This window comes from Microchirus variegatus (assembly GCF_963457635.1).
Source record: "Microchirus variegatus genome assembly, chromosome: 13".
NCBI classification, from domain to species: Eukaryota; Metazoa; Chordata; class Actinopteri; order Pleuronectiformes; family Soleidae; genus Microchirus; species Microchirus variegatus.
In genome coordinates, this window is record NC_139814.1 from 917,731 (window position 1) to 989,819 (window position 72,089).

The 72,089-nt window shown below is 41.3% G+C and overlaps 1 protein-coding gene and 1 long non-coding RNA gene across 2 annotated transcripts; both read right to left on the reverse strand.

Moving 5' to 3' along the window:
• Positions 1-16,354: 16,354 nt before the first annotated feature.
• LOC310936218 lies at positions 16,355-17,179 on the reverse strand. Its single transcript, XR_014593000.1, has 3 exons — positions 17,069-17,179; positions 16,651-16,776; positions 16,355-16,475 (listed from the first exon to the last, which is right to left on the reverse strand). It is a non-coding gene; the product is annotated as an uncharacterized lncRNA (long non-coding RNA).
• A 13,369-nt stretch (positions 17,180-30,548) lies between these two features.
• On the reverse strand, positions 30,549-35,513 carry LOC310936120 (extracellular calcium-sensing receptor-like; the record flags this gene model as incomplete). The annotated part of the gene is made up of 10 exons (XM_083900159.1): positions 30,549-31,459; positions 31,534-31,657; positions 32,830-33,057; positions 33,310-33,585; positions 33,661-33,867; positions 34,027-34,290; positions 34,485-34,571; positions 34,735-35,029; positions 35,263-35,399; positions 35,490-35,513. 10 exons carry the CDS (start codon positions 35,511-35,513, stop codon positions 30,549-30,551), a joined length of 2,553 nt encoding a protein of 850 aa, XP_083756285.1.
• Positions 35,514-72,089: the final 36,576 nt, after the last annotated feature.

Here is a 72,089-nt window from a genome sequence, read left to right on the forward strand (position 1 = left end):
ATCCTATTTTTTTCTGTGCTGTTTGTGATGACAGGGTAGTCAGTGTGATGACATTTTGCAGTCAGCCAGGCGCTTATTGCATTTGATCAGTTCGTCTGATAGACAACAAGTAGCAGCCAGTGGTGGCGCCCCAAATCAAGTTCAGAGGTTTAGTATTAACTAATTCATGTATGGCTTATTTTACCTGTACATTGAAGTTGTATGGATGATTAATAAATATTCTTGGATGCAATCCTGCAGAGAACAGAGACAGACAGAATCCAGACCATCACTTGAAATGGAAATGACCAGGTGAAGACTTTAGGGAGAAGTTTGTCATTTTAAATTAAGCCCTATGTATGCACATTTTGACATGCTGTTGATTTGCACAAGAACAATTCAACTTTTTACTTTTACAGTGAGTAATGATAGTATTGTGTTGAATGTTCGGTTTCATATCTATATTATGGACTTTTAAATCAAAATTAGTAAACCCTGGACACAATTATTTGGCTTTGGCAAGCTATTGTATGTTTGAATTAGAAAAGAGCACTTAATGAAGTCAATTTAATTGCATTTTTTTCATGAATATGCACATCAAAAGTAAAACACTGCCACCTACTGACTCCTTTTGGGAAAGCAGGTAGTTTTTTCAACATTCACCATTGAGCTGGAAACAGCAACATGACATGAGTTTATATTAAAATAACTAATAATTATTACTATTTACAACTCGATAGTCAGGTCCAACAGGTATCATTATCAAAATTATTTTTCTGTAGACTTGTCTTAAGGGTTTGACAAATCTACTTAATGTAAGCAGAAAGAGCTATAGTTGGCTATTTATCCTGATGACTAATCATCATCCATTTTTATCTCTATAGCAACACCAACTGAATCGACTGACCTGGTCAAATTCTGGACCGGATGGGAGGTTTTGCCAAGAAGTCTCTCTATAGATTTCGTTGAGAGCAGATACCTAACAGCCGCCACCTGCTTTGAGACCTTGTGCATCCCAGGACATTATAAGGTCTACACATCTTTTAAACGTGACATCCTGGCCTGTATTAGCTCTTGCCATACAGGATTTGGTCTTGTGTGAGTGACATCTTGGTCTGTATTCACACGTTAGGTTATCTAGGTCAGATGTTAAAATGTTGATGTTTTTAAGCCTGTTCGCAGTTAAGTGTTCAGATCCATCTGGCAGAATGTCCTACTTCAAATACTTGTTGGCTGAATTGTCATGTTTGTAGAATTGTAACTTCATGGAGTACTTCCCACAGATCCTACAAAAAATATTCAAAAATAATTGTACTTGTACTGATTTTATTTTTCATTGTTACACAGTTCTTTGCATTTAAAAAAAAACATCTGTCAAGCTCAGCATTTACAGAAAAATGTAATATGTTCAGTTACATGCTGGTTTTGGTACAAGTGAGTAATCTCTGCACAAAAGTAAACTATTAACTATTAATGCAGTACTGGTTTAATTTTTTCACTTTTTCTGATTCTCTGATCTGTTCTTTCAAATACCAAGTAATTGCTCACAGAATTGAACAGCGGCAATGTAAATATCACTGCCAAAGGATTGGGATGCAGCTCTTGGGTTAACTGCATCTCTTAAAGCTGTCATTTGTCCATCGGTCAGTTGGCAGTCCGCATGTGGAACGACAACACTTGAATGGTCATCACAAGGAAGTCCACTGTTTTCCCACTCTGTCAGGAATATCCATGCCCTACAATTACAGCACTTTAAATTGTATGTAGTAACAGTAGTTGCTTTAAAATACGAGGTGCTCTTGGCTTCTAATTCAATAGCTTAAACATGAACCACACTGTTGATTCATATAACATATTTGCATGTACCTCTGGTCCTGGAACTGGGTGATGTGTACGACCCAACACCCACAACTGGTTAGGGGTCATGTGGCTTTCCGTTCTCAGTGGATGATTGTCCCAACCATTGCGAAAGGTATCAAGGTCATCCTGCAGGGAGGAACACAGTGGCAACAGAAGAGGTGGGTATCATTGGAAATGCTGAGAAAGCCCTCTTCTTCAAGGTAGTGGAGAACATCATAGTAGATACATGTGACAGCTGTCCACACGTCTCTCCATAGCCGTCAATTGTATTAAAACATATTATAAAGAAATGTTATCTTCAATAAGGGCACAAATATTGTATTTTAAAACAACAAACCCATTTAATAGTTGAAACCATGCCTTTTAATTTCTTATTTATTTTGTATCTATGCATAGCCCACTTTATTTAGAATTAGATCTTGTTTCGTACACATTGCATGTCATTACACCTTATTCATATGTGACAAATAATAGTACCTCTGCTAGCAGTTGTATACCAACATACTACCACTGCATGGCATCAGCGAGATGGCAACTTTCAATTAGCAGCATCTAGTCTACTGAACAAACCGTTGGTTGTGAACACTCTTCCCGATATAAAGCTGCTCCTTCCAGTGCCACGGATTGTAAACATTAACCGTGCAACATCAACGTTTTCCACTCCCTGATCTCCACGTACCCTAAAGTAGACATAAAACACTTTCAAAGATCATATATGTGTAAGGTTGGTTACAGTTAATTAGTTGCTTAATATCACAGTGCAATGAGAGTGGTTGAAGCATCCGAGTAAAATTCTGAAAATGAAATTTTTTAAATTCTTAAATCATATTTCTCCACTCACAATCTCTCTTACTTAAAAGGTAGGAAACAGGGTAATCTAAATAGGCAAATACATTCTAAAGTCTAAAGTTAACCAAGACCAGGAAGTAAAAAAAAATATGAACATGATCATAAATCTGCAACAAGACAAATTAAAATAGCTGAGACAGAAAACCCATTCTCACAACTTTGAACTCATTCTCTTCAGACCAGAGAATTAAGTATATCAGTTTTTTTTTACATACCTTAAAACCTGTCTGAAGGAGATCTTTAAGGACAGTAATTGAATAAATGTAGTTACTTTCCACAACTGGTAGTACTGTTGTATTGTAAAAGCTCCAAGTTTAAAATGTTCATTTACCTGAGAGGAAACCCAAACTTCTCAACAGATTCTTGAAAGAAAGCCAGGGTGGTTGATGCAAGGTTGTTGGAGGCTGCACCAAGATACATTATCTGCACCACAAATGCAATGACAGCACTATAAAACATTTAATAATTATAGAAATATGTGCACTTAGTCAAAACAATTGTCCTAACCTTTCAAGAAAAAACATCAACACCTCCAAAAACAACAATGTTGTAGCTGAAAGAGAAAACAAATTATGTCAACTGCACATAACATAGCACAAGTAAGAAAAAAAGTGTTTAACACGTTGTTGAATGTAATGAAATAAAAAGGCGTGTGCCATTTTAAGAGTTTGGATGTTATGTTACATGTACAGTAATATGAAAGAAGCAGTATACAAATGTGCTACGGTGCTGCATAGTTACAAAAACAACACACTTCATAATATTATATAATATTCATATAATTTGTCAAAAAGATTGCTTATAAGAATTTACCGAATCAATTTGTGGTTTGTATATATGTGCATCAAAGACTGGGGTCCTGGAACGGAGTAGGTCCGTCGTGCAATACATCCTACATTGACCATTCGGTTTATGACACCCGTCGGGTCAACCCGGTGCATGGAGGCTCTGACACGGTCATACTGCACCCGCAGTCCTTTGCAGGAGGGCTTTCATCATACGATATCCAGAGTTAGGCTGCCTGGATGTAACCTCCCTCACACACTGATCTAACTCTTCCTCTGTCATAGTGCTGTAGAGTGCCCTTATTGAGAGATCAGACTCAGACATGCGCCGGTATACTGTTCGTAATTTAATGTTTTTGGGTAAAGTGAAGCAGCTCATAACTAACGGGCGGTTAAATGTACTGTCAGTCGTCATACTCACTGCCTCAGAACTGTAAGTAATGTTCGCGAGAGTAAACCATGCTCACACAACTAGCTAACACAATTTTCACGAACGCCACCTCATTGAACGTTCAGTGTAGATATTGTTGAATAAATCCTGTTAATGTGCAATGGGCTAATATCTATTACTTAATGTAACGACCACACATGGCAAATAAAGAGTAAATCCACTCACCGAAGCACCATCACTCCTGTTAGCCGACATCGCTGACCGACTGCGTGCATTCCCGTGTTGCTGTCACATGACCAATGGAGCGTAAGTTGATTGGCTTGGTGTTGGATGACTTTAGACAGGGATCGATTGCTTCTCTCTGGTGACCCGGATATTAACTGACGTTTTTGCAAGTGAATTTTTTGACACTGAATTTTTGCAACTAAATTTTTTGAGACATCGAATTTTTTGCAACTGAATTTTTTGAGACGTCAAATTTTTTGCAACTGGATTTTTTGAGACGTCAAATTTTTTTACAATGAATTTATTTCAACGTTGAAAAAAATTAATGGCAAAAAAAAAAACAGTGCTTGAAATTTGATGTTTTTTTAAATTCAAAGTCTAATTTCGATGCAAATAAATTCAGTGTTAGAAATTCGAATTCAAACTCTGATGGCACAGATTTACTTCCATATCTGTGTCCCTATGGAGTAGATGTGTGAACATTTTATGCTCTTCAGCATTTGGATTCTACAAAATTACAATTCTACTTACTTTTGCTGTTCACGTTTTCTTTCAAGGTCCCAATTGACAGCTGATTGGCACAGTTTTAGCGTCTGTTTGAGTGGCTGTGTGGTTAAAATGACCCTGGAATGGAAAATAGTAAAGATTAAAATTATATTACGGACCATACAAAAAAGACTGGCATTACCTTACTTGAATCTGAATCTTACAATAAGTTGTTCTCTACTCTAAAATAATACACGTCTTTAGCTTTAGCTGCATATCTCAAGTGTTTCAACATATGTAGGATAATAAACACACATTTCCCGCACGGCCTGCAAACAGCTCTTAGCCTGAAGAATGTTATGTTTACTGGTGTGAGAGATCGACACACACATGTGTAGCTTAGCCATTAGCTCGTAGCTGTGAGGGATGCATCCGTGTGACAGTCTCCAGAAGGGATGTAATGGAGCCCATGGGCATGCCCTGAAGAAGAAACAATCTCACCCTCCGTGGGGCCAGAGCAGGCCGAGGAGGCAGGAGGCCAAGGAGGCAGCGTTGTGATGCCTTAAGCTTCCTGTGCTGGTACCACTTGGCATACAAGTGAAAAACTGTTCGGCCACCTCTGAAGAGGCGTAGTGACAGCGGACTTAGGGGAGCCACAGTGGCAGTAGCTGTTAGCTTGCCTAAGAGGCACATATACTGGGCGTAGCGCAAGCAGCGGCCCTTCTGAAGAGGAGAAGGAGGATGTCGTCCACACACCGAGGTGATGGACAGGCCCTCATGGCAACGGCATCCAGAGTCACACTCCTAGAAAAGTGTACTCTGAGAGGGAACCAGGCAGCTCATTGTGAAAATCACTCTGGGAATCTTCATGCCCCGCAACTGCAGGGGTGAGAGGGCTGCTGCCACACACCTGGTAGACACCAGTGGTGAAGGGAGAGGCCGAACGGGAGCAGTGAGCACCGCGGACTGATAATGGCGGCCCTGAGAGCAAGCTGCAGAAAATGCCTGGTGCTATGGGGACGTGAGAGTATGCGTCCTTCAGGTCTATTGAGGTAAACCATTCCCCTGTAAAAAACAGTACGCAGAACCACTGCAGTCCGGCAACATGTACTGCCCGGGGCATGAAGTTGCAGTTCATGCACGGAAAACCTCCGAAAACCCCTCCCTCAGGTGTTTGAGGCCAAGGCACGGAGGACACCTATCATGACCATCCTTCGGCTGCAGAGAGGCCATACAGGTCGCGCAGGAGTGGTCACCAAGCATGGTGACAGTCGGCGCCTGTAGAGTGGAAAAAACAACAGATGCTGGGAGAGGGAGCGAGAGCACTGCCTTCACCAACAGGTTTCGCACAGCCGAATACAGTTAGGATTAGTGGTTCTTCACACTAACTATGAGGGCAACAGCATCCGCCTATGCTGGGAGCGGGAGCGAGAGCACTGCCTTCACCGGCAAAGGTCAGCTTGCTGCGCCAAATACAGACTGTCACCACCAAGCAGACGCAGCTCGAGATGTGGCTGTTACTGACGGTAAGTAGTATACACACCTGTGATGGGAGAGGGAGCGAGCGCACTGCCTTCACCAACAGGTGTCGCACAGACGAATACAGTTAGCCTAACAAACGTCCCCGCCTAGCGACACAGCTCAAGATATGGCTGTTACTAGAGGTAGTAACAGTACCCCTGCAATGGGAGAGGGAGCGAACACACTGCCTTCACAAACAGGTATCTAATACAGTTAGCCTTAGCTCTTGGAACACGTCTGCTAACTACAGGGGACTAGAATGAAGAGTATAGCCAACGGTGTACCGATTTGGGTAGTAACAAACAAGTATCGAGAGCGGTAGCGCATACATTGCTATCCATCATCAACACAGTAAAACCCAAAGCAAAAGCGGTACTCACTGTACAGTTACTCACAGATAACTGTAGTACAGATGTCAGAAGAGGGAGCGAGTACACTGGCTTCACCGACATATGTATAATGTACCGATTACGCAGACACTAGGGCAAGCAAGCAGTGCTGACACTATCGCCTGTAACTAAAAACACAAATGTCGGGAGAGAGAGAGCACACGCTGCCTTCACCGACACAGGAGAGTAAAAAGAGAGACAGTACACATCATACAGTTACTCATAGATACAGCACAGTAAAGTACGATGTTGGAAGAGGGAGCGAGTACACTGGCTTCACAAACATACAACCACAACGAAAGGCGGGCCGGGTACAACCAGCTGTGTACCGATTACACAGACTCCAGGTCAAGCCTCTACAGATATAGCAGAAATACAGATGTCAGGAGAGGGAGCGAGTATGCTGGCTTCACCGACATATGAAACGACAACTAAGGTGGGTACAAACGGCGGTGTCGCGATTACGCAGACGCTAGGTCAAGCAAACGATGTTGACCGCCAGCGCAACAACACAAATGTCGGGAGAGAGAGTGCACATGCTGTCTTCACCAACACATGAGAAAACGGTACTCACTGTACAGTTAATCACAGATAACAGTAGTACAGATGTCAGGAGAGGGAGCGAGTACACTGGCTTCACCGACATATGAAACTACAACTGATGGTGGGTACAACCGGCGGTGTAGCGATTAAGGCAATGCTGACCGCTAGCTAGAGAAGCAAATGTCGAGAGAGAGCGCACACGCTGTCTTCATAACATGGGAAAGTACAGATAAAAGATGGTACACGTTGTACAATTACTCACAGATATAGCAGAAGTAGATGTGGGGAGAGGGAGCGAGTACACTTTCTTCACCGACATAAGATTACAACAGTAGGTGGGTACAACCGGCGGGTGTAGGGATTACACAGACGGTTGGGTCAAGCAGGCAACCGTGACCACTAATGCCCTTAACAAGAAACGCAAATGTCGAGAGAGCGCACACGCTGTCTTCATAACATGGGAAAGTACAGATAAAAAGCGGTACAAGTTGTACAATTACTCACAGATATATACAGATATATAGAAGTACAGATGTGGGGAGAGGGAGCGAGTACACTTTCTTCACCAACATATGACCGCACAAAAGCGGGTACGATCAGCTGTGTACCGATTACACAGACGCTAGGTCGAGCAGGCAATGCTAACCGCTAGCGCCTGTAACTAAGTACAGAAAAGTCGGGAGAGAGAGCGAGTACAGCGCCTTCACCAACCTAGTTTAACAGAAGACATACTCTCAAAAGAGGCGAAAGACGCCTGGTATACTCAGCCAGTTGTAGCGTTGGCTGGTCCAACTTCTATTTCGGAGTGTCCACGGCAAACCGCAACAAACCTCCCGTCTCCGCTCGTCGCAGCCCTTGGAGGGCTCGCAGCTCGCAGCTCCGACAGATTGTCACAAGGCTACCAGCGACGGAGCAGCAATGAACGCTTTTAGTTCAGCTAGAATTTCGCTGACGTGCGTCTACCTGCGAAAGCGAGAAGAAAAAAGGAACAGATCCTCTGATGTCACCGGAAGATATAGACTGGCCGGTATCATCAGGGGTCAAGAGTGACTTTTTTAGTATAAACACTCGACCTGCGCATGCGCGAGATGGAGACATTCAGTGCTAAAGCACCGCCTCTGGTGGTCAGTAAGGATGAAATAGAACTTACATTGTGGTTGATTTTATATGTAGTTTGTATTGGGTTTTAAAGAAAGGGACGTTCTCTTTTCATAGGGGGAAGATGTGTTGTTATGTGCAGTTATAGGAACTGCAGGACCCACAAGGCACGGCTGGGGGGAACAAACAGGAAGTAGTTGAAGCAGGATGTTGTGACTGGCAGGGAGTTGCTCCAGTAAAGTTGAAAACTAAACCTACGCTGACTGTGTGAGCGTGTTATTTAAATGCACCAGACGACATAGCAATGAGGATTCTGATTGGCTTGTATGTCTTTTTCCTTCTTCCTACACTCCGCAAGCTTGCCGTAGTTATGATGGCTCTGGACAGCATATTTATGTGGGTTAATATAAACGGAAACTTTTTGAAAACGACGATGTGTGCACAAAGTTAATTTGGAAAATGGAGGGAAGAAAATATCCGTTGGAGATGGTTGGATACATTGGGAAACTTCAGGCCAACAAACAGAGAAAGCTGCAGAAACTACTGCTAAGGATCTCATTAAAAGGCAGTATATGATCTTAAATACAGACCCAACATACACCAATCAGATAGACATTCTCCTGGTTGGTTGAAGTTTTTAATTACAGGTACACAGGGTCGTTATGTACCATACACTTGACCTTGTGGGGCTGATGTCCAGACTGCCAGACATAAATGAAGGAGCTAGTGAGTGGATGGGAGCATATTAGGTCTTGGAACAGCAGCAATGGAGAACCTACTGCACTCCAAAAGGCTGGATGATGAATCCCATGGCAGATGAGATTAAGTTCAACCCTTATGAAAAGGGTGAGGTACGAGGTGAATCTCCCACTAAAAAGACCCAGAGATGCTGAAGAGTGAACATAATGAGATGCAAAGTGAGGTCGCACAAAGAAGGCTGGCACAGTTACAGCGTTAAGAAGTGAAAATAGCAAGAAATAGACTCAAGTTCCAGTGGTGACGTGGACAATGTCACTTACAGTGATGAACAATGAGTAAATGTGACCCGCCACGGACCAATCGGGAACAAGTCGGCCGAGCGCAAAACGAGAAAAACAGGAAAACGTTTTTTTTTTTCAAAATTAGGGATTTCCGTTTTTTTTAAAATTACACACGTTGAAGTTTTGAAGAAGCCACTACATGCTTCAAATCACAGTATTGTGGGTCTTAAAACCATAAACTTTTTGTTTGAATTAAGGTTGTTTTATCGATGTGAATCGCTCCTAGTTTGGGTGTGGTGATCTCACATTCCAGAGCCTTTGTTGCTTTTTCAGCCAATCAGCTGACGATCACGGAGAATACACATGGCTAATTAATATGCAGCTCTCACTCAGAGAGAGCGAAGGAGGGGAGAGATAGGCCTGGAACTTTCCAGCGTATGTGTGCAGTGTGTGTGCGTGTGCGAAATTAAAGCGTGATTATCATCAAAGCAGTCATCATCAAAGCTTTGTTTGACAAAGGAAGGCAAAGAGAACAGGACAATAAGTCAGCTGTGGCTGAGCAGCTTCTTCACAGGACAGAGAAAGCACAGAGACAGCTGGTGTGTGGACTGTTAGCATTTTAAGCTACGATCTTTATGCTAACGTGTTAGCAGACTTCATCGTCACAAAAAAAACAAACAGATGATTATTTCGCTGCTGAAAGAGAGCAGGACACACACAGTAGTTGTCTGAGATGATGACATTACGCCAGCACCGCTCTATCTCTTATCGAATTGGACATTTGGAGGCAAACAGACTTAAAACTGCGACGAAAAGGAAGCACGCCCGGACCTCTTATCTGATCGGAGGCATTGAAGTCTGCCGGAATACCTTTCAGTTTCGCCAACTATTTTGATAATCGATTAATCGTTTTTCATGATTAAAACAAGATTTCTGATTGTTTTAGCTTCTTAAATGTGAATATTTTCTTAGTCTTTGCTCCACATAACAAAGAAATCATTAAAACTGAATCATTTTGGTTTGTGGACAAAACAAGACATTCAAGAACATCGTCATTTGTTCAGATGGCGCTGCCCGAGCAGCTGCTGCTTACAACAGCTCTCCCCTCTCTCTTACTTATTCTCATTTTTTCTTCTTTCTTTTGGCGTATGGTCGTATCCTGCTGCCACCACGCGCACAATGAGACCACTTTTTTTTACTTTTGCATTCTGTTTAATGCTGTTTTCGGCACTTTTGGGAACTCCGTCGGCAGACACGCTCAGCGGATCCATTGTTTACACCAGGGATCAGCTGTTGGTGTTGCGCAACACCGCTCTCTCTCTTAACGCGGAATGGACGATTCCAACGAATTTAAAGAGAAAGAGATGAGGCTGCAGAGCGGGACGGAGGAAACAGGAGAGGAAACGTAGGTTCCGTCCTTTTATTCCATCCATCATCATGGGAAACGTCCGCTCCCTCGTGAACAAAATGGACGAGCTCGCGGCGCTGACCCGGCACCAGAGGGACTTCAGGGAGAGCAGCCTGCTGTGCTTCACTGAGACCTGGCTGACGGAGAAGACACCGGACTCGGTCGTTTCGCTGGAGGGTTTTAAGATGGTACGTGCGGACCGGAATGTGGCTGGGAAGAGGAGAGGCGGAGGAGTGGCGGTGTTTATTAACGAGAGATGGTGCGACCCCGCGCACGTCTCCATCAAAGAACAAGTTTGTACAAAGGACATTGAGTTTGTTGCGGTGGGCATCCGCCCGTATTACATCCCGAGGGAGTTCTCGCACGTGATTGTGTATACAGTCTACATCCCTCAGCAGCAGCGTGTGAGAGGCTGCACAGCTCAGTGTCAACACTGCAAACAGAACACCCAAACTCTCTCCTGCTCAGAAATGGTGATTTCAACCATGCCTCGCTTTCCTCCATTTTCCCCACGTTCACACAGTACGTGAAGTGCCACACCCGGGAGAACAAGACGCTGGACCTTTTATATGCAAATATAAAGGGTGCGTACACCTCCACCCCCCTCCCTCCACTCGGCCGCTCTGATCACAACCTGATATGTCTGCGCCCTGAATACACACCTGTGGTGAGGAGGCAGCCTGCACAGAAAAGAACTGTAATGATGTGGAATGGAGAAGCCAAGGAGAGGTTGAGAGACTGCTTCGAGACAACAATCTGGGAGACTTTCTTTGATGGAGATAACATCAATGGCTTCAATGACTGTTTCACTGACTACATTAAATTCTGTGAGGAGAACGTCGCACCAACCCGTAGGGTGCGGTGCTTTGCCAACACCAAGCCATGGGTGACCCCTCAACTTCAAGTCCTGCTGAACAAGAAGAAGAGGGTGTTCGCTTCAGGGAGCAGAGAGGAAAGAAGTCCAGCAGGAGCTCAAGAAGGCGATCAGAAAAGCTAAGGACGTCTATAAGAGGAAGCTGGAGGAGCAACTGGGGCAGAGCAGGACGAGGGACGTGTGGAGAGGCCTGAAGAACATCACAGGTCATGGACAGAGTGGAGCCAGAGTCACAGCAGGGGGCGACCAGAGATGGGCCACTGAACTGAATCAGTACTTCAACCGATTCGATCAGGGCCCCCCTCCCCCCTCCACTTCTGCCCCCCACACTTCACCAACTGCTCTCCTGTGGCCACAGACACCACCCCCCCTCACGCCCCCCTCTCTGTGACAACTGAGCAGGTGAGGAGAGAACTGAGGCGACTGAAGGTCAGGAAAGCTGCAGGACCTGATGGGATCAGCCCCAGACTGCTCAGGGACTGTGCTGACCAACTCTGTGAGGTGGTCACGCACATCTTCAACTTGAGCCTCAGACTGGAGAAGGTCCCGGTCCTGAGGAAGACCTCCTGTGTGGTTCCGGTTCCTAAGATGACCCGTCGCCCTGACCTCTCATCTGATGAAGACCATGGTGAGGCTGGTCCTCAGTCATCTTCGCTCGGTGGTGAGCTCTGCGGTGGACCTGCTGCAGTTCGCCTACATGCCAAAGATCGGGGTGGATGAGGCTGTCATCTACCTGCAGCACCAGGCGCTGACTCACCTGGAGGCCGCTGGGAGCGCTGTGAGAGTCATGTTCTTTGACTTCTCCAGTGCTTTCAACACCATCCGACCGGCGCTGCTGCGGATGAAGATGGAGGACGCAGGAGTGGGGACACAGCTGGCTGCATGGACCACCGACTACCTCACCAACAGGCCGCAGTATGTGAGGCTGCGGGACTGCAGGTCTGAGGTGGCCATCTGCAGCACCGAGGCACCTCAGGGGACGGTGCTCTCACCGTTCCTCTTCTCCCTCTACACCTCGGACTACACCTACAACTCCAGCAGCTGTCACCTCCAGAAGTTCTCCGATGACTCAGCCATTGTTGGCTGTGTGTCTGGGGGGAACGAGCTGGAGTACAGGTCGGTCATCAAGGTCTTTGTGGACTGGTGTGAGAGCAACTTTCTGTGCTTGAACACTGGGAAAACGAGGGAGATGGTGATCGACTTCCGGAAAAAAACCCCACCACACTCAGCGGTGAGCATCCAGGGTTTGGACATTGAGCTGGTTGACAGCTTCAAGTACCTGGGTGTTCACCGCAATAACAAACTGAACTGGAACACTCACATCGACGCCCTGTACAAGAAGGGCCAAAGTCGCCTCCACCTCCTGAGGAGACTGAGGTCCTTCGGTGTGTGCAGACCTCTATTACAGACATTTTATGACTCTGTGGTGGCCTTTGTCATCCATTACGCTGTGGTTTGCTGGGGAGTAGGCAACACGGACAGGGACAGAAAGAAACTGAACAGGCTGGTCAGGAGGGCCGGCTCTGTCCTGGGCCGCTCGCTGGTCTCGGTGGAGGAGGTGGGACAGAAGAGGACATTATCCAGACTGTCCTCCATCATGGACAACACACTCCACCCACTGCACCTGACTGTGGAGGGGCTCAGCAGCTCCTTCAGCAGCAGGCTCCGGCACCCTCAGTGTAAAGCCCAATTTATACTCCTGCGTAAAGTGCTCTGCGTAGCTACGCAGAGTCCTCTGCGTCGACGCAGAACCTGTCGAAGAGCCTCTGCGTCGTCTCCGGGTGCACGGAATATTTTTTAAGTGTCCGTCACTCCGTCAAGGGACTACGGAGACGGCAAGAGCTGCGATTGGTCCTCAGGACAGGCCGAGCTAAGCTGCTCTGTGCCGGCTCTCAGTGCGCTCCGGGCGTCCTGACAGAGGCGGAGCTGATCCCCGCCGATAACGCCGCTGCCGAACTATAAATACGTCATATCTTAAAACACACAGCACATGTTTAGACTCTAAATGGCCAATTTCTCGCCTCAAATTATCTTAAAACTGCGTTCCGTGACACAGAAAAGTGAGAAACGGCCACTTTTTCAACAACAACAGTCTTTCTCTCTCTTTCTTTCTCGGACGCCATTGCTCACTGTAGCCAGAAGCACAACAACCTTGCGCAGCGACCCCTACTGATCGGGCGGGAAATTGCAGCGAGTGTCCGTCACCACGACGCAGAAGTATAAATGCTCGAGGCGTCTACGTGGTGACGCAGACGGATAACGCATACGCAGTCGGAGAAGTATAATGTGGCCTTAAGACAGAGCGCTACCGAAAGTCCTTCATCCCCACTGCTGTTCGGATATTTAACTCCTCGTTTTAAATGTCCGCCCATTTACATACTTACCTCTGCTTATGGTGTAAAATTCAAATTCAGTTTCTTTATTCAGGATTTCTCTTCTGTACTGAGTGCACATCTCGGTTTAGTTCCTTTCTACACTGTGTGTACTACTTGGATATTGTGCACTCTTGTCTTATTTTTATTATTATCTCTACTGAATTACTTACCCTACATTAGAGTGTGTAATTTAATAAAAAAAAAATTTTTTTATTTTTTTTTACCATATTGTATTTTATTTTTATTCTATTTTTTACTCTTATCTTACATTTTACTTCTTTTTACTTATATTAGAGCATATTGTATTTTATTTTATTCTATTTCTTACTCTATCTTACATTTTACTTCTTTTTACTTATATTAGAGCGTATTTTTACCTTACTGTATTTTATTTTATTAGAGTCTAACTTATATTTAGAGTGTGATTTGTTTACCATATTTTATTTTATTTTATTTTTTACCCTATTTTTACTCTTATCTTTACGTTGTCTTTCTTCCTACTTATTATGCCCTTGCACATTTCTGCACCTCTTGTCCTCCCCCCCGGGGGAGGAATAAAGTCATTCAATTTCAAATTTCAATTTCAATTTCCAGGTTTGACAAACACTGATCAATGTTTATTTTAACATTTTCTGACATTTTATGGACCAACCGATAAATCGATTAATCGAGAAAATAATCGTCAGATTAATCGATTACGAAAATTATCGTTAGTTGCAGCTCTACTACTGATCAATCTTTTTTTTTTTTCAGAATCCTTGGCATAAGGATTGGCATGTGAGGTTGCTGCCAACCCATGTGTCCAAGGCCTCAGTGTGGCGTCTATACATGAGGTCGGCTAAGGCTCTTGATAGTAAAGGCCGACTGGCAGACACATCTGAGTCCCTACTTTCGAAAGCTCCCACAGATCAAGAGTTATCAGCACTTTAGGTATTTATATTCAAAATTCTGCATTTTATGAATCAAAAAATCACGAATGGACATAATAGTGTTCCATGTGAACAGTGAGCCATGTTTTAAATATCCTGTTGTGTGCTTCTATTCTGTCACAGCTTTGATGCCAACAGACCAGGTGTGGTGCTTGCTCAAACTCACAGTGATGCAGAGCCTATCGAGTTTCAGCTACTGCGCAACCCAGGAGTTCTGCCCCCTGTTGACAGTCTTCCCGTCCTGGCCCCACCTGGACTGACCATGGACAGGCAGACGTATCTTTTTGATAAAATCCGGCCTTTCTGTTCTGATGAGTCAAAAGACTTCACATGCCCAGCACCAAAGGTTACAGCACAGAAGAGTAAGCAGAAGAGGGTGCGCTTGTGATGTCATCATTTAGCCTGCATATCAACTGTGATGGACAGAGTGGGTACAGCCACATTGTGGGGGAGGAACTGGTATTGAAGATGATAATATAGTCCATGGTCTGGAAAATATTGAACTCTCCTTCACACACTTAGATATATTTTATTTGATATTTGAAGTATGTATCTATCTTTCACCTTTCTTGTTTCTCATTTTTATTCAAGTGCTTTTTGTAACAGAAGAATTTCCCTCTGGGGATCAATAAAGTAAATTCTGATTCTTATCAGTCCACTGAAGTACTTAAGGCAAATAACACTACATTGACATGAACTACATTCATTCCTTTTTTTTTTCAAACTGCTACACTGTTACTGTCCTGTGGGCTAACAGACATCAGATGTCACTGACGGCTAGACTGGGTGGGGGGTTGTGACCATGTTAATGTGATGCAAATGAGCAGCTATTGGCCTGGCTCCTCAAGAAGGTCGAAATCTTTCAGGCTGAATTTCTCCCTAACACTGCATGAAAACCCAGATTATCGGCGCCGCTCAAGCCATATAACTGCTCCGAACGCCCGTGATTCTCAGCCATCATCAGCCGTCCTCCGCGACGTTAGCCTGTTCCCCATAACGCCCGATCATTGCTGGTAACGAACGGGGGGAGTGGAGTGCGGGGGCAGCCCGCTCGCGAACCCCCGCTAGGTGCTAATGGCTCTAATTAGCATATCAATGTAGCGATCGTCAGGCCTGCTCTGACTGACACAAACAACCATTGGATGAACGCACACACAGTTCCACAGTAAAATCCTCTGTGATTGGACAGCAAACCCCTCACTCATTGGTCACTTTTGGAACACATGGTCATTTGCCCCTCCCATTTTTAATAATGATTATAATAATATAGATATTAATAATATTATTAATGATACTACTACTAATTATTCTTATTGCTATTATTATTTAGTGATAACTCCACATCACAATAGAGAATAAGAAACATAAGAAAGTACATATAGAAAGTGAAGCTTTATTTCAAAAAACAACAACAAAAAATAAATAAATAACAAACATGCTTCATGAAAAAATCTCTTTTGGCTGCTTCAGGGTCAGAAGTTGGAGCAGGTCTTGCAGAGAGTGCCCCATTATGCAGCCTTCTGTGGTGGGTTGTTCAGTACTCTGGGTCCCTCTCCAGCCTCTCTTGTTGAAGGATGGAGGCTGCATATCCACCCAGCTTCTCCATCAGCTGAGCCATCAAATCAAATCACATTTTATTTTAATTTTTAATTTTAATTTAAAGCCCACAATTACAAAACACAGTTTGTCCTCCATCCTCCTCATCAGACATCAGGTCAATTGTGATGCCCCTGTAGAAGTCCATCTCATCCTTGGTTAAAACAGCCCTCCTCGCTTCCAGCAGCTGGAAACACAAGTAGTACAATTAGTGCTGCTCTATGTGTGTATATATACACACACACGTATATATGTATGCGTTTGTCTAATTAACCAGTTAGTTTAGTAAAATGTCACACTTAGTACTGAGTATTAAGGTCAAGAAAAAACATTTTTAAATCATGCACCGATTTCAATCGTACCCTCTTTCTTCTCTGTCTGCTCCGGGCTGCACCTCTCACTGCTCCTGATTGGGCCTCAAGGTCTGGCTGACTTTATCTGTTCATATGTAAGTTCTTCTGGAGTGTCTCATAGTGTCTTACATGCCGCTGACAAAAAGAGAGGCAACAGGCATTAATATATATATATATATATATATATATTTAAAAAAACACCACAAACAAGACAATTTTTTAGATTAAAGTTACTTACATATAAAGACTCCAGAGTCTACTCCACACACATCCGGCCTTGCAGAGAGAGTTTCCACTAAATGTAGTCACAGCAGAATTGTGGGGCGAGTCAAGCTGAGTCTGTCCGCAAATAAAAAATACAGTCAGGTCAGATACATTGACTTATACTCCTACATAAACTGTCATGTTTTTTTCCTTAAAATCTTACCCTTGTATGGAGTCATAGCGCCTGTCGTTTCCCTCTGAGTTACGAAAACGAGTGAAACATTTACTGCAACTTTGGGATTGTGCACCCCTCTTTTCCTCTTCAAATCAGAACAGCCATGGTTTGCTCTGGATCCACAGCTGCTTCCTCCAGAGACACCAGTCTGTCCTCCATGGACGCCATTTTGGTGTCTGGGCCCTATAGAGTAGATACATGTGTGAACATTTTATGCTCTTCAGTATTTGGATTCTACAAAATTACAATTCTACTTACTTTTGCTGTTCACGTGTTCTTTCAAGGTCCCAATTGACAACTGAGTGGCACAGTTTTAGCGTCTGTTTGAGTGTCTGTGTGGATAAAATGACCCTGGAATGGAAAATAGTAAAGATTAAAATAATATTACGGCTCATACAAAAAAGACTGGCATTACTTTACTTGAATCTTCGTCATATTTACAATAAGTTGTTCTCTACTCGAACATAATACGAGTCTTTAGCTTTAGCTGCATATCTCAAGTGTTTCAACATATGTAGGATAATAAACGCACATTTCCTTACGTTATGTTTACTGGTGTGAGAAACACTCGCAAATGAAACACGGGCTAACACGTGTAGCTTAGCACTTAGCCGCCTATCGCTAATGCTACACGACAGAACATATACACAAAGACAGTTTAATTGTTGGAAATACTTACAACTTGAGCTGCAGGTAATCCACCACGTAATGTCGACACTGTTCCTTCGTTTAGATGAAGTTGTGTGCTAAGTCCAGCATGGTACTGCCCGAAGTTTGAATAACAATTCTCTGTGAAGAGCGGTTAGCACACACGCGGAGTGTTTTGGGAATGTAGCAGCGGCATTCCCATCAAAAATAAAAGATATCCACTCCCTTTTTCTGTCCTCGTCGACAGGAAGAATGTGGAGTGTCTGGTGTTGGTTATTACAACCTAATACAGAGCAAATACTCGCGGATTTATTAGAAACATGTTCTCAATCGATAAACTCAGAAGCTTCAACGACGGTTCATATTTACATCCATGAGACAGACACGCTGCTGTTTCTTCTTCTACCACTTATATCCATCTATAGGTGCACTACCGCCCACTAGGTGCATTACCACCCCTATGACAGACAATTTGACCCTCTATCTGAACCAAGACCAGCTGTTATAAAGCAGTTTTTAGTTGTTAATGTCATGTCCAAAACCACTGCATTCAAACATGTCCTTTCTAAAGTTTCTTGGCTTCATCTCCATCCACACAGACATTTTAATGACAGCCTGTAGAATTTTGGAGTTTGCAGGGACCAGACACATCACACCCAGGATGGTTTCTCCCTGTAGAACACATTGCTGGAAGATGTGTTGTAAACACATCCACTGTGCACTTAAGGTGTCCACAAGGTGACAGTAGTCATACCACTCTGCACACTGGCTGAAATTTAGAACAACTCAGTTCAAGTCTTGTGGCACTTTCTCTGAAACTGCTGAAGTGTAAAAAAAATAAAAAAAATTCATATGTAGAACCTTCTCTTATTTTTGGGGGCAGTTTATATAGATATTTTTATACAATATAAAACATGTAAACTGTTTTAAACTGTCAGGCACCTTTATAGATTTTTATTAAAGTTATTGTCTTATGTTTTCTCATCATTCATAGTAAAGTTACCATGAACAGCTGGGAATCTACACACAATGTTGATACATGGCAAGACTAAGTTTAAAGGTGTGGTGGTATAATCCAATTTTTAACCACATAATACAATTAAATAATACTCCAATTGTTCAAAGAAATAATGGCTCTTCAAAATGTAAACTTAAATTCCTTCTACAGGGAAACTATTGAGCAAAACTCAATGGCTCCTGAGACAGTATCTATTCCATGGAGACACACACTCCTGATTTGCATTTGAACAGATCACAACATGGTCATTTACATATGAAAACCTTACCCGCTCCTAGGAGCTGGGGGGGTGACTTTCTCACCTAGACTGCAAGTTTACGGCAATTCCTGGCAGTTATCGGCAACTGACTGAAACACCCAGTTGACTGGGAGTTTCACGGCAATTCTCAGGGACGATAACTGCCGAAAATCCCACTTTTCATGCAGTGTGAAGCAGTTTGAGGAGTGCCTACATTCAAATGGCCACATCTTCTTCAAAAATGATCAGATGGACATGTGTTTGACATTGTTGGGAAGCTTAGAAATCACACTTTCGGGAATCTGTAAATAATTCCAAATGTCCCAAAGTAGACTTGTGAACGCTTTTGCCATGGCTGGACACAAATGAAACTGCCACATCTGTGGATGTGGGGAGACGGGACACATTGTGAAAATGTAAGTTCACAAGCTGATTCTGATCGGGTGGAGCATGGTTGTGGGGCTCAGCCTGATCAAGGTGAAGGTGTTAGTCCAGTAAATTTGTGGGGAGAATATTTCTATAAGGGGGAACTTTTGAAAATGCGACGCCCAAAATGCAAGATTCTAATTTGCTCTTCTGGGGATGTATGTTGGTGGTTCATGATTGAATTTTAAATTCTTATTATGCTACTGTTCTACAATCAAAGGTGAATATTTATTGGTTAAGGAAAATGGTAAGTTAGCGATGAAGACTATCAATCAATTGAAAGAAGTCTTAACTACTAGTGCAATATGTATTTTGTTCCCCTAAAAATAAAGTAAGATGATGTGATGATAAATTGGAATTACGTTCAATGTGAGTTGTCGTTGATTAATCTCATTTAGGATTTCCACTTTTGAAATCTGTTTCTAGGGGGGTAATAATGGAAATACATTTTGGAACAATTAAATACATTTAATGGAAATGAGAAGTTATGCATTTAACATCAGGAAATACAGGAAGATCAATTGTAATTGAAAGTTGTGCAGGAAATAATGTAATACATTTGTAATCATTTGTAAAGTAGTTTAAAGGGACACTGTGTAGTATTTATGGGTTTATATAACCCAAAATCCACTCTTTTATACATATTATGTGCTCCTGTATTGTCTAGTCGTTGTATAATATATTTTTTTTTCATAGTGTTTCAAAAAGTCATGTAAAATAACGGTTGCATTGCCACTGTTAGCAGCGAGACGCCATGTTTCTACCGGAGCCTGTAAGGACAAACGCGAGAGAACAAATCAAGCGTCGCTTTACTTGTAGCGGAAGTCCCGCCTCCACTCTCTCCGATTCGTCTGCTACGGCCGTGGTAGCTCGCCCGCTCCCTCGCCTCACGAACCTCATCTGCTGACACGGAAAAAGACAACAAAGACGACATTTGACCGGCTGAGGATACCGTAGCGCTCAGGGAAGGGAGGGGGTGAGCAGAGGAGCAGTTCTTTGTTGTAAATTTCCGCCTCTCCTCTAGATGGCACTATAAAATACTTACTTCACCTTTAATACTCCTCTAAGAATCTTATTCCCAGATCGACAGAATAAATATTTAGTTAATTCATTCATTGGATTGAAATAGCAAGATCGGACAACCTTGAGGCAGAAACAGTTGAGGAAAACTGTTATTGGAATTTGAAAAATGATTTGAATTGAATATTATTTACACTAAATGTAATCTCCGAGCTGGGGATTAGGTAATTTGGATGCTCTAAATTGACCGTAGATGTGAGTGTGCGAGTGAGTGGTTGTTTATCATTATTCAGAGTCAAGGTTTGGTTTAGAGAATTATCCATCCATCCATCCATTATCTACCGATTTATCCTCCACCAGAGAGTCACGGGGGGTGCTGTGCCTATCTCAGCTGACATAGGGTGATAGGCAGGGTACACCCTGGACAGTTCGCCAGTCCATCACAGGGCCACATATAGAGACAAACAACCATTCACTCTCACTCTCACACCTACGGTCAATTTAGAGTGACCAATTCACCTAATCCCCATATCGCATGTTTTTGGACTGTGGGAGGAAGCCGGAGAATCCGGAGAAAACCCACACACACACACAGGGAGAACATGCAAACTCCTTGCAGAAAGGCCCTTGTTCCGAAATTGTTCCAAACGGGGCTCGAACCCAGGAACCCGGGTCTTCTGGCTAGAGTGGCAAGAGTGGGCAAGAGTGCTAACCACTACACCAACTGTGGGCCCGACAAAGACAAATGACAAATTAAATATTTACTACCACTACACTTAACTGAATATATGTTTGGCTGCATACAATTATGAATCACTGCATGTTAATTAACACCAGTACTAACGCTGAATGAAATGCAGGTGGACCTATGATAATACACCTGCTGAGAGGACCCATAAGGACCCACTGTTTGAGCAACTTTATTTAAAATTGTTCACATACTATATGTAAGATCGGTGTGTATATAGCAAGCTGAAGCTGATATGATATTCATTGCATTGTCTTTATCAAATAACCCACATTAGTTGACTGCTCTCCATAGGCTTGTCCATAGGTTCTTTTTTTATTTTTTTTATTTAACCTTTATTTAACCAGAAAAAAGACCCATTGAGATCAAGATCTCTTTCACAAGGGTGACCTGGCCAAGAAAGGCAGCAGCACACATCAAAAGTTAAATAAGAAGCAGGAAAGGCAACATTTACAAAACAAAACATTGAAATATAAAATTGCAACTAGATAAACATAAAGTGCAGGAGTTGTGATCACAGTAACGATTTAAGAACATAGACACTGTTCAAAGGATTTCTGTTGTCTGTCTTTTAAGATGGAGCGAAAAGCCCCTAATGAAATAAAAGCCGGCATTTTAAGTTCAGTTTGGAGAGTATTCCAAGCAGCAGGGGCAGAGAAACTGAAAGCTTTTTTCCCCATCTCGGTCCGAACACGTGGAGCAGACAAGTGCAAAATGTCATTTGAACGCAAGGCATAGTGGCTTCTGGTTCTCTGAAGAAAAGTGCTTAAATAAGCAGGGACCAAGCCAAGAAGAGCCTTATAGACCAGAGTCATCCAGTGTGTATAGCGTCTTACAGACAGGGAAGACATGGAAGCATTTGCATACAGTTCACAGTGATGGGTGAGGCGACTACAGCCAGTGATGAACCTCAGAGCACAATGATAGACTGGTGTCAAAGACTGTAGACAGCTGTTAGAGGCACACATGTACACAACATCGCCATAATCAAGTAGTGGTAAGAACGTGGCAGATATCAGGAGCTTCCTGGATCTGAGGGAGAAACAAGACTTGTTTCTATAAAAGAAGCCGAGCTTGACCCTTAATTTAGAAACCAGGGCCCGTATTTATCAAGCATCTTAGAATTACTCCTAAGAACCCTGCTAAGAGTAGACTTATGAGTAAAAAAATTCTTCGCTGAAAGCTGCACTTAAAAGTTAGTTATCAAGCGTCTTACTCACACTTTCAGCGAAGTGTAGGACTGAATCTTAAGTGTCACTCTCAGAGCTGAATTACGACAGTACTATGTGCCGTAAACTGAATTTTAGGTGACGTCACTTCCGTGTCCATAGAAATGACCAATCACGAAAGGGAATCCCTTGTCTAAGAATAAAGAAATATCGCCGATTCCGTGGGTGCGAGATTGTTGAGCACTCACATGTGCCAGCCTACGCTTGTCATTGATTTATTAATGACCACTAACTATCAACGGGTTGCATTGTAATGTCAGAAAACCTATCTGCGGTCCACAATGGACCAAGACTGAACCACCACAAGACATTGTAAAAGAATAACAACCTGGAAATAATAGCGCACCAGTTTATAAGACGCACCGCTACCAGAGGAAACATATTCGTCACCAAGAATTAAAAAGAATGGTGAGTGACAAAACAACAAATTAAATATTTGTTATAGGATGTGTCAGAATGGTTTTGAATTGTGGATTTGGTCCATGATTTGCGTTTATTTGAGCCTTTTTGCTGTAGTTTTGGTGGTAATGATGATTTCTTTCCGTGTGTGTAGTTAGTAACACTTTCGATTTAACCTACATTTGTCTCATTAAAGACAGTTATGATCATTGACAGTATAATCAGGTTTTTATTAATTAATGAGTGAAGTTGCTGTGAGTCAGTAGGCTGTTATTACCTAAAAACTTATAGGTGGTTACGGTAGCTACACTGTTTAATCCAGGCTGTGGTGTTGGGTTGTCGATTTTTCTTTTTTCTTCTTCAGTCGTTTGCGTTAGGGTTGCATAATTGAGATTAAAATCCTCTTATGCATCACCAGTGTGTAGACTGTGTTTGTGAAAGAGATCGTGTCCGTGTGCGTGCGTACGTGCGTGCGTTCATTGCGGCCGCTGCTGTTAATTGATCTAATGTGTTTTACTATGAGACGAATGTGCGTGTCAAAATAGCAACAATCATGCAAGTACGATGATGAGCACCCATCAGCAAAAACATAAATCGGTGCCCCTGACATTTGATCAGCTGCTCGTCATCAAACAAAGCCAGGACATCCTTCTCACCTCAGTGCCATCCCCTGCTGGCAACTCCTAACCACTTAAGACACCTCTGGAGGTCTCTTAAATATCTGGGAGAGTAGGAGTGATTCTTAGACTTAGGAAAGTAGATGAATAGTATTTATTCTTAAGTTTGAGAGTAGGACTAAATTTCACAAATTCTCAGGACTTAAGTGTAAAACGGCACTCTAAGACGCTTGATAAATACGGCCCCAGATTTCTAACATGCTCTTTGAAAGATAGCTCCCCATCAATAACAAATCCCAGATACTTATAACTGGTCACCAGCTCAAGAGCTCTGCCATGGGAAGTTGTTATTGAGGGGCTTTTTTCCATGGGAACAGATGAGTTTGAAAAAAGCATTATTTTGGATTTTTCAGCATTTAAGACCAGTTTCAATTTCTCCAGATTAGTCTGCACTGTATCAAAGGCTAATTGCAGAAATGTGAATGCTTGTGCAATTGAATGTGAAAAGCAGTAAATGACAGTATCATCAGCATAAAAATGGTACGAGGCATTAGACAAGTTTGCACACAGATCGTTAATGTAAATTGTAAACAAAATGGGTCCAAGGACTGAGCCTTGAGGTACACCTTTTGTGACCTCAAGAAAGGTGGAACTAGCTCCAGCCATCTGAACACATTGTGTCCTATTTGCCAAATAATCTTTAAACCAAGTAGTAGCTTGTGTGGAGATGCCATTTTTTATGAGAATATCTAGCAAGATATTATGATCCACAGTGTCAAATGCCTTGGACAGGTCAATGAACAGGGCAACACAAAACTTTTTTGAGTCCAATGCCTCAAACATATCATTTAAAACTTTTAGAGTAGCCGTGGCAGTGCTGTGTTGCTTCCTAAAACCCGACTGAAGAGAGTTTAGAATGTTGTTGGATTCCAAAAATTCCTTCAATTGCTCGCAAACCAATTTTTCAAAAACTTTCGCCAGAATACATAATTTGGAAATAGGTCTATAATTGTTCGCGTTTGAGGGTTCGCCTCCTTTAAGCAATGGGAGGACAAATGCAGATTTCCAAATTTCAGGAAGTTTGTTTCTGCTGAGGCTTAAGTTAAAAATACAAGACAGAGGCTCAGCAATTAAATCAGCAGCCAGCTTCAGAAAAAATGGATCTAAACTATCAGGACCAGCTGATTTTTTGGAGTCCAATTTTTTCAATGCACTACAGACCTCAGAAATAGACACGTTTTCAAAATTAAAAGCGCAATCAACAGGGGGACGGCTTACTACAGTATGATTGTTATTTAAAACAGTGTTTTTAAAATCACAATTTAAAGAATCAAAGAAGTGCCCTGCTCTGATAAAATGTTCATTAAAATAATTTAGCATGGCACATCTATCAGTCAGGTGTACAGAGTCTTTGACCAAAAAAGGTGGGAGCTCATTAGAAGACACTACACCAGAAACACCTCTCACAACATTCCAAAATTTCTTGGGATCATTCAGGTTTTTTGTAGTTTCTGATATATAAAATTCAGATTTTGGCATGATCTCTTTCTTTGAGGATGTTTCCAATATCAGTGGAAAACCAGGGATTATTTCGCCCCTTAATCCTGAATTTTCTTAATGGATCATGTTTATTTATCAGCTTTAAGAATTCGGAGTGAAAAAAACTCCATGCCAACTCAACATCCTCAAAGAGGGAGATTCGTTTCCACTGAACAATAGACAGATCATGCAAAAAAGCCTGCTCATGAAAATGTTTAATATCTCTTTTGAGTAAAATTCGAGGTTTAGTTTTGGAGAGTTTGGCATTTCTGACCACTGCAATGGCACAATGGTCACTCAGATCGTTCCCAAAAACACCGACATCAGTATATTTGTGGGGGGCATTTGTTATTATTAGATCAAGGAGCGACGATCTAGAGGGGCATTTAACGTTAGGCCGAGTTGGGCTATCTATTAATTGACTTAGATTTATTGAGTCACATATAGATTTCAGGCCGTCTGAGGCTGAGGACAACCAATCAAGGTTTAGGTCCCCTGCTAAGATAAACTCACCAGAGTTTAACCCTGAGACACAGTTATTAAGGGAATTTAGAGCCTCACTGCAGGCTGAGGGGGGTCTATAACAGCCTATGACTGTAAGGGACTGTCCTTGTTTAAACTGAAGCTTTAATGCCAGAAATTCAAACTGTTTGCTAATAGATACAGAGGAGAGGAGAGTAGCATGAAACTTGTTTTTGATAAAAATGGCTACACCTCCACCTTTCCTGGGGCGATCACAGCTAAAAACATTGTAACCATTAATAGAAATATCCTGATCTGAGACTGATTTACCCAACCAGGTTTCAGACAACACAAGAATATCGGTTTCAGTTGTCTGTACCCAAATCCTAACTGTATCCATTTAAGGGAGCAAACTCCGGACATTCAGATGTAAGATGCCAAGGCCTGATCTGGCTCTAAAATCATTAGGAGTACTAATATTTTTCTGGAAGGGGCCAGGGTTAGGCTGAACATTGCCTGATAATAAAAAGAAGTAGAAGGATAAAACATTTTCGTTTTACATTAGAATTTGACACCTTGTCATCAGTATTTGGGTCTACCAGGTCAATAAGTGAAATTTCTGTGTGTATGAAACTGCCCTGTAAGACAGATAAACACATCAAACGAAGAACATGTACATACATTTGTCCTGGCGTATAGTAGGACAGCAACGGATGCAGGGCCAGTTTATCAACAGCTGATGACCAGGTGCATGTTGCTGACCTGGAAAGACCCGAAGGTGGACAGGGGGCGTGTCTGCGCACCCCGCCACCACAGCTCGACAACACAGACCCACGGGAAATGAACGAAAACATAACAAACAGTGCGAAAATGAGCTTCATCGTTACTGACTCCAGATGTATTGATAAGAGAAGGGGAGGAAAACAAAGCGACAGCAACAATAAGACATCTTGGAACGCGACAACCGGCTTTGTTTCGGTGGCCAACAGGCTCTGGCAATTTGCTGGAGAAGGGTCTAACTCCGGGCCGGAGTCACCACGCCATCCCTCCCCTTACCATTACGGGCACTCCCCTTACACGCGGGCACGCCTCCTCAACACTGATTGGGTGAGAGATCACGCCTGACGTGATGACGTTGACGTATTTGAAGAAGGACGAGAAGCGAGAAGTTAGAAAGAGAGGAAAGCTGCAGAACAACACAAGTTCTAAAAATGACGGAAGGAAAGGTAAGAATGGTTTAATACACAGTTTGATATTGAACACTTTATTTATTGTCTTTATTTATACATTATAGATTAAGTCAATTAAGTTTAGTTTGCTAACCAGTTGTGACTCGTGTCTACATGTTATAACTGTAGCGACTGTATCAGTAAGCAAGAGAAGCAATTTTTTTTTCTAGTTTTAATGATTTCTTAAATGCCTTTACTCATACAGGTTATAACATTGACAAAGTGAGTCACATTTTCCACTAAGAAACGTTTACGATAAACTACATGCTCTTTATTTAGTTTTATCTAGTAATTTTTTTAAATCTTTAAATGACTGAATTTGCACACAGCTTTGCTAATTTGAAAACGTGACCTCAGTTCTACAATTGTAAAGATGAAACATTTTATAATGAAGAATATATTTCACGTTTAGAGATAAAAAGTTCTGTTGAATCACAGTCAACAGTTACATTTATTTCATTTCAGTTAGCCTACATATATTTTAGGACAGGTAAAGTCTTATAGGCAAATGTAATCCAGTTAATTTCTACTGGATTGTCGATGAAACATGTTCCCTATTAAAAATACAAAAGAAATGTAATTAAATATTAAATATTAAAATTCTCTTACAGAGCAACATGACCTTTCCTGTTGGAGTAGGCCCTGAGCTGAGGCAATGTGACTCAGACACTTTTCAGTGTCCGATTTGCCATTTGAAGATTTGCAACATTTGCATATGACACATGCTGGCACAATTCTGATTGTGATGATGATCGTCTACAGGTGCCATCGGATGCAGATGACCATATATACAGCAAGATGCCGTACATCTTTCCTGCAAAAGACTTGGTTAGTCTAAGCATTTCTTTCATACATCAGTAAACACACAGATGTGTTCTGTCTCATTCAAACTTATCTGTGTATCCATTTAGGGCATTGATGTTACGATGGTCAGCTCCGATGATGCATCCACAAAGAGTCTTGTGGTACGTAAGGAAGTGCAAATAATCAGGGAAAGAAATTGTCTTATTCAAAGTACTTGAATATATACAGTGTTGCATATTTATGCATTGTATAATTTCATTTTAGGAAAGGGCCCAACAGGCAAAAAAGAAACGGCGTGAGTCCAGTTGCCTGTTAGTTCAAGTGATAACTGAGGATCAAGGCATGCTGCAACACCTTCAAGTGAGTTTGTCAAAAAGCATTTTGTGTGGGATTTATTTATTTATTGTATTTATATATGAATACCCAAAATCTAAAAACCTATAATTTATTTATAGAAAATCATCAGCGGCAGCACAGTGTCTCCCTGGGCCAAGAAGGAGGACAGGGTCGTCATTCTTTTTGAAGAAGACGACCAAGTGGACAAGGTGATGAGCTTCTTGTCTGGAGTACTTGAAAGTACAAAGACAGACAAGAAGTACGCTGATCCAGTGGCTTTCATCATGGATGTACTTTTGCCAGAGGTGAGATATCAGACACTGATTCAAAGACTACATATTTTATATAACTGCATATGTCTCCTTTTAACACATGGTCACTGTCCAACACAATCTTAATCTTCGCCCTGGCAGTTGTACGCTCCATTTCCCTGGACAAAGCCACTGAGATGTACAAATGTGGAAATAAGTTTGACTCGAGGTAAGTCAGATAGTTTATAAAACTGTTAAACCAACTTTCACAGCAGTGTATATTCCCAAATGTATGTGAGTGTCATTAATGACTTCATCATTTTGTTGTATCATTTTGTCTTATCAGTGAGATAACGCTGCTCAGTGAACAGCTTCAGAGCCACCTGTCGGATGAAGCAAGGCTCAAACTCAAAAGCCTCTTGGCCAGATTCCAGAGAGCTTTAGAGAGTGAAGACTTTCTTCAGCGACTGTGATTCGAGTCAAACTGTTTTCCATCCATCTGTCCATTACCTACCACTTTGTCCTCCACTGAAGGGTCACGGGGGGTGCTGTGCCTATCTCAGCTGACATAGGGTGATAGGCAGGGTCACACCCTGAACAGTTCACCAGTCCATCACAGTGACACATATAGAGACAAACAACCGTTCACTCACACTCACACACCTACGGCCAAATCACCTAATCCCCAAATCTGCATGTTTTTGGACTGTGGGAGGAAGCCGGAGAACCTGGAGAAAACCCACGCACACACGGGAAGAACATGCCAACTCCATGCAGAAAGGCCCTTGTTCCAGCAGGGGCTCTTTGTCAAAAGTGTAAAAAGTTTATTTTGTGTTACACGATTAAAAATAATATATCATTAATTTCTTGTATTCATTACATGGATTTGAAAGTTATACAACTTTCTGTGCAGAATCAAGTGTTTCAGAGCTTTTGGACGACTTCATTCGTCTGTGACAGAGAGTAAAAACAAACAATGTGTGCGTGCGGCCATCTTGGATTGACGAGTTTGATAACATGTAAACGCTGGTTTACTTTCAGATGATGGCGGTAGTTCAGCGCGAGACAAGGAAGTTGAGTGACTGATGCTGCCTGTGAAACCTGTGTACCTGAATGGGGTCCAAAGGAAGTGGAATGAGCCAATGAGAGAAGGAGTCTGTACTGTGATGAGATCATCATCAGCAGTCCAAGAAGCACAGCATTGTGTCAACTGACGCCAGAACACAGACGTGTACGACAAGATCCGGGGCAGTATTGGGTTTGAGAGTAAGGAAAATGTCAGGAAAATCTTGTGGTGCAAGGGAGTAACAGCTCAAACAGCAGCAAAAATGGACTGTGGGCCCTGAACACGACAGTAACAGGATTCACATTCAACATACTCTGGACATTGCATTATATTACATCGCATTAAGCGGCAATGCTACTGACGTTTTAACATTCAAATGACACTAGTGTTGTGTCGGTCAGGAGTGATTAGTTCGAAAGTACGAATCATTTGAGTGAACAAAACGACTGGGATCACTTCATGAACTGATTTGTGTCTTTCTTAGTTCAGTTGAGCTCAGCAGCGATCGTGGCGGCCGGGAGTTCCGCGTTCTGTGAATCACTCGTGAAGTCGTTTGCCGATGCCGTCACTCACTCGTGAATCTTCGCGAATGAACTGAGAGCTGGTGAACTGTCGCTGTGGACGTGAATCTCGCAAAAGAACTGACACACAGAGAGCTAATGTACTATGGCACGAACTGACACACAGAGAGCTGGTGTACTGTCGCTGAGTACGTGAATCTCGTCCGCGTCACTCACTCTATGACCCGTGGCGCGAACGAGGAGGTGAGTCATGTAGCAGGGCACTGGGCTCCTGCTTAGCACTGAACAATTCATTGAACGAATCTTTTGAACAAATCATTTTAATGAACCGATTCAAGTGATTCAGTATACTCAAATGAACTACTGATCCCATCACTAAATGACACACCGGATGATGCATGTACTGTATGAATGTTTTACATATAGAAACCTGTATTTTTAAGTTGTATTTAGTTTCATTATGTGTCCTTTATAACATGGAGTTTTGTTTTATATTGATGTAATTTACAACAAATCTTTTCTCTTTTTTTTTTTTTAACCTGTCCTGTCCAGTACCTTGGGCATGCACTATGGTTGACTGCATGTATGTTGGTGCAGAACAGCTGTTGCTGTTTGCAGGGCTAGTAATTACAGAACTGCAATGCCCGTCCTGCTATTTATGTATTTTTTTTTTTACAACAAATATTAAGTTTTAAAAGTGTGAGTTATATGACCTGTTGGCAAAGGGTCATACTATAAGAAGATTAGTTATGTAAAATTACATTAACTGTAAACATTGGAAAAATATGAAAAAATAAAATAGTTTAATTTCAGTATTATTTTTTTTATCAACAATTTTGTTACCTATATTGTCATCTTATAATCACCACTCAATTATGATATAGAGGATAGACAGAGAGACAGCAGTGTTCATAATTTTACTTTGTGGTACCTCGACCCATCACAGCTTTCTTTGTGTTTCTCTCTGGCCTCAACATGATTATATAACATTTGGGTCCAAACAGCGCCACCAAAAGGCCAAAACTGGAGGCCAGGATGGCAAAAACCTCCACTGCATCTGCAAATTTGCCTGGTGAGCTGATGTAAGCAGGGACAAATGCCACCCACACTGCACAGAAGATCAACATGCTGAAAGTGATGAGTTTGGCCTCATTGAAACTGTCTGGAAGATTCCTTGCTAGAAAAGCTAACAAACAACTGAGGACAGCCAGTAAACCAATATAACCAAGTAAAACTGCAAAACCAACTGTGGACCCAACTGCACACTCATAAACTATCTTGTCACTGTGATACTGGGTGTTTTTATGAGGCACTGGTGAAGCAGAGACGAGCCAGACAGTGCAGATGGCTGCTTGAACAGAAGTCAGAACCAGAACTGTCCCTCTCTGCTGCACAGCACCAAACCACTTCAGACTGGACTCACCTCCTGGTTTGGAGGTCCTGAACACAGCCAGAACCACCATGGTTTTCACCAGGATACATGAAACACAAAGCACAAAGCTGATGCCAAATGCAGCATGTCTTAGTTGACAAGTCCATAATCTGGGTCGTCCAATGAAGAGCAACGAGCAGAGGAAACAGAACTTCAGTGACACCAAGAGAAGAAAACTGAGTTCTGAATTGTTGGCACGAACTATGGGTGTGCTGTGATGATGGATGAAGATGCCCAGAACAACAGCACAGATACATGTGCCCAACAGTGAGGTGGTTGTCAAGCAGATACCCAGAGGCTCATGGTAGGAGAGGAACTCTGTTTTCTTAGGAACACAGTGGTCACGCTGGGGGCTGGACCAGAAATCTTCTGGACAACTCGTGCACTCCATGGAGTCTGAGAAAAAAGGGTGATGAGATACATGTTTATACAACATCTCTGAACTGTGGTGTTTAAAAGTTTACACTCACCAGTTGTATTGCTGATATTTCCCTCAGAACAAAGTAAACAGTCAAAACAACACTCAGGTTCCCCCTTCTTTCTGGCCATGCGGGTACCTGGAGGACAACTCTCACTGCACACTGACCGAGGAGGCTGTGTGGAGAAATATCAGTGTCTGTTATTGTATCTTATGAGGGCGCCTCCACACTTGTCCATTTTCCATGTCCACAGAGAAAATTACTTTTCTGTTGCATGTCTGTTCAGCCCTGTGGATGGTGATGGTGATACGTACATAACAACATGAAGCAGTTGGATCTTGTGTGGGTGAAGATTGCCTGGAAATAGCTCGCAAACAAATGAGTGTCAATGTGCTGGAAATGCTTGGACTCACAAGTGGTACTCGGTGGCCTCAGCAAGGATGTTGATCTTTTTTTTCTACAGTGCCACAGCTACTGTGGCAATCTATAGTAAGAGGTGAGCCACATCTGGGAGCAAAGGAGCTTGGCTCTTATGCTTAGCATTTTGTTGTTAGACATTTTATATCGATGATGGACTTGCATCAGTCTAACCTGCCATTACATATGATAGCATCCAACAGTCACAAAGGAAGGAAAGCCTTTCCTGCTAATGTGCAGGCCAAGGATTTGAAAGACTTAGATATTAGATCATATAACCTCCCTCTGCAATGCTTCTTGGGAGTCCTAGAGACTGACAGTTTCTCATTTCTGTCACGATCTGTCAAGTTAGTTAAGTGTCTTTTTTGTCTCTTCATATTCCATATCTTGTCTTCCTGTTTTATTTTTGTGATCACTCATCCCTGTCTCTGTTTCAGGTTCCTGTCTGCCCCGCCCCCTTCGTCGTCTGTGTGCATCTGATCCCTGATTGTGTCTCCCACACCTGCATGCAATCACTTCCCAATCAAGCACTGCATATATTCCCCTCTGCACATGGCATTTTGGCAGTTTTACCCCTGACATTCATCACATGTGGGTGGTTTGTGGGAGAGAATCAAAAGTTCATTCCTCTATCAGCATGTTCTGGAAATGTTGAGCTCCACACAAATGTAAAGCAAACTCAGTGTCTTGCAATTATTGTGCAAAAGTTGGAAGGGAGAAGACCTTGCCATTCTTCAGACTTGACAAAAATGGACAGCACTGCATGCATATGTCCATGAAAGCTTTGCCAGTACCATAACGCACATGGCTGAATGACAATATTCACGTTAGCTGGACCATAGCAAACCTCTGCAACCATGGGAAAATGATGAATCTAGACCAGTGATCTAGAGATAATAATGGGGAAAACAATCAAAACTAAGAAGTAACCTGTTTGGATTCAAAGTTCCAGAAGATTTTGTCTTCATCCAGTGTGAGTTCTTCACCTTTGAAGGCTGACCGCTTAACCTCACCCACTCTCTGAACTTTAGTTCTTCCATCAGGGAGCCACACCCAATTTATGATGTCATATATTGGTAAGGTATCACCATTTTCATCAAATGACACTTGATCACCAAATGTTGTGGTGAAGTTGACTTTGTCCAAGTAATGAACAAGCTTTGGAAACGATAATCAGATATAAAAAGAAAGAAAGACAATTACATTTACTGCAGTCGTTGTTTGCCTCGGCTGACCAACAGATTAATACTTTACACACATAACGTGCATGTTGACTTAAAACCACTGCCCTCAGCTTTTGTTGTTTAACTTGAATAAAATAGTTTGACACTTACACTTACACACAACTCTAAAAGGAATAAAAAGTGTCAAATTAAATTAACAGTTGAGTGGTGTAAACTGATATCTCACCTGCCATGGCTCCAGTCTTTGTAAATGAGCACAGGTGTTGTTGCTGAAAGGTCCTCTCCCTGGCTCACACTGCAGCATGTCATCAAGAGCATACGCCAGAGCGTACACAGCCTTATACACATTGTACTCTGGTCGGAGGTTTGAAACATCCACCAATTCATTCTCCACATTCTCTATAACTTCCTGTCCAGTGCATAATTCTCCTCCATCTTCCACCCAACCTGCTGGAGGTGGTGCAAATCTACAGTGAAATGTGTGTTCCCAGAACTGATTCACCTGGAAGATAATTATTTTGTGTATTAAAGCCAGTATATAATACTCACAAATAACCAGTCGGTGAGAAATTCTCACCATGCTGTTTCCATCTGTGTTGTTGTGATGTAGATCAGGATGTATTTGGAACAGGAAGTCTCTGAGTCCTGGTATTTCTCCTCGACGGATGGAGATGCCCAGTGTTCCACTCAGGTACGGGGTGAAGTAGGGAGTCTGGAGCACATCAGCTAATGTCCAGCCTTCACTGGCAATCCACTGCAGGCCTGTCACATTCTGCCTCACCACCTGTAGATTGATTTATAATAAGTAATGGTCCTGGTAAACACACTGACTCTAAAACCCTACGAACAGCTTCAACAATGTACAGTTGAAACATGAGTAATGAAATCTGTTTTTCAGAGACTAAATAGTTTTTGTTTTCACAATATCTCTTTAATGACTGACCTCTTTCATGAGATTAATTGTGCGAGTTGCAAACGCAATCACCACTCGAGCTGTAGATTTCCTCATCACATCCACTATTCTCCTTAGTTCAGCAGGGTCATCATCCTGAGGTAAAATCTCTGTGTAAGCCAGACAACCTCCACCACCTGGACCCAGATCAGAGTGAAAAGATCGGGCGGCGTGGACTCCATAATCATCATCACTGATGATCAGACCTGCCCATGTCCAACCAAAGTGTTTTAGAATGTGAATCATTGCATTCACCTATGTGGACACAGAGCAGAGGGATTAGTGCACAGGCTGGAATCATCTTTACTAGAAATCCTGCTCAACAGGTTCATCAAAGACTCATAATCACTGTCTTTAAGTGTTATAAATCTGACACCACACAACTCTGTCAATGAGACATATAACATGACTAGTGACACACTCTTTTCTTTTTGTAGATAGATTTTCACCTGAAATGCATCACTTGGAATAGTCCTAAAGAAAGATGGAAACTTTTGCCTGTCAGTCAGGCAGGAACACGTGGCAAAATAACTCACCTGCAAAAAGAGCAGACGTCTTCTAATCAACATTTTTTTTTGTAATATTTTTAAATATATAAGGTTGATTACTTAAATAATCAGATCCCCATTAAATGGAAAATTACAATAAGATAATTAATTAGTTACCATACTGATGTAAGTGGAAGAATTTAAAACTTACCAGAGGCACTCTGTACAAACCTAAGACTGTAGAAATGGCTATAGAATTTGAAGAGATAGGATCTCCCACAATCCCTAGGACTGGAGGAGTTCCTACACAGTTCTCCTCTAATGTAACTTGCTCTTCTTGACCACTGACTAAGGTCAGTGCTGCAGGAAATGCAATTCCTAGTTGGATGCAGTTATCATACAGACTGTATCCCAGAGTCACATTAAGCAGCAGGTTTGAGTTTCTGTTGATCTCATCAATAGCAAAGGCCATGGTCTGAGACTGTCTGAATCCTGTAATATCAAATCTAACAGAAAATTAAAAAAAATAATAATAAAAAAAAAAAAACCTTAATAAGTGCAAAGCTACATATTGCATGGCCACACATACTGAAAATAATTTGCTTATCAAACTTCAATGCTTAAAAAATGTCAGATATAATTTAAATAAGTTCACGTTACCAAAACGATGAGATAAACATGCCTTTCTGATTAGTTAAACCACAACTTCTTAATTTCCCTGTTTCCCTGTCAGGCTCACCCATAGCAGGTAGGCAGCTGTGGCTCTGAGGTAAAAGTCAGGTCAGGATCAGCAGAAAATAAGTTGATAGCAAAAATCCCACCTAGAATCACATCTCCAGGTTTGTGCATCCCATTTAGATCAAACTGTCTCAGAAACTGACAAGAGGAGGAATAAAGAGAGGAGGACACAGCAGAGGAAAAGCAGCAGTACAACATTAGCAAGAGCAACTTGTTATCTAAAAATACCCTCATGACACTGCTCTGGTTCATCTCTTTACTGAGTTCAGTTCTGTTACTACATCATCTTTTATTGACTAATGACAATGTTTATTCTTGCACATCGCCTATCAGGGCAGAATAACAAGCTGTAAGGGCAGGTCCTCAGCAACGTCATGAATTTTAAATGAGAACGTTTGTATGAAAGTGTGTTTGTTGTTGTTTTTTTGTCGCATGATGTTTTGTAAATTAATGAATTAATAAACCTAATGAATCAAAAAGCATGTGTGTTGTGTGGCTGTGTGAACAGGTTTAGGCAGGACGAATGCACAATTTTAGAAATCCAGACTTCCTCACTTTTGTTATAACTCTGCAAAATACAGCAGATGAGGTCTGTTCATTTTATATTGTTTTTGTTGTTTAATGTTAACACATTTTATATGGATTAATCCTCATTAATGTGGATCAGTGATAGAGCAGGCCATCTTTCATTTTGACAGTTGTGGGTTAAATTCCTAGCTCCACTACTCTGTGTCCCTCAGCAGACACTTGGCCCCAAGTTGCCTGTCATATCGAAGATGCATCTGATGCATCCAAATGACTAAAAGTAAATACAATCACATATACATGATATCTGACATAGATTGTCAAATTGCTCTATTATTCAAGGATACAAACTTAGTAACATAAATACAAATTATTTTCCTCAGACTACTCTTCCGAGGGACCGGTATATCATCTGCTGAAGGCTGAGGAGTCGGTAGGTCCATGTTACTGGACTCAGAGGAGGCTAACTCTCTGGAGCGGATGAACTCGGGAAGAGGTTCCATTTGTTCTGACGGGTATGTCTTACTTGAAGGGCTGCAACCATGGAAGTAATCTCATCAACACTGGAGGAGAACAGTGATGTGAATAAAGGTGTTATAAATAATTGCGTTAGTAACACTGGTACTTTTTTCAGTAACAAGTAATCTAATTGATTACTCTTCTCGTTATTATAACACCGTTACCGTTACGGACAAAAAAATGTGTCGCGTTACTTTATTGTAGGCAGTTGTTTTACATCAGACCTCTGAGCCAAGTGACAGAGAAATGTCTTGTTCCTCCTTGTCCTTGATGAGGGTGGGGACGTGAGGCAATCGCAAAAGTGATGGCGATTGGCTGAGGTTGAGTAAAATTCTATGGTAAGCCAATCAGAGGGGAAGTTGGGCGGGTGGTTAGTCTGCTTACTCACGCTGTGTGCAGCAAAGGTGTGCAGTAGAAACAGGAATGGCAAACCCTGCGGCTTATATATAACGATGCGGCTTTCCAACAATGTCAAACACATGTAAATCTGATAATTTTTGAAGAAGATGTGGCCATTTGAATGTAGGCACTCCTCAAACTGCTTTAGGGAGAAATTCGGCGTGAAAGATTTTGACCTACTTGAGGAGCCAGGCCAATAGCTGCTCATTTGCATCACATTAACATGGTCACAACCCCCCACCCAGTCTAGCTGTCAGTGACATCTGCTATCTGTTAGCCCATAGGATAGAAACAGTGCAGCAGTTTGAAAAAAAAAAAGGAATGAATGTAGTTCATGTCAATGTAGTGTTATTTGCCTTAAGTACTTCAGTGGACTGATAAGAATCAGAATTGACTTTATTGATCCCCAGAGGGAAATTCTTCTGTTACAAAAAGCACTTGAATAAAAATGAGAAACAAGAAAGGTGAAAGATGAATGGATGAATGAATGAATGATTTGTTTATTTCGGGCATGACAGTTAATCAACAACATCTGCACACATCCACATTTAATTTCATACACATGACCGAAAGGGCAAAAGCGGGAGAAGCAAAGCTTATCTAGTCCCGCCCCCATTACCACAGAGTAGTTTTTTAATCTTTTTTTTTTTTTTCTCCTTCTCTCTTCTTCTTCTTCCCTTCTTAATTTTAGGCAGTATTGACGTAACGAGCAGTAGTATCATAAGGCTGCAGTACATCTCAAGACAGTAAATAGTCCACATGCACGACTGTACATGTGTTCTTATCGAACCGTCACGGGCGATCACAGTCTCGACTTGTTGCCATGGTTTAACAACGTCACAAGATGGACCAATCAACAGAATTCCTTTCAGTGGTGCGAATATTAACTTGGATGGTGAGAGAGCCCGTTTTTGCAGATTCATTCTTCATCCCTCTCCTCATCCCTCTCTTGCATAGCTCTCACTACGCTCAGCTTCATCAGCTTATCTCTTTTAGCTGCATCCACTCCCATCTTCACCACGCAGTCACGTGTCGCGGAGATGTCAGTGCGCAACCCCATCACAGCACTCCGTGTCGTGGCGATGTCCACTCTCGCATTGAGCTGCTCAGCGGCGGCCTTTCCCAGCTTCCAATATTGCATGAACATTCCACCTGCCAAGGTTAGCATTCTGAGCATCATGAATGTGAATATGTACACATCCTCTATGTCCAGAGCAGCAAGGCACAGGACTTGCCATTTTCCCAAGGCATCTTTGCTGTAGCCAGCAGGGAAGGTTCCACCTGGGCATTGAGGTTCATCAGAGCCCGCACTCGTAGTAGAGAACGTTCTGTCAATCGCGTTCAGAGACCAGCTCAGCAGATCCATTGTGAAGTTGAAGTATTCTCGTAATGAGTTGGTTAGCGTATCCCCGCTTTATACACATACATGTTGACATAAGCACATTTCAATGTCAGCTGATGATCCTACTCCATTTTATCTCTATAGTGTCTACAGATCTCAGACTGTGACCTCATCCACATCCTCCCTGGGTCACCATGTACTCCTTAATAATCATGCTTACATACTTCTTATTAAAAACCCTCAGTGAAGCTGAATGTTTGATCTCGTCATCAAATTATTCCATAGCTTGACACCTGCGATCAACATGGTAAAGGATTTTAATGTAGTTCACACTTTCCTTTGCCTAAACATTAAATTTCCTCTCAAGTTAAGTCCCTGCTCTCTTACTGGGAGAAGTGCTTGAAGGTTGCGAGGGAGGCTGTTGTTAGCCGCCCTGTACATAAACTGTGCTGCACGGTAGTGTATTACATCATAAAGTTTAAGTATTCTTGATTTGATAAATAATTGATTTGTATGTTCCCTGTAGCTGGCATAATGTATAATTCTCAGAGCTCTTTTCTGTAATATTAGCAGTGGTTGTGTGTTCCCTTTATACGTGGGTCCCCAAATTTCCGCACAATGGTGAAGGTGAGACGAGATTAGTGTGCAGTATAACATATAAAGAGCATTTTGGTTTAGTAGCTTTTGTACCTTCCAAAGTATGGACACACTCCTGGCCAGCTTACTTTTTAATTGTCTTATATACGGCTTCCAACTTAACATTTCATCAATGAATATGAATATTGATGCTCCTCTTGTGACCTTTTTTCCCAAATAGCATATATTTAGTTTTCTCTAAGTTCAGTGATAATTTATTTATGTTGAACCACACCTGAAGTTTGGCCATTTCATTATTGACTGTTTCCACCAATTGATTCAAATCATCCCCAGAGCAGAAGATGTTCGTGTCATCCGCGAATAATATTAATTTCAGAATATTGGATACTTTGCATATGTCATTTATATATAATATAAACAGTGACTGGGACCCCACAGACTATGTCCAAGCACTGCGACGCTTCATCACCTAATTTTACATATTGGGATCTGTTGTGTAAGTAGCTTCTGACCCATTCCAGTGCTATACCTCTAATACCATATCTCTCTAGTTTTGCTACCAAGATCTCATGGTTAATGGTGTCAAATGCCTTTTTCAAATCGATAAAGATCCCTATGGTATGTAGTTTCTGGTCGACTGCATCAGTAATTATTTCAACTGACTCTGTCAAGGCCATAGACGTCGAGCGATTACTTCTGAATACATATTGGCTTTCATCCAACAGGCTGTGTTTGGTGATGAAGCTGTCTAACCTGGTGTTGTAAAGCTTCTCCAGGATTTTCGACAGTTGTGGCAGTAGTGAGACTGGTCTGTAATTGGTAAATACATGTACATCACCTTTTTTAAACATAGGCAAAACTTTCGCAACTTTCATTTTGTCAGGAAATTTCCCAGTGTGAAATGAAAAATTGCAGATATATGTCAAAGGTGAGACAATACCACACAAAACCCTCTTAACCAGCCACATGTCCAGGCCGTTCACATCAGTGGATGTTTTGGCTGCGCTCCCGGCGACCAGGTGCCTAATCTCTACGTCCTTGACTGGTGTGAGAAATAAACTGTTCAGATTCCTGCCTCCGTCTCTATCGAAATTGTCCCAGTGTAAGGATGATTCTGGAATGTCTTTGGCTAATTCAGCCCCTACATTCACAAAAAACTTGTTAAATTTCTGAGTTATGTATGTCATATTGCTTACCGGCCTTTCATTATCATTAAAATACAAGAGGGTAGCTCAGTTTAATGTTATTGTTTTTAGTCACATTATTCAGAACGCTCCACAGTTGTCTGGTACAGTTCCTGTTTTCTGATAGTATTTTACTATAATACTCCTTCTTGCATTGTTGGAGGATGCAGTTCAGTTTATTTCTATAAAGTTTGTATCTTTTTTCTGATTTTTCAGTCCTCAGTTTGATGAACTGTGTGTAAAGGTTGTTTTTCTTCTTGCAAGCATTAATCAGTGATTTTGTCAGCCATGGGCTGTCCCCCCTCTTTTGATTTGTGTGTCTTCTCAGCACAGGGCAGAATCTGTCATACAGCACTGTAAATATTCGCACAAAGGAGTCGTATGCTGCACTATCCCAGTTTTGTTTCAGTAGTTCATTGTTCAAATTAGTCATTCTTTCTTCAGTCCTAACCCTTATATATGAATTTTTTTCTCGGGACTCCCCTACTGTTTGTTTCCAGTCGTAAATGGCAAATATTGGCAAATGGTCACTTATATCAATGATCAGAATTCCCCTTGTTATGTTATTGTCTATGATGTTAGTGAAAATATTATCGAATAAGGTAGCACTGTGTGTCGTAATCCTGCTCGGCCTCGTAATCAGGGGTTGATAGCCCATCACATACATGATATTTGTGAATTCATCAATCATCGTATTCTGTTTTGGGTTGAGTAAGTCAATATTTACATCACCACAAATAAACACCCTCTTATGGCTAAGTCCTGAGAACTGTTTTTCCATGTATTCATTGAAATCTTCTATTTTTGAGTCTGGTGACCTGTAAACACAGCTTACCACAATATTTTTGCCTTTCGGCACACAAACTTCAATTGTCACACATTCCAATAATTGATCAACAGCTTCGGATAAAGTTTTCACAATGTCATATTTGATGTTGTTGTCGATAAACAGGGCCACTCCTCCTCCACCTTTTATTTTCCGGTTAACACAGACAAGCTCGTACCCCTCCAGGCAGAAAGCTGTGCCTTTATCATCATTAATCCATGTTTCTGAAACCGCAATGATTTAAGGGATTTTTTTAAGCGGTGTAGGTATTCCTTAATGTGGTCAAAATTGGCATATAAACTCCTGCTGTTGAAGTGAATTATTGATAGTGATCCTTTCATCTCCACGTTCACATTGTATTGATCCTCTGTGTAGTACTGGCATTTCTCAGACATGTTAGCATAGAAGTGTTCATCCGGGTCAATTTCTTCATTTGGCTCTGTTCGTGTGTGATTCACCTGCTGCTTTGTAGTCAGCTCCTCATGTCCTCGTTCAGCAATTCTCTCTAGTAATTCCGTCGTCTTATTCATCTGTGTATGGACCTTTGACCTTTGTTGTGGTGTAGTTATGGAGAGTTCGTGGGCCATCCTTAGTTGTTGTATCTCTCCAGGTCGTGGCGACACACTTCCAAGAGGCGACACACTTCCAAATTAGCGACATCCATCACGATTCCCACGCTGGTCAGGAACTCTGCCACCTGCTTCTCCACAGACTTGGTTACCGATTCTTCCGGCGGGAGGTTATCCTCAACCGCAGCCGCCCTGGCGTAGGTCTGATGCTTAATTTTGAGGCCAGTCACAATCACCTCATTGATTTTACTCAGTTGATCCATCTGTTCCATCTGCTGACCCATCGCATCCACTTTGTTCTCCAACTCCTTCAGCCGATGGCCTTGCTTTATATTCTCTTCCTTGAGCTGTTTGATTTCAGCCATCATCCCTTCAAAGGGTTCCAACTTATTCATCACCGCCTTCATGTCCACAAGCATGATCCTCATGTCCTCCCTCATCTCCTCTCTCATTGCAGCCAGGTTTTCAGCAAGTTGATCTATCGCTGAATTGGGTTTCGGTGGCACCATTTCTTCACCTTTGCTCCCACTTCCAAGTGTGTGTATAATCTCTCGCAGTAGCTCACAGTAGCTGGCAGCCAGTAACTGTTATCTCACAGAGCTCTGTCTGCTGCGTCCGTCCTCGTCCGAGGTCAGAGTCATTTCTAAGATGGATACATACTTCAAATATCAAATCAAATATGAGTATATAAGTGTGTGAAGGAGAGTTCAATATTTTCCAGACCATGGACTATATTATCATCTTCAATACCAGTTCCTCCCCCACACTGTGGCTGTCCATCACAGTTGATATGTGGGCTAAATGGTGACATCACAAGCGCACCCTCTTCTGCTTAATCTTCTGTGCTGTAACCTTTGGTGCTGGGCATGTGAAGTCTTTTGCCTCATCAGAACAGAAAGGCCTGAGTTTTTCAAAAAGATACGTCTGCCTGTCCATGGTCAGTCCAGGTGGGGCCAGGACGTTCATCAAAGTGTTTGATTATGTCAGTCAGAGTGCCTTTGCCAATTCTGAAAAAAAAAAAAATCAGATCATGGTTCATGTTAACAGGCACTTTATCACTGAATCAGTATAGATTGATCAGTAGTATTGCTTGAATTATGTCCCTGCTGAAAAAAACAGCTTAGATTGACCAGGCTGGGATGTTTGCTGGTTTAGAGGGGTTTTGGACACTTTAGCTGGTTAAGCTGGTCACAGTGGTCTAGCTGGTCACCATACCTGGTTAAGCTGGTCACAGTGGTCTAGCTGGGCACCATAGCTGCTTAAGCTGGTCACAGTGGTCTAGCTGGTCACCATTGCTGGTTAAGCTGGTCACAGTGGTATAGCTGGTCACCATACCTGGTTAAGCTGGTCAGAGTGGTCTAGCTGGGCACCATTGCTGGTTAAGCTGGTCACAGTGGTATAGCCGGTCACAGTGGTATAGCTGGTTAAGCTGGTCAGAGTTTGGTCACGCAAAGCATATATTATGCAATAAACACTTAAACAATACTGGAATCTTGGAAAACATTTATTGAAAATTATCTACAATATAAAATCAAATTCAGCATATTTCAGGTCACTGGAACACAAACAATAAAATAAGTCAACAATCAACACCTGTTGGCCTCAAGAACAGCTTTTAAATTAGAAAAGGTAGTTAGCTCTACTTGCACGCAAGTACTCTTGTCTGAAGGAACTTCACCTGTTTGGACTCCCCTCCTGGCATTTTATAGACTGCGCTCTGTAGGAATTCCCACACATGCTTACACTGCTTTGGATATTCAATGTCGAAGATGAAATTGCCTTAAAGCAGACATCAATGGCCTGAATCATGCTCCAAAGCCTCTCCGGCAACAATAGTAAAAGCCTGAGATGGATTGTGATTGTCATTCCCCAGTGTCAGGACATAGGTGTAGGGTCTGGATCTGGCCTCATGAAGATACTCCACCATGTTTGTTCCAGGCTAAAAAAAAAAAAGAAACGAAGAAAGAATGCAAGAGAGCAAATGTGAGTGAGTAAGAACCAAATGTCTCTCAACTATAGTAGAATTAAAACTAGACATTGTGAGGACCATTTTCCTGGTGCCCACAAGAACAATGAGACTTTGTTAGGATTACTATTTGGAAAAGATTCAGTGCATTTATAATTCAAAAAGTTGAACATTAATAGTCTACCTTTCACTGCACATAACAAAATATTCCAAACTTTTTTTGTTTGTCTTAATGGTTATGGCATATAGCTCACATTATAGAAAACCATTAAATAAAGGATTCAGACCTGAACTGACCTAAGAAGCCACAAATTGATTGAGGGTCTATCATTACAATAAACATGTTCTGAAAATGTGTGCAGCCCACCTATGGGAAAAAAAAAAAAGGAAATTATATTTAATAAGAATTTATACAAAAAAGGAATGCAGTCAACTCCATAACTATCCAAATTATCACTATGAGTAGTGCAGAATTGATATGCTGTGGATGGGGGGGGGAAATGGTATTTCTTACCTTTAAATATTACTATAAGCTCTGCCAGTTGCCACTCTGTCAGAGTGTTGGTGACAATGCGCGATTGATCTGAAACAAACGCAAAAAGAAATTGTTTGCTCCATAAAATTACAGAAAACCTGATCAGTGTTTGTCAAACCTGGAAATGACGATGCTCTAAAATGTCTTGTTTTTTTCCACAAACCTTAACAATTCAGTTTTAATGATTTATTTGTTATGTGGAGCAAAGAAACAAAGCAAATATCCACATTTAAGAAACTAAAACAATCAGAAATCTTGTTTTAATAATGAAAAAAGCTTCAAACCGATTCATCGATTATCAAAATAGTTGACGATTAATTTAGCAATAGATTGTTTCAGCTCTATATTAACTATTCAGATATCACCATGCCAAAAGCAATGCATTCAAGCAGCAGAATGTAATCCAATGTGAAGATAACAAGCTTGTTTGTGGGTGAAAGAAACAAATCCTTCCTCTCGCCCTATACATACATATATATATATATATATATATATACATATATATATATATATACATATATATATATATATATATATATATATATATATATACATATATATATATACATATATATATATATATATATATATATACATATATATATTTATATACATATATATACATATATATATATACATATATATATATATATATATATATATATACATATATATATTTATATACATATATATATATATATATATATATATATATATACATATATATATACATATATATATACATATACATATATATATATACATATGTATATATATATACATATATATATATATATACATATGTATATATATATACATATACATATATATACGGGTATATTATGTATATACACATACATACATAATATACAGCCTTCCCATAACTGCGCTTAGTCTGCCATCAACGCCGAAACATACCCCCTTACACCCCCCCCCCCCCCCGACGGAATCCCACTCCGAACTCACCTCAAAACTGTATGTGTGTGTGCGTGTGTCTGTGCGTGTGTGTACGTATGTGTATGTGTGTGTGCGTGTGTCTGTGCGTGTGTGTACGAATGTGTATGTGTGTGTGCGTGTGTCTGTGTACGTGTAGGTGATAAATTGCATACATAAATAATAAAGTAAATTGAGTTAACGTTACATGACTTCGGGATATTTAGCCCGCGACGAGAGAGACGTTCCGGTGGAGACGATAGCTTGTGAGCTTCCATGCTAGCGGCTAAATGGCTAGCTACGTTGTTATCCAAACCAACCCACCAGCCTCGACAATATAAATATACTACTTTAATAGAAAAAGCAACACAAAGTGTGAATTATATACCGTATGTAGTGTGCACAGACCTTTTGTTCCCGTTTTCCTTCGCCGGTACGGTTCCCCGGTGGTGGCTCGCGCTTCGGGGTCTTCAGAACCTGGCGAGGTGTGTGTTGCGTCATCTTCTGTCGACGTGATGACGTGTGACGTTCGACGCACAGACAACGTTGATGGATTTTGACCCAATCAAGTTTTGAAGTTTTTTGGCACATAAAGTACATGTGCCAAAATAATGATATTTTTTTCTCTTTGACCACACCGATCACTTTTTAGAGTATTGGTGTGTCATTGATATATAAACTGTGAAACAAAATATGAGGAAATATTTTTCATTGCTCTTCATGGTTTGAATGGATCACAGGTATAAGGACAGTCCATGTGAATCCTCTAAAAACAATAGTTCATGAATTCATTTTCTCAACCTGCCTTTGCCTCTTCATGGGAAAGAGGGACTATTATTGTTTTGATATATTTTTGTAGAGCAAACACGATAGACCTGTTGTAGGTTTTAGCCATAACTTTTAATCTACTAACCAGCACTGCCTTGTGGCTTCCCTATTACACACACATACACACACACATATATATACATATATATATGTATATATATACACACACACATATATTTATATATATATATATATATATATCAGGATGTATTATTTATACATATCATGACAATTATGAGCCATGCTTGCCCAGTCCAGCCTGGTCAGTCTAAGAGGCTGGCCATCCAACCAGCTTGCCCAGCTTACCATACGGGTTTTGCTGGTCTGTCCAGCTGACAAGCTAGACAGACCAGCTGACTCCAGCCTACCAGCTGGGTTTTGCTGGTCAGGCAGGTTGACACCAGCTTAGCCTGACTGGGTGACCAGCCATACCAGCTGGCCAGCGACTGACACACCAGCCTGGCCAGCTTGTCCAGCTTGGTAAACCAACTAAACCAGCCTAAGACCAGCTAAAACCAGCTAAAACCATCAACCATCCTAAGCTGGTCTAAGCTGTTTTTTTCAGCAGGGGTGTGAATGCCACACCTTTATGTGCATGAATCGCACGTGTAATTAACACGTTAATCACACATTGTGTTAATGTGTGATTCATGCATCATTCAATGCAATGTTAGGTTTCGAACACGGGAGTTTCATCTCAAAGCATATGAATTATCAAACTGAACCTGCGGGTGTACAAAATCTCAAAGAGGGCCGTGACATGCTCCCCTTACGACTTATAATACGCTCATCTGACCGAACACAAGTTTCGAAGTGCCTATTATTTTTAACACGCCAATAGTGAGCTAGCCAATCGTTATGAAACGCACAGTGGATTATTAAAAGACAGCGTCCCTATGTGCATCTGTATGTGACTTTGAATGAACACTAACATGACATAGATTAACAACATTAATGAAAACTCACCCCATGCAATAACAAGAAAAAACGTCCCTGTATGTGACTGAACACTAAGGTTACGTATATGAAAACTCACCCATGATGAGATGGAGCGGTGCTGGCGTCACGTCCTCATCTCAGACAACTACTGTGTCTGTCCTGCTCTCTTTAAGTCGCTGAATAATCCATCTGTTTGTTGTTTTTGTGACGATGAAGTCTGCTAACACGTTAGCATAAAGATCGCTAGCTTCAAATTCTAACAGTCCACACACCAGCAGTTCTCTGTCCTTGTGAAGATGTGCAGCCACAGACAATTATTGTCCTGTTCCTCTTGCCTTCCTTTGTCAAACAAAGCTTTGATGACGACTGCTTTGATGACAATCACGCTTTAATTTCGCACTGCACACACACACACACATAAATGCTGGAAAGTTCCAGACACTCTCTCTCCCTCGCTCTCTCTCTCTGAGCGAGTGAGTGTGTGCTGAGCGTCTGGCGAGAGTGCGATTTACTTCTGTCACATTTCTTTCTCTTCTAGCTTGAATATTTCTTGGTAATATTGTACAGTATCACAATTAATGGTATAAGGTGTGTTTATAGGGGTTCACTGTTGGTTTCGGTGTGTGTGTGCAGCCTCGTGGCTGCAGGCGTCTCAGACGCCGACATGGTTGTCAGCAGTGACAACCTGTCACGACTGACACGCAAACCCGGCATCAAAATTGTTGCCGGGTTTGCGTGCAGTACTGAGGATGTGGGTCTGAGCTGTGGGTGAGATCTTCACAGCAGCATTAAGTCTCTGGCGCGGATGAACGGTGCGGTGGTCCTGTTTCTAGATCAGGTGGACAAGGCGAACCAGCTCATAGAAATGGGAATCACTTTAAAAGACACATTCGTTCCAGTCCAGCCTCTGTCACTACCTGCCACAAAAGTGATCCTGTCCAACGTCCCTCCGTTCATCTCAGATGAGTTTCTGTCACGGGAACTCTCACGGCACGGTAAAATCGTCTCCCCCATTAAAAAGATCAGAATCGGCTGTAAGTCGCCCCTGCTGAAACATGTTGTCTCCCACAGGAGACAACTCTTCATGATGAACAAACGCGATGCTGATTTAGATCTGGTTTTCCGCGTAAAGGTTGATGGGTGCGATTATGTCCTGATCGCCACATCCAAGGTAATGAAATGCTTTGGTTGTGGTGAAGAGGGACATACAGTTAAAACCTGCCCCAACCGAGCAGGGGTGACTTCAGATGGGGAGAATGCCACCGACGCTGCCGCTCCGCAGACTGCGCCCTGGCAGTCGATCGCTACGGTGCAGACCGGGACCGCAGGACAAGCTGCGACTGAGCGACCCGGTAACGCTTCGGAAAAAACTGGTGCTGGCATAACACAGGGTGATGTGAATAAGAGTGGAGTCGGTGGCATGGATGCAGGTGAGTGTGTTGTGACTGGTAACACTGGTGTGTGTGTCAGTGAGACACAGACAGGTGAGGCACAAAAAGAACAGGTGAGTGAGGATAAGGTAGATGAAGAAAAGTTAAATGAGGATCAGGTAGATAAGAAATCAAAAGAGAAAACAGGTGAGGAACAGGTAAGTGAGGAACAGATACGTGAAGAACCGGTAAATGAAGAACAAGTAGGTGAAGAACAAGTAGGTGAGGATCAGATAAGTGAAGAACAGGTAGGTGAAGATCAGGTAGGTGAGAAATCAAAAGAAAAAACAAGTGAGGAACAGTTGAATAAAGAAAGTGAACAAATAAATCGAACAGATGTGGAGATGGTAGAAGAGGCAGTGATGTCTAAACCAACTCCAACTAAATGAAAAGCAAAAGCAAATAATGTGTCTGGTGAAAGAAAGAGCAGCAGACTGAGTGATCAGAAACAAACAAACAAACAGTGACAGTGAAGTTGATTATATGTCTGACAGCAGTGATGCAGCACTGCTGAAACTAAACAGCAGTCAACAAAAAAAGTTTACTCAGCTAAAATGATTAGCCTGTTTCTCCATGAAACTAAAAATATGAGACAGCCTACTATAAACGAATACTTCCCTGTGTTCTGTGACTCAGCGAGATTCCACATGAAGATCAGAGGGGAGTCTGCTTTTATAGATCAAGAAGTGTACAGATTAAGGAAACTTGTATGCAAAGTCAGAAAACATCTTGAAGGTGATAATGACAAAAGTATGTTTTCAAATTTTAATTAAGTTGTTTTTATTTGGCATTTTAAACTTCTTACTCTTTATGGCGTTTTTAAGGGTTAAGTTTAAATGTTAATGGAGCCAGAGACATCAAAAAAAGAGCTTTTATTTTTGAAACGGCTCGTTTGAAACAAGCTGATCTCTTTTTACAAGAAACTCACAGTGATGAAAGCATGGAGGTAAACTGGAACAGAGAGTGGGAAGGTGACATTATTTTAAGTCATGGCACCAACACCAGTGGAGGAGTCGCCCTCCTGCTCTCCAGGAGCTTCTCTCCTGTTTCCCTGGAGGTCGAACATGTTATAGAGGGGAGGTTCCTTTTAGCCAAAGCTGTTTTTGATCATTTTACTGTGTATTTTATTAATATTTATGCCTCCAACAACGGTGCAGAGAGAAAACTCTTATTTAACAAACTTTTAGATAAGCTGAAAATTTCCCTGGAGGATTTTTTATTCTTGGGAGGGGATTTTAATTGTACTGAAAATGAGTTTTTAGATCGAAATCATGCAGAGCCGCATCCAGCTTCTCAACACGCTCTGAGGCAGCTCGTTCATGCTCACAGCCTGGTGGATGTGCGGAGAAGCACGCATACAGATTCCAGACAGTACTCGTGGTCCCATCACAGAGAAGGTACCATCTCTTTAGCCCGTCTTGATCGTTTTTATTGTTTTAAACACCATTTTAATGTGTTTAAGTTGTGTAAGATTTTACCGGTTGGTTTTAGCGATCATTCTGTCACGATCTACATATCCACATTTTCTAGTTTCTCTGTTTGTTGTGTTTCTGCTGCTCTGTGTTCTTTCTCTCACCCTGCAAGGGGCGTGGTTGACCTACTTCCTTGATGACACCAGTGATTACCTCCACCTGCGCAACTCCTCCCCAGCTTCTCCTGATCAGCGATCACGTGTGCTCTTAAGGCGGGGTTGCGCCTCTAGCTGGTGTCAGTTCCTCGTTTTCGCGCAGCTGGTATAGTCGCTACTTACCTTGCTATCTGAAACATTGACTCTACATGATACTTACCCTGAATTCCATCTCAGGTCACCACGTCTCCTGCTCCCGAGAAAGACACAGAGTTCCTGCGGATTCTCATCACTTCCGGAATCGATTCCTCCCGTCCATCCCCAGCTCCTTCGTCTCCGCTACACCTACGAAGCAGCCGATTCTTCCCACGACCCTCGTGGACTCCTCGCTCAGCTCTCCAACACCTAGAGTGAGTCCGTTCCTTGGGAACAACACCACAAACTCTGTTGCCACTGAGGAGGTTCTGTGGGATCTGGCCCGGCTGTCCTGTCTGCATCCGAGTCCTCCTATTTAAGATCTTCGTTTCCCTTTAAAGGGAAACGTAACACATTCTTTGATTTTATGTCACACCTATTTAAAAAAGACTTCACAAAAAGCGCATATTGGCATTTTAACTCTGCTTTGACGTTTGATAAGAGTTTTAAAGATGCTTTTATGTTTTTTTGGGGAGTTTTTAGACAAAGAAAGAGTGATTTTAATTGTCTTAGACAGTGGTGGGACCGCGGGAAAACAGAGATTAAACTTCTACACTGAAAAAAAGAACGCATCAGATTGACTTAATTCAATAGTGGACATTGGTTGCACACATATGTTTTGCTTTGGTATCAACTTAAACAGTTGAGTCAAATTAACACAATTTATTAATATTCAATAAACCTGTGTATTTTGTTTTGATACAACGTGATTACAACATGTATTGATGAAGCAATGTGAGCTCTTTGAACATTTTAATCATTCACAATTTGATCACTTTATTCCAACACTATTCAATACGTTTACTGCAATACTATTTGGTCACTTAAATTCTATATGTTATTCCCATGTTATTTGTTAGTATTATGTTCTAGTGTAAAGTACACAATTTTAAAATGGAGGCCAAAAACAGGAGTTTGTATTGTTCTATTTCAAGATGGTTGCCTGTAACCTTTCAAAGCAAAATGTCTAAGATGTTTTCTTTGGAAAAAGGTTACATGCAACCATCTTGGAACAGAACAAACATTCTGATAAAGGCCTCCATTGTCAAGATTGAATTAAATAAAAATTGTTAATTTGATTTGAAATGCAAAAACAATAGATACCATTCCAGTAATGACTTATTTTGATGTCTAATACATTTCAGTTAACTCTCTTAATCATTCATGAAAATCAAAATGATTTGAAAATGAATGAGTTTCATATCAAAACCTTTATTCAAGAGCCCCAGGATAATTAAAACGGAGTGTGGGTCAAAAATTCTAAAACTGACCTTGTGGCATCTTGGTTCAAAATAATATTCAAAATTCTTGCAAAAGCAAACATCAGTTCTCCATATTTTAGGTTTTACAAAAAACAAAAAAACAACTGAATATACAATTTTGAGGCAATTACTTTTAAAATATGAAGTGTGTGAAGTTACACAAACAAAACTCTTCACCTCTGAAATATAAAATTAAAGCAAATGCTTTTAAAATAGGAAATGTGTGAAATAACACAAACAATGTTCACACAATTTTGAGGCAATTACATTTAAATATGAAATGTTTGAAGTTACACAAACAAAACATTTCACCTATGAAATATACAATTTAGGCAAATGCTTTTAAAATATGACATGTGTGAAATGACACAAAAACTGTTCACCTATTAAACATCCAACATTTTGAGGTAGCTGCTTTTAAAATGTGAAATATGTGAAATTACAGTTATTAACAATTAAAATTTTCAAAACTGTTTAAACACTGCGTTCAGTCCGGCCATGAATTCAGCCTGCACTGCCTCACACGTGCACAACAACAGTGAGCTTTCCTTACTGGAGTAGTTTTGTCTTGAAGTTTTGGGCTTTTCTTGAGAGTTGAGTCACATCCAACTCCATTACCACCTTTAGTATCACCTCAAAAGTGTACCTGAGCTCTGATGGATACTTCATGTTCAAGGAGTAAAAAAGTCCAAACAGCATGGCGGTTGCAAGTGCCACGTTATCCAGATCATCCAGATCTTCCAGAACCACCACACCCTCGATGATGATGCCAACATCAGAACAGTCAGTGCCCGGCGTCTTTCTGGTGACATAGATTCCCACTGTTGTCTTCTTTATGGCACTCAGTGCAGTGGCCTCAGTTATATCCTGGTAAAAGATAAAACATTTCTTTAAGACTTTCTTTCGAACGTGGCAATTCTAATGCTATTGTTTCTTTAAACCAATGTTGGCTGCATAGCAGATTACTGGATTACTGCAGCCAAATGCCATGCTGCCATTTATGGTCAATTTTTGATAGAGAAAAAAAAGAGACATTTCAGATCAATTGAAGAGGAGCCTTCAAACTTTACATTTAGTTAAGTTTGAAAGACATTGGCCCACATCCAGCTCCCAAACCATCAGCAGCTACATTCATCATTAACCTGGACTTGTCATTCCACTAGGGTTAACTGAATATGTTTTGAAATATACCACAGCCACAACCTACACATCACTCACCATGTAGTCCTGCACTAGGATGTCGGGATTCTCATTTAGGTAGATGCAGATTCCTTTAATGAGGTACTCCCTTCCAGCATTGATGTCATCCTTAAGAATTATAAGAAAAGAGATATTTGAATGCAGATTTTCAGTAATGCAGAGGAAAGTGATCAAAGATCTGATCTGACTTTTTTTTAACCAGCATCAGCATGTGATACCGGCACCTAGAAAAGATAATGCAATGCAAACAGTTAAAAACAGTTGAAAAGTTCTTACTGTCATCATGGCAGCTATATCCTTCAGCTTTTTGCCCTGCACCCCCGATCGCTTTTCAAACATTCTCAGCAGACTTTGAGAGAGAAGGTCAAGCTGCGACAGAAACCTCAACTGTAGAGGCATGGTTGTGAGGCGATTGAACTCCGCGTTTATCTGAAACATAAAATTATTTGTAAATAATGGCACAGACCATTACCTTTACACATGAACATGAATTAGCTATGACACAACTAGTCAGGGCATCTTTTTTTTAATTACCTCCCCTGCATCAAAAAGCACTGGCCATCGCTCTTGTACCTCACTGATCATAGGAGCATCACAAATGACTTCCTTTCTTCTTAATGCAAATGTTTTGGCCATTTTAGCCCTAATTGCCTCTTTGTTGTTGCGCTTCTTGACATCTGAAAGGAGTTCGACCCTCATCTTTTCAAGGGACTGTGTACATTCTCCGAGTGGAAAAGAGGGACAATATTCCACTTCACCCCTTTTTGGTCTCTTAACGTTAAAAGCAGGAGAACGTTTCTCTGCTGGTTTATGTTTCAAAGAATTCCCACATACTTCAGTACATCCTACTTTCCGGAGATGTGTGCAGTAATTTGACAACTTGTATTTGAGGCTCATCTTCCATCCTCCGTAGCCAGTGGGTGAGCCTTTTTCTTGTAAACATGGATGCTTCAGGGTGAGTGCCTCTGCAACTTGGTCAAACTTACTGTCTGTGAGATAGACTGTGTGCTTCACTACCTCCTGAATTAACCCCTCTAATATGTCAGACTTCAACTTTGGATCAGGGATCAGCAGCATCCCATTTTCTTTGAAAGCCTTGTTGGCCTTCTCAAGCTTAATTTCCGCATCGTAAGTGAAACGGGGAACAAAGAACAAATCAGGCCATGAAGCCCGTGACGACGTAGACTCTGGAGATGAAAGAATCAGGGTGCTGTCACCAGAACTGGTTGAAGTGTCATCAGGAGCATGTGTTGATGGAAATGAGAAACTGTGTTCACCTTGGTCTTGAGGTTGGCAGAATGTGTATACAACTTTGAGTGTCGCTTTGTCTTGTATTTCTTCCATTGAAGTTAAGTTCATGAACTCGTTGCCAAAAACTGCATCCATGAACTGCAGTCGGAAGGGTTCCATTATTTGACGCTGAGTCTTTATCTTTCTCAAGTTCAGCCACAGTTGAAGGCAGACCAGCAGAAAACATGACCCTCTGACTGCTGTCTGGTCCAAGGATAACTCTGAGAATAGCTTGAGTTGTCATGGTCTCACTTCACTGTCTGTAAGAAAAAAGAAAATGCTATTAGAATCAGTTTTATAACAAGAGTTCTAAAACCTTCTCATAACCAAATGACTTTACATTGTCCGTTTTACACAAAATTGCCAGGAAAATCGAGGACAGACTAGAATGAGAGCCTGGTGGGAGGTTACTCAGTACCCAATACAGAGCACAAAGTTTGTGGGTTTTGCAGGAGGTGCCCAAAGGGTTAGAGACTTCGAAGTCATCAGCATACAACGTTATGGATAAACTTAGGTCTTCCCCTGACAGCAAACTATTTTTCTTTCAATGCAGACCATCCTTATAAGACCTGTACACAATTTTGTTTCCAGTGTCTGTCACCCTTTGTGTTTCGTGATTACTAACTATCTTGTCCACAATATCCTTCCTACTCAGCAGCACTTGAAGGGATTCTAGGATGGGGACATACTGGAATGTCTTTTTCTTTTTTGCATCCAAAATATATTCAACTGGTTCTACAATATTAAATTTTGCCTTGTAATATTGCTTACGTTGATATGCAGAACTCAAAGGTCCATTCTTCTCTATGGCCTTATTTAGAGGATTTGCTGAGCATAAAGAGGAGCTTATTTCCCTTATGACAGCACTGTCAACCTGGAGGTTGTGCTTCTGAAAAATGTCCACTAGAACACCTACAGCATGAGATTTTGAGAGACAGTCAGTTAAGTGGTGAAGCTCTAACAAAAAATCATTGATTGCTCTGCTTGGTACATGAGAAAAATGTTCCAATTTCAACAAAGCTGCTGCCAAACTGTGCTTAATTACATCTGGGAGGTCATTTATAGCACCAGCCCTGGTACCTGGTTGAGCATCCTCACCAATGTCATCATCAGACGTATTTGAAGCAGATTCTAGGGAAGCAAGGGGGGCTGATACTACAATTTCTGGTTTGAAATCCTTTGGTGAATGAGACCTGTGTTTCCTGCTCTTGTGGGATTTAAAAGATCCTGAGACGTTTGTTTGAAATTCGCAATCCAAGAACATACAAGTTATAACCTAATTTTTCTTCAAGTGTGCATTAATGTGAGTCCAGTAATCCCTCTCAGACGCAAGATCCTTACAATGACACAAATGGCAACTAAATGTACAACTCTCTGACTGATGACAACTTGTTTTAATGACATGACATCTATTCAAATAATTTAAAAGTGCATTCCATGTTCTGAAAGTGCATGGGCAGCATGCATGCACACATGGAATACGATTGCTATTACCAAAATGTCTATGTCTCACTCGATAATGCTTTAGAATATATGACCTACTTGGGAAAACTGAAGGGCAGGCCTTGCATTGCCACATTCACTCCGTGTCACTGGATGACTTCTAGCACCATTCACTGTAAAAGTGAAAACAAAGAAGGATCAATGTCTGGTGAGCACAAAATGGTGATTCAAAAATGCATTATAGAAAAGACAGAAAAATGGGTGAATGTTTAAGTCAAATTAGGATTTTCTCAACAAATCATGACCAGATGTAAAGCATGGTTAAAACACATAATAATTGCAAATGATAGCTATAGTTAAAGTTAATATATTTACTAGTGGTGGACTGTACTGTATTGAACATTTTTCTAATCATTTCCAGTCTGTTCCCATCCATGACTGAGGAAAAAAAACTTTCTGAAACAAATAATAGTCCACAGGTACACCACAAAAGCTAAACTAATTACATCACCTGTCTGACAATACATACAGGTAAAAGGCATTCTAATTACGGTAAATATAAGATACAACGTCCTCTTCTCACCACATAAACTTGAGCCCACGATGAATCAGCTGACTCCAGAGGATTATGGACTTCAATTAGTCTGTTAATCTGCTGCGAAAGGCATAGCAAAACTGTATTTCAATAATCATACATGTTGACGCTAAAATTACACTGTATAAACTAAAATATAAAATCATGAATGTGATTATTAGCTTATCTAATCACAACAGAAAAGCCTTCTCATCACTGAAGCTAAACATAGACTAACCATGTTCCATGTTAAACACTGGGCTGACGAGGGTTGCCAACTATCCCGGATTTCACCGTCCGGGACCGCTGCAGTCCCGAATTTCACAACGGTAAATGACTTACAGCCCACCCCCACCGGAGCTACGGCACATAAAGGTGTTCCAACATGTCGTGGCGTTGCATAGCTCGCTCTCCCGCCAACCCCCCTATCCCCCACCCCCACCGGAGCTACGGAACATACAGGTGTTCCAACATGGCGTATCGTAGCTCGCTCTCCCGCCAACCCCCCCACGACGACGGAAAGTGAGCAGTAAGGGTTCCCGACACCAGGACAACAGTGTCCCTCATTTGGTGTCGAGTATGTTGGCAACCCCAGACGAGATAGTAGCTAACTAGCTATCTAGCTAACAGCTCGTGGCTCCCGCTAAAAAAAAAAAAATCAAATAATACATGGTGAGCCAACAACACACATAAGCTCCCGACACGTATCGCTTAACGCTCCTTAACGCTACGTGGTGACTCAATACATGAAACTAGATGAGGTTGATATTGAGACAATATTGATAAAAAAAAATCCGGACTTACCTACCGATTAGATGGCGTACCGTTCCGCGAGAGGGAGCCCTTGGATGTGACGTAGGCGGCTGCCTTCTACCTACAATGCAAAGCCAACATGATCTTAACTCATTCATGTATCCTGTCTGCATATCATGTAGTTTCTACACTTTACAGTTCATTTAACTTTAAAATATGAGGCAACTGTGTTAAACACACCCAATATGCTTACATTAATCTAATAGATGGCCAGATCCCTTTTTTTCAGTGTATGTCAATAGTATACTCTCAATGTCACCAGAGACATCACCAGATCTATTCAAGATCTGGAGATACATATTGTGGAACTTGAATCATTGAGTGATTCCACAGGAAATCGAGGAGATATTGACGTCCTCAAATCCAAAAAAATGGCTTTAGCCAACCTGCTGGACACAAAAGTACACGGTGCATTAATCAGGTCCCGGGTCCAAAACATCACTGAGATGGATGCTCCTTCTAGCTTCTTCTTCGGCCTGGAGAAGAAGCTTGGACAGAAGAAGGTGATCCTTTCAGTGCTTTCAGACACAGGGCAGGAGCTGACTGAACCTGGCCAAATTCGGGGAAGAGCAGTCCAATTTTATTCTTCCCTTTACGCCTCTGAACTTCAAGAGAACAAGCAACTGTTCAACAGCTTCTGCAGTGAGGTGCCCCAGGTGTCTGAAGAGACGAACTCTCAGCTGGAGGCACCCCTGCAGATGGATGAGCTTCAAGCCGCTCTGCAGGGAATGCAGGGACGGAAGGCTCCGGGCATTGACGGCCTAACAGTTGAATTTTTAAGGTGTTTTGGACTGTTCTTGCTCCGGATCTTTTAGATGTTTTTAATTAGCCATGTGTAATCTCCGTGATCGTCAGCTGATTGGCTGAAAAAGAAACAAAAGCTCTGGAATGTGAGATCACCACACCCAAACTAGGAGTGATTCACAGCGATAAAACAACCTTAATTCAAACACAAAGTTTATGGTTTTAAGACCCACAATACTGTGATTTGAAGCATGTAGTGGCTTCTTCAAAACTTCAACTTTTGTAATTTTGAAATAAACGAAAATCCCAAATTTTGAAAAAAAAAACTTCTTCCTGTTTTTTCTCGTTTTGCGCTCGGCCGACTTGTTACCACTTGGTCCGTGGCGGGTCACATATAGGAGACAAACAGTGATTCACACAGTCTTTCACAGTGTGCGTTTTCAATGAATTCAAGGTACAAAAAAGTGTATGCTGCTTTTGTCAGGTTCCATTGACACCAACGGTGTAGTTACTGGCTTTTTCAGCTGTTTTTGAATGCCCATTCTGAATGAAAATATAGCTGGTAGCTTGTGCTTGAAAATCTGTACGGGAAGAAGCACTGACCACATAACGTATGAAGTGTGATGGGTTCAAGGACAACCTCAAACTCGGAATTTGAATTTGGTCATCTGTTCATTTTGGTTTTAGAAAGAAAGAGAGCAGGACACACACAGTAGTTGTCTGAGATGATGACGTGACGCCAGCACCGCTCTTTATTCTTATGGGTGAGTTTTCATCTACGTAATGTGTGCCACCAGTGTTCAGTCACATACAGGGATGTTTTTTCTTGTTATTGTTATTCACTAACTTCAGCACAAACATGTGCTGATGTGCTTGAATCATGTGTGAATGACACAGCTTTGTGTGTGAAGTATTGACTGTGATGCTAATGATTTAGCAACGAGCTGAGAGTTAGGACATTATCAGCTCATTCAGGAACAGACTGATCCATCCACACTACACCACAGAGCCACTTCAATGTATTTCATTAGTGTCTGATTTGATATAAGAAATATGTGTCTATCTTTGATCTTTCTCTCTTAAGTATATATAGTATATTTTGTTTTCATGAAACAACAAAAACAGATGATGTAAATACAGTGGTATGCAAAAGTTTGGGCATCCCTGTAAATGTTGATGCATGATTTTCCTTTATATTGGTTATTTGGATAAGAAATTTCAGTTAAAGGGACACTGTGTAGTATTTATGGGTTTATATAACCCAAAATCCACTTTTTTATACATATTATGTGCTCCTGCATTGTCTAGTCGCTGTATAATATTTTTTGTTTCATTTTTGTAGAGTTTCAAAAAGACATGTAAAAAACATGGTCGCGGGCCGCGGTTGCATTGCCACTGTTAGCCGCGAGACGCCATGTTTCTACCGGAGCCTGTAAGTCTGCTACGGCCGCGGTAGCTCGCCCTCTCCCTCACCTCACGAACCTCATCTGCTGACACGGAGAAAGACAACGAGGACGACATTTGACCGGCTGAGGACACCGTATCGCTCAGGGAAGGGAGGGGGTGAGCAGAGGAGCAGTAATTTGTTGTAAATTTCAGCCTCTCCTCTAGATGACACTATAAACTACTTACTTCACCTTTAAATATATCATATATGAGACAAACACAGTGATATCTGAGAAGTGAAATAAAGTTTATATGATTTACAGAAAGTCTGCAATATCAGCAGAATTTGGAGATCATTGTCCAGGAATCAGTGACAAAGTTGAAGTTGTGCCGGGCCAACCATCAAACCTGACTGAACTGGAAATGTTTTGTAAAGAAGAATGGTCCAAAATACCTTCCTCCAGAATCCAGACTCTAATTGGAAGCTATAGGAAGCGTTTAGAGGCTGTTATTTCTGCAAAAGAAGGATGCACAAATGTTTTCTTTTGTGGTGCCTAAACTTATGCACAATGCTTATTTTGTTTAAATAATTATTGCACACTTTCTGTAAATCATATAAACTTTATTTCACATCTCAATTTAACACTATCCGTCCAGGCAGACTGATTGTGAAGTTGGCAGACCTTGGAGTCCCTACTCCCTCCTGCAACTGGATCCTGGCCTTTCTGACCGAAAGGCCACAGGCAGTGAAGATGGGAGGACGGGTGTCTGCTGAGATCAGAGTCAGCAACGGATCACCACAGGGTTGCTGCCTCAGCCCAAAACTCTTCACCCTGTACACACATGACTGTGTCTCCACCCAGGAAAGCTCCATCATGACACCACCATCCTGGGGCTCATCAAAGGGGGAGACGAGTCAGGATACAGGGCCCTGGTCAACAACATCGTTGTCTACGGAGAGGAGAACGACCTCCTCCTCAACACAGACAAGACCAAGGAATTAATCCTGGACTTCAGGAAGAAACCTCCCCCTCTACAGCCTCTCTTCATTAGTGGGACCGAGGTGGAGAGGACAGACAGCTACAGATTCCTGGGACTGCAGGTCACATCTGACCTGAGCTGGGCTTGTAACACCACAGCCACAGTGAAAAAAGCCCAGCAGAGACTGCACTTCATCAGGCTGCTCAGGAAAGCTGGACTGAACCATCACCCTCTCACCCTGGCCTACAGAGGACTGATAGAGAGCATCCTCACCGAAGGCATCACTGTCTGGTATGGAAACACCACACAGGCAGAGAGGAAGGCTGTGCAGAGAGTCATAAAGACTGTGATTTATGCAAACAACCAATGATTTATAAAGGAAAATCATGAAAATTAAACTTTTGCATACCACTGTATGACTACACAAATGACAACAGAATAAGCCACCCCCCCCCCCCTATATTTTTTTTATAGGTCATATATTGTATATGTATTATTTGACACTGATTATGTCAAATGACTCGTGTTGCGTCATTCTACATCCTTGGTGGCCAAACCTTAATTCAAGATTTGAACTACAACACTAGTTCTGCACTTTTTAGACTCACTTATAGGGGGACGAGACTTTATTCCCAGAATGTTAACACCATCTTTGTCTGCCATCTTTGCTAAAAGTTACGACCGGCTGGCTCTCTTTAATTTGGCCCTGTAAACTGAAAAGACAATGACAGAATGTGGTTTTCAAACTGATATGGCTGTGAGGCAAAATACCTGCTTTTTGGCGGTGCCCGCGGCCGGAACGGGGTACCTGGCACTGGCACTTCGGCCTGGCACTGGCCGGGTCTGGGGCAACTCCAGATCCGGCCAGAGCGAGCCGCCGGGATAAAGGCCGCCTGAGTGTTTTGTTTTATATTTATTTTTACCATCACATTTATCCATGTTAATATGTAAAGCCAGCTGAGCTAACATTAGCATCTTTACAGTTCATTTGAATCTATGCTACTGTAAGAACAGATACTTTGATTCGCTAACGTTGTGCTCGTTGTTTTGCAGACAGTAATATCACCGAACAGCTTACCGTCACTTCATGAAGTGGATCCAGAGACTGGGGAAAGACGATCGTCATATTTTACCTGCCTGTGTTGTTCAGAAGAAGATACTCAGCTCCTGAAACAGTACTTTGTCTAAGAAGACTGTTGGTGCTCTCGATGAGCTATAATAAGTCTGATTTTCTTTCTATGACTATTAATATTAACCATTTCAATTCGCAGCAGCAGCAGAGAGCAGCAGCATCTAATAACAATCTACAGAATCCTCTCTGATACTCTTAAATATAACCATTCAGTGGCTCAAGTTATTCTGGATTGGCACTTTCTTTCAACATTGTGGATGACATCGCAACAATTTGTGGAGTTTGTGGCTGGAGTTAAAGTTGATAGGTTTCGGGCCTCCTAGGCCTCTGATACACAGGCTTCGCTGGACAACTCCATCTCCAACTTTTGTCAACTCCTGGTACATCCTGGTAAGATAATCATGCCTCCTAAAAATGCAAAATCATCCCATTGTGAGGATGATTCAGCAGTTACAATGAGTGTACTCTCCCATTTATTGGAACAGCAGAAAGAGTTCTACAAGGAGATGTTACTGCAGCAGCAGGATAATTTTAAATGCTTTGTCCAGCTGATCATGGACGGAACGAACAAACGACTGGATGGTGTTATTAGAGATGTACAGGAGTTTAAAACCAGCTTGGAATTCACCCAAGGAAATGTTGAGGAGAATAGAGGGGCATACACTGAGATTGAAACAAAGATAAAGTTATTTGAAAACAACATAATGAATTCTAAGCAAGAAATAGATGGAATGTTCACCAAACATCTTAATTGACGGGATTACAGATGAGAAAGGAGAGAACTGGTACCAATCTGAGAAGAAGGTTCGACAAATGCTCTCAAGCAACCTGGGCCTTGATGGAACAAATATGGACATTGAGCGTGCCCAGAGAATTGGTCAGTACCAGGAGGGTGGGAGGACAAGAAAAAAATTGTCGTAAAACGTCAAAGATCGTGAGAGTATTCTTTCTTCTGCCATGAAATTAAAGGGTACAAAAATCTACATAAACGAAGACTTCTCTGAAGCAGTGCAACTGACGAGGAAAGAGTTGTGGCCTAAGTTGAAAGCTGCCCGTGAAAGAGGAGATAAAGCCAGCCTGAAGTATGACAAGCTCGTCATCACGCCCAGAGGTGGACAAAGTCAAACTGTGGCTTAAAGTGTTTCAAAGTTCAATCATTCTTGTATAAAAGTTTTAAATTATTTAAAATTTTATTTTATTGGTTTAAAGAACACAACTGCTTCTGTGTCATTATGTTTACCTAGGAAGGGATTGTTATTAGCTCATTAAAACATTTGCAGCCTCAGGAACAAGGTTAATGATATCACCACAATTTGCTTATCAAACAAAATTCATGTTTTTGCACTGACAGAAACACACCTAGATGCTACTTGGATGATTCTGATCTAGCCGTCATAGGGTATAGGTTATATAGAAGAGACAGAGACAAACATGGCGGTGGAGTCGCTTTTTATGTTCAAGAACGATTCACCAGATTCACCTTCCATACTGTAAGCCCATTCTAGTTGGTTGCTGCTACAGGCCACCTAGTTCAAATGTTAAATATTTGGATAGTATATGTGAAAATCTGGATAGAGTTTCAGAGGAAAGTAAAGATTTCTTCCTTATTGGCGATCTGACTATTGATTGGTTGTCTAAAAAGTGTCCATTACGCAAGAAGCTGATTTCTATAGCTTATGCTTGCAATCTTACCCAGGTTGTAAGTCAACCCACACCTATGGAGAAGAACGACTGAATAGATTAGAGGCCCCGAATGCAGAGCAGGAGACGAGATATTAAGAAAACCAGTATTTATTAGTCTAGATCAGGGGTCACCAACGTGGTGCCCGCGGGCAGCCAATACGGTGCCCACAAGCTCACTTCACTTCACCTCACTTGCATGTATCCGTATGATCGCTCAGTAAAATATCTTTGATATTGTTTATAAAAACTGGTAATCGTTTGGAGTAAGCACTGGAATGAATGTGTATGCAGTTGAATGCATAATATTAATCATTTAAATGGTAAACAAACAAAAAAATATTATATGGTAGCCCTCCATATTATTTTTTACCCTTAAGGTAGCTCTCTGTCTCAAAAAGGTTGGTGACCCCTGGTCTAGATGGTACAGAGACTAATGTGAAGGTCATTTAGTTCTCTGTTCAGACAAAATCATCATTGTAGGTGATTTTAATATTCACGTAGATGTAGCCAATGATAGTCTTGGCTCATCTTTTAAAGTTCTGCTTGACTCAATTGGCTTCAAGCAGCAGGTTAACAAACCAACACATCGTCATAAACACACACTTGACCTTATTTGACATACAGTTAGGCCCATAAATATTTGGAAATCGGCACAGTTCTCTTTATTTTGGCTCTATGCACCACTACAATGGATTTGAAATGAAACGAACAAGATGTGCTTTAACTGCACACTTTCAGCTTTAATTTGAGAGTATTTACATCCAAATCAAGTGAACGGTGTAGTAATTACAACACTTTCTATATATGCCTCCAACTTTTTAGGAAACCAAAAGTAATTGGACAATTGACTGAAAAGCTATTTCATGGACAATTGTTGGCTATTTCTTCATTATTTCATCTTCAATGACACAGGTAAAAGTTCTGGAGTTGATTCCAGGAGTGACATTTGCATTTTGAATATGTTGCTGTAAACTTTCTATATGAGATCCAAGCAGCTGTCACTGTCAGTGAAGACGCCATCATTAGGCTGAAAAATCAAAACAAACCCATCAGAGAAATAGCAAAAACATTAGGGTGTGGCCAAATCAACTGTTTGGAACATTCTTAAAAAGAAAGAATGCACCAGTGAGCTCAGCAACACCAAAGGACCTAGAAGACCACAGAAAACCACTGTGGTGGACGACAGAAGAATTCTTTCCCTGGTGAAGAAAAACCCCTTCACAACAGTTGGCCAGATTAAAAACACTCTTCAGGAGGTAGGTGTATGTGTTTCAAAGTCAACAATCAAAAGAAGACTTCACCAGAGTGAGTACAGAGGGTTCACCACAAGATGGAAACCATTGGTGAGCCTCAAAGATGAGACCAAGATGAACTTGTACCACAGTGATGGGAAGAGAAGAGTGTGAAGAAGGAAAGGAACTGCTCATGATCCACAACATACCACCTCATCAGTGAAGCATGGTGGTGGTAGTGTCATGGCGTGGGCATGTATGACTGCCAATGGAACTGGCTTCCTTGTATTTATTGATGATGTAACTGCTGACAAATGCAGCAGGATTAATTCTGAAGTGTTTCCAACAATATTATCTGCTCATATTCAGCCAAATGCTTCAGAACTCATTGGACGGCGCTTCATAGTGCAGATGGACAATGACCCAAAGCATACTGCAAAAGCAACCAAAGAGTTTTTTAAGGCAAATATGGAATGTTATCAGTCAATCACCTGACCTGAATCTGATTGAGCATGCATTTCACTTGTTGAAGACCAAAATGAAGGGAAAATGCCCTAAGAACAAGCAGGAACTGAAGACAGTGTCAGTAGAGGCCTCACAGTGCATCACCAGGGATGCAACCCAGTGTCTGGTGATGTCTATGCTTTCCAGACTTCAGGCTGGAATTGACTGCAAAGGAGTTGTTACCAAGTATTAAACAATGAAAGTTTGATTTATGATTGTTTAGTTTGTCCAATTACTTTTGGTCCCCTAAAAAGTGGGAGGCACATATAGAAAGTGTTGTAATTCCTACAACGTTCACTTGATTTGGATGTAAATCTCCTCAAATTAAAGCTGAAAGTGTACCGTTAGAGCACATCTTGTTCATTTCATTTCAAATCCATTGTAGTGGTGTATAGAGCCAAAATAAAGAGAACTGTGCCGATGTCCAAATATTTATGGGCCTAACTGTATAGTATTGACATACATAACTTGGCAGTATTTAATGAGAATCCTTTGATATAGGACCACTGTCTGATCTCATTTGAATTCAGCCATACTTTATCACAGAGGAAGACTATAGAAACATCTCTCCCACGGAACTTAATGGAATAGTGGACAACACAAATTTAATCGTGCAAACAGTTCTAAACACTGTTGCTCCTCTTAAGAGAAAGCTTATCACCTGGGATAAGTCTGCCCCGTGGTACACTGCCCAAACTGCTACATAGACTAGAACAAGATGTTGGGATTAAAGGATCGGCACTTGTCTGGTTCATGTCCTATTTATTGGACAGATTTCTGTTCGTTAGTGTAAACGAGGAATCCTCCATATTCACTAAGGTTAACTACGGAGTCCCTCAGGGTTCCGTGCTCGGCCCTATTCTTTTTACACTGTACATGCTGCCATTAGGCAACATTATCAGGAAACACAACATAAATTTCCATTGTTATACAGACGACACCGAGCTATATGTATCTGTGCGGCCTGACGACCCAAATCCATCAATTAAACTCCAGGAATGTCTTATAGACATACAGACGTGGATGACTCTTTCTGATGCTTGACACCGGTCCTTGGGCCAAAAGATATAAGAGCACCACTTTTAAGTGGAGCTCTAAACCTATGCAGTAACACGCCAGTCCCTTGCACTACAGTAAGGAACCTAGGAGTCCTGTTTGACCAGGATTTATCACTGGATGAACACATCAAGCATATATGTAGAACAGCCTTCTACCACCTTCGCAACATTAAGACAATCAGACATATTATATCGCGACAAGACTCTGAGAAACTAATCCACACCTTTATAACCTCTAGGCTGGATTACTGTAACTCCTTACTGTCAGGATGTCCCAGTAAGTCCCTGAGAAGCCTTCAACTGGTCCAGAATGCAGCAGCACGGATACTGACTGGAACCAGACGACGAGATCATATAACTCCTGTCTTGGCTTCTCTTCACTGGCTCCCAGTGAAAAGTAGAATAGATTTTAAAATACTTCTACTTACATACAAGGCCCTGAATAATCAGGCACCTTCTTATATTTGTGACTTAAAGCGGAACTAGACCGGAAGTTCCTATTATCGCTGTTTTTTTGGTGTGTATCTGCGTCATTACCTTGTTTATGAAGCCCTGACTGTTCGAAACAAACAGTTCAGCCATTGCTGAGAACGTTGTGTTTTATTGTTATCTCGGGGCTACGGGATTTTCAGTGATCTCGTCACTGAAAATCCCGTAATAGTTACGTAAGCAGCGGTTCTCCTGAACAACTGATCGTCCTGCTCCGGGCGGTAGTCCGGGCACATCCGGTTACGTACATTTAACCGCAGAAGAAGAATAACGTCCGTTGTGGAGGTGTTTCACGAGCAACAGTGTCTTCTGACTCTGGGTCTGACTCCGGTTTAAAGTCATAAAAGGGACTGCGGCGGGGAGTCGTGACAAAGCTATTTTTAAACACTGTTAAAACAATGTTTTGATAATGAGGACGGATGTGCTGGATAGTACTGGCCAATCACAAGACTCTGTCTTCTGGGGGTGATAGTTCACTCTGAAATCTCGCAGCAGAAAAACACTGTCAGAAAAGAGGATTTCTATCGGCTAGTTCACAGCAACTAGAAGGTTTTTGACCATAAAAACAAGTTAATATATGTAAGAAGACCTCCATAACTAACATTTATGTGCAACAGGACCACTCTATGTGACCTTTAATCACTTTATATCAACTGAATAGACCGCTGTGCTTCCTGAACTCAGGTCTACTGGTTATTCCGAAAATAAATAGTAGAATCGGTGATAGAAGATTTAGCTACCAGGCTCCTCTCCTGTGGAACCAACTTCCGCTTTCAGTCAGACAGTCTGACTCGGTCTCCGCCTTTAAGGTGAGACTGAAAACCTATCACTTTAACATAGCCTATAGTCGAAGCTAGATCAGGTATGTCAGGTATGAGGTCAGGACAGGAAAGAGGACTCCGTCATCCCCAAATCCCCACAACAGCCTTCGCAACAGGCTGTGACAAACCCAGTGATCCAGATGGATCCTGGCATTTAAAGACTTTTCACTTTTTAGTCTTTGTAATTGTGTATTGTATGTTTTGGGTAATCTACTGCACGTCTGTCCATCCAGGGAGTGGATTCCTCACCTGTGGTTCTCCCTAAGGTTTCTACCTTTTTGGATTTTTTCCCTGGTAGTTTTTGCTTACCCTGGTCGAAGGTCTAAGGACAGAGGATGTTACCAACCCTGTGAAGTCCCGTGAGATAAACTATGTTTTGTAAACTGTGGGCTATATAAATAAAGATTGATTGATTGTTTGATGAATGATGTAAAAGATTTAAATTGGTCTGATGTTTGTCAGGAAAATGATGTAACCATTGCTTTAAAGATCTTCATGGATAAGTTTGTGAGGTTAGTGGATGACCATGCGCCCCCCCAAAAAAAGGTCTGTGAAGGGAAGAAGTGCATCATGGATTGATGATGAGTTAAGATCTTTAATGCACGACAGGGATAAAGCTTAGGTGGCTGCTAACAAATCAAGTAGTTGAGAAATAGGGTTACCAAGCTAAATTACATTAAAAAGAAAGCACATTTTAAACAAGAAATGTGTAGCTTCGCCAATGATAGTACGAAATTATGGAAGACTTTGAATGAAATTATGTGCAGGAAGTCTTGCAATTCTCAAATGTATGTGGAATGTGAAGGTAAATTCATCACCAGGCCATATGATGTAGCTAATTATTTAAAAAAAAAATTCTAGACAAGGTAGATAGTTTAAGATCCTGCAGGAGGAGATGTTAGCAGACTTCATCGTCACAAAAACAACAAACAGATGGATTATTCAGTGGCCGAAAGAGAGCAGGACACACACAGTAGTTGTCTGAGATGATGACGTGATGCCAGCACCACACTATCTTCTTATGGGGTGAGTTTTCATTAAAGCTATACTTATCTTTCTTGCATTTTTACACTTTTCTTTTGTAATCTTTAATTGCTCCAAATAAGCATATGGCACTCTAAAATGTAAGATAAATTGTAGATTTTCTACAATTATAGAAAACACTTGATGCGTCAAGACGCGAGTCAACATCGGCTCTGCTTTTCCGGCTAATGAAGCCGTAGCTAAAAAGACTCAAATGGTCGTGGAGTTTCTGCTGGACAGGTAGTCTACTTTTTGCTTCATACTAGCACGCTACATCACATGTGATATTGCAGCAATCATGTTGACATAAGCATTTTTCAATGTCAGCTAGTGCTGTCCTTCTCCATTTTATTTCAACACAGTGTCTACCGATTTCTGACTGTGACCTTTATCCACATTCTTCCTGGGTCATCCTGTAACGATTAATAATCATGTTTACATACTTTTTTTTGAATGCACTCTGTGGCTGAATTTCTGATCCCCTCATCTAAGTTATTCCACTGTTTGACACCGGTGACCGACATGGTAAGGATTTTAATGTAGTTCGTACCTTTCTCTGCCTGAAAACCATGTTTCCTCTCAGATTGTGTCCCTACTCTCTAGTTGGGAGAAGTATTTGAAGGTTGTGAGGGAGACTTTTGTTGGCCGCTCTGTACATAATCTGTGCTGCGCAGCAGTGTATTAAATCATAAAGTTTGAGTATTCTTGATTTGATAAATAATTGATTTGTATGTTCTCTGTAATTGGCATAATGTATAATTCTCAGAGCCCTTTTCTGGAGTATTAGCAGTGGGTGCGTGTTCCCTTTATAAGTGTGTCCCCAGACTTATATATAATATTGAAGATGAGGAGAGATTAGTGTGCAATATAACAGATAAAGTGCTTTTTGGTTTAGTAGATTTTGTACCTTCCAAAGTATGAACACACTTCTGGCCAGAGATGGGGGACTCGAGTCCCCCATCTCTGGCCAGAAGACTTAAGTCACCAGAGGACAGACTTGACTTGGATTTGCTATCCATGACTTGAGACTTGACTTGGACTTGCAAGAAATGACTTGACAAGTCATTGCTGTTTTGGTTAATTGGTGAATAATAATAAAAAATATATATTTTCGATTGTATATGTTCTGTTGCATGTGGGGAGAACCTGGCAATTGGTAATCTCTCTACTACGTGATGCGCTCGCCCATCTTACAGTAGAGCTGCCAGAATTTGAAAGATGGAAGGTGCTACCAGTTCTGCTACTTCTGACACAGCCAGTGTTCCCAAAATTATAAAATTTGGATTTAAAGACTATTTAACTCAACAAAAGAAAAGATTTGCCGTGTGCAAGGTGTGCAGCGCAAAAATATCTGACACATCCAGCACCACGTCAAATTCATCCGCCATTTCCAACTACACAAAGAAAAGTAAGTAATATCTCTAGCTAACTTCACCATTCTTTTTGGTAAAATCTAGTGCTAGTGTCTAGTGTCAGTTAAACGTGTTATTAACGGCGTCTATTTTTGAATCGCTCGATTAACGCTCTTTTTGGCCGAGCAAATTTTGTCGTTTTTTTCACATGTGGTTGCAGCGAATAGTAACGTTAGAACAACTACCAGTCACACGTGTGCAGTTGCACACACAGAGGATTATCTCCTCCAAACACCCTCTCTCACTCTGTCTTTGTCTTTTCTCTCTCTCTCTCTCTCTTACACACACACACACACACACACACACACACACTGGGCGGTATACCGGTTCACACCGAATACCGTTTTTTTTTTTTTCGTTATGATATGAATTTTTAATATACCGCCATACCAGTGTATTTGATAACACAACATCCGCACAGCCGTGGCGCTGCTGTCTGCTTTGCGAGTGAGCCCGCGCTGCATGTAAACGTTTCATTAATGTTTATATATTTGTTTCAATCACTGAACGAAGCCTGTCATATTTGGGTGCCATATAAGAGTCGGGACCTTAAAACTTAAAACAAACTTGATCAGCACTCAGTATTTGTTTGTTTGTCATTCAAACCTGTGTGAGGAGAGCGCGAGGCATTGTTGGCACGGGGCGGGAGAGAGAGTGAGTGAGAGAGTGAGATCTGCGCTCTTGGTCATTAGTTCATTTACTTATTTGTGTGTAGGTAATATGTTGTGAAATATGTCTAAACTTAAATAAACTACATCTACAGGCAGTTATGTCTCGTTGCATTAGTTGGTCCTGTTATTAACGTCATGCTGTAATCACCTGACAGTCTGGCTGATTGAAAGTATTTTGAAAAATACTGTGATATATATTTTTGATCATCCCGCCCAGCCCTAACACACACACACACACACACACACACACACACACACACACACACACACACACACACACACACACACACACACACACACACACACACACACACACACACACTCTCTCTCTCTTTCCCTCACATACACACACAAACACATTCTGCCTCTTTTGCACTCTCACACATACACACACATGCTTACACTAAGACACCAAGTTATGTTTAAAGTTTTTTCTCACATGAGAGAGTGAGGCCTCTTTGAAGGAGTAGTGGACATAGAAGTATTATTTGTTCAAGTTCATTCCTTGCACTTTGTCATTTGCAAACAAATTGTTGTAAATAAAAGGAAGTGGTTTGCTGCCCTTCCCAAGATAAATGACTGTGTTGAGTACTCTGTCTGGTAATTATTGTTTGGTACACCTTGCCCTGTAATTGTCCCTAGTAATTCTGATCCTGCTGGTCCTAGTCAGTATTTATAATTATTCTTTAGCCTTATGTCCCCTTACTCTATTTGTTAGACCTTTTGTGCAAAGGAGGGCTACATAAAACTTAGGCTGCAGTCTCTTAAAATTTTAAGACGGTTGTCTTCCAGGTAATTATATTTCTATGACTTGACTTGTGACTTGCTTGAGACTTGAAGGTTAAGACTTGAGACTTGCAAATGTGTGACTTACTCCCATCTCTGCTTCTGGCCAGCTTACTTTTTAAGTCTCTTATGTATGGCTTCCAACTTAACATTTCATCAATAATCACGGCCAACACTTTGTTCTCACTAACCCTTTCAATTTCCACCCCATTAACATGAATATTGATACTCTTCTTGTAGCCTTTTCTCCCATATAGCATATATTTAGTTTTCTCTAAGTTTTGTGATAGTTTATTTATGTTGAACCACACATGAAGTTTGGCCATTTCATTATTGACTGTGTCCACTAATTAATTCAAATCATCCCCAGAGCAGAAGATATTTGTGTCATCTGCGAATAATATTAATTTCAGAATATTGGATACTTTGCATATGTCATTTATATATAGTATACACAGTTTTGGACCCAGAACTGACCCCTGTGGGACCCCACAAACTATGTCCAAGCACGTTGATGTGTTATCACCTATTTTAACATATTGGGATCTGTTGTGTAAGTAGCTCTTGACCCATTCCAGTGCTATACCTCTAATACCATATCTCTTTAGTTTAGCTATCAAGATCTCATGGTTAATGGTTTCAAATGCTTTTTTCAGATCTATAAAGATCCCTATTGAATGTAGTTTTTGGTCAATTGCATCAGTGATGATCTCCACTGACTCAGTTAAAGCCAGAGCAGTCGAGTGGTTTCTTCTGAATCCATATTGGCTACCATATAACAGACTGTGTTTGTTGATGAAGCTGTCTAACCTGTTGTTATATAATTTCTCAAGGATTTTTGACAGTTGTGTTAGTATTGAGACTGGTCTATAGTTAGTAAATTCATGTACGTCACCTTTTTTGAACAATGGCATAACTTTCGCAACTTTCATTTTGTTGGGAAATATTCCAGTTTGAAATGATGCCAAAGGTGAAATAATTCCACCCAGTACACTCTTAATTATCTTCATATCGAGGTCGTTCACATCAGTGGATGTTTTTGCTACGCATTTGTTGACCAGGTGTCTAATCTCTATGTCCTTCACTTGTGTGAGAAACATCAAGTTTGAGGTTTCTGCCTGTGTCCTTATCAAAGTGGTCCCAGTGCAAGGATGAGTCAGGGATGTCCTTGGCTAACTCAGGCCCCACATTTACAAATAATTTATTAAATCTTTCTGCTATGATTTTAATGTTGCTTTCCTGCTTGTCATTATCATTGAAATAGGAAGGATTACTCGTTTTCACATTCTTATTCTTAGTCACATTATTTAGAATATCCCATAACTTTTTGGTACAGTTTCTGTTTTCTGCTAGTATTTTACTGTAATACTCTTTCTTGCGTTATTTTAGGATGCTATTTAGTTTGTTTTTATAATGTTTGTATCTTCTTTCTGATTGTTCCGTCCTCAGTTTAATGTACTGTCTGTATAGGGTGTTTTTCTTTGTGCAGGTATTTATCATTGTTTTTGTCAGCCATGGTGTCCCCTCCTTTTTTGAGTCATTTGCCTTCTTTGCACAGGGCAACATCTGTTATACAACGTTGTAAACATTCGTTCCAGTTTTGCCTCAGTAGTTCATTGTTCAATTTAATCATTCTTTACTCAGTTCTGACCCTTATACATGTGTTTTTATTTTGTGTCTGTCCCACTGTTTGTTTCCAGTCATAGATGGCAAAGATTGGCAAATGATCACTTATGTCATTTATCAGAAGTCCCCTTGTTATGTCGTTCTCTATAATATCAGTGAAAATAGTATCCATTAAGGTAGCACTGTGTGTTGTGATCCTGCTTGGTCTTGTAATCCCATCATATACATGGTATTAGTGAAGTCATCAATCAACATATTCTGTTTTGGGTTGAGTAAGTCAATATTTACATCACCACAGATAAAAAACCCTCTTTTGGCTAAGTTCTGAGAATATTTTTCCCACA